This window comes from Ambystoma mexicanum, chromosome 3p (genome assembly GCF_040938575.1).
Source record: "Ambystoma mexicanum isolate Mex_15411 chromosome 3p, UKY_AmexF1_1, whole genome shotgun sequence".
Taxonomy (NCBI): Eukaryota; Metazoa; Chordata; class Amphibia; order Caudata; family Ambystomatidae; genus Ambystoma; species Ambystoma mexicanum.
Window position 1 is genome coordinate 494,054,387 of NC_090925.1, and position 72,089 is coordinate 494,126,475.

Consider the following 72,089-nt stretch of genomic DNA (forward strand, 5'->3'; position numbering starts at 1 on the left):
GACAGGCAAAGCGTCTTCAGGACACCTCCATTTTGTTTATTTACGAACATCCCAGGACACATAATATGTTCTAAGAACACTTTCATCTTGCCAGCGAACAATACGGACAGCGTCGTCAGGACACCCACATTCCGTCTATTGACAAACATTTCAGGACACCGCTTGTGTTCTTAGAACAGTTTCAACTTGCTAGCGAACAGTACGGACAGATATAGTGTTCTTAAGACACCTCCATTTTCATTTCTTCACGGACATTCCCTGACACCCGCGCTGTCTGCGGACACCTGAATTGCTTTTTAAAAAAAAGAAAAAAATGAATTAGGACACAATATAATAATTTTACTTTATTTTACAGGTATGTTAAATTTATGACAGAGAAGGTGAGGCAGAAACTGAAACAAAAACAGGAGAATTAGGGGTTTCAATAGGATTTATATGAGGTGAAGAAGGGATGGAAGTCTCATCAAAATGTTTTGGTTCATGGAGAGGGTTTGGGGATAATTGACTGGGATATGGTGAGGGGGGCAGGTACATGTGGGACAATGGTATGTAGTTGTGTGTTTGAAGGGATCCTCCACAAAGTTTTTCAAATTATTAAAATTTGCCAGCAGTCAATGACATTTGTGATGTCATCTTTGATGTTGTGGGTGTTAGTCTTACCAGTGCACAGTGGTGGCGCAAGTTATGGTTGCTTAGCTTACCATAACTGGCGAATTTCAGGGGTTTTTTGGTTTTACTTGGAACCATAACGTCCCTTTAACAAAGTTTTTTCACTGAATTTCATAGGTTTTTAGTAGCGCAACTTAACCATAACGCTCTTTAACAAAGTTTTTTCACTGTATATATATATATATATATATATATATATATATATATATATATATATATATATATACATTGTTTATACCCTCAGAAACTGTACAATCTAAGTATTATGTTTGGTACAACATTAGTGTATGACACACTGCTGTTGTTTTGACATTAAATAGTTAATGGGTCGTTTGGAAAACAAATCAGTACTGTATTAAACAAATATTTATAGTTATTTGTGTTTAAGGATGATAGTATGTTTGTTTGAAGTATGTTGTAATTGAGGGAGTGCTTTAAGTAAGTTAGATACCTGTTGGTGTATTCTAACTACATTAGAGGCTAGAAGATGTGTTGTTGCATAAAAATCGAGATGGCATATTTGAAGTGTTTTGGAATGAATGTTTTTTTTCAAGTTGTTAGATACCTGTTGGCATATTCTAACTAGATTTTCTTTCAAAAGTACTATTGTAGTTTTATCTATGTAGTTAGATACCCGCTGGCATATTCTAACTATTAATTGTGTTATAGTTTAGTGACTTAATTTGGGTTGAAGGAACATTAAGTTGGTAATTTGTTACATTTGCTTGTAACCTATGTTTTGGATTAGTAAAGGTATTGTTACATTCAAACCAACCAATTATTTTTTTACATATGCAGTGTAGTGCCCTGAAGTGGTTGTGGCACCACCTTTGTACACTATACCTACTGTTGTGAAGGTTTTCTTTCCAAGAGATACTTGTGCGTGTGTGAAGCCTGTAAGCTTACAGTTATTTTTGGTACCATCTGCTTTGTACCTTAGTATGACATATTGGCTAATTGAGTTTATTTGTATGGAGGAACAATTGTCTGAGTTGCAAAAAGGGCATCATATGCCATGATTTGCATTCTGCAGAAGCTGTTCAAATTTAATGGATTCCGAAATTGGTATGTATACATATACACATCGTTCATTAGGGATGTGGTCTTAAGTAAACATGGTTGCAGAGAGTGCATGTATGTTTCCACGTGTATGAAATCTGAACAATTCATATATAGGGATGTTTTTGGTTTCCAGTACTTGTAGTAAGTACATTAGGAATTCTTGTGGATCTTCCTGTATGTTTATGGTAAATCTTACCATTCCTGGACACTGTAAGTGTTGTCAGGATTATTTGTGGCATTTCTGTAAACGACAAGCATTTGCACACACAACTGGTCCGAGCCGTTTAAGTAAATGTTTTGAACAATTGGTGGCAATTGAAAGAGAAGATTCATTGTCACATTTGAATAACAATTTACTCCAGTTGTGTTCCTGAATTTAAATGTACCAAAGAGTTCTGTTTGTGGATCGTTTGATGGGTCTGCAGATGTTTCTGGAGAGGAGAGATTTGTGCATATCTTTTCTAATGGATTCACAGTTGACTTTGTAGTAGACAGTTTTGTGGTTGTATTGATTAATGCAGAAAGAGTTGGCTGTTGTTGTTTTAACTGTATTGTTGGGAGATCTGCTATGGCTTCTGTTTGTATTACTTGTCTTTTAATAGGCTTCTTTTTTGAGGTACAGGGTACACATATAGATGGGATGTATACTGCCCATAGTCTGTTGTATTCAAGGATGCAAGGAAAGTCAGTGTTAACTTTGGTTGCATCAAAGTTAACTAGGAATCGACAATTTAGTGTACACAGATGTGAAAGTGCTGCGAAACTCATACCTTCTTTAAAGACAGTGCTGCCAATGTCAATCAATGCTTGATCTAGGGTTAGACCTTGTGATTTGTGAGTAGTGACAGCATATGCAAGAGATAGAGAAAATGTTTCTATGCGTATGTGCATGTCTTTGAAAAGAAGGACATGTGCTATTGTCAGGCAATTTAAAAAAATTCTGCACGTTTGTAAAAGTGGATGGTGACATACTGAATGTTGTTTTCATGTGGATATGTTTGGAAGCCAACAACTTTTCCAATTGCTCCATTGACTAAACCTTGTTCTACGTCAAGGTTAGGTTTTAGAATTACTCTGCAGTTTAGACACAAAGTCAATATTCTCTCCAAACAGGCTGTGTTGGAGATATATTTTTCTAAGCTATTTAGTCATGTTGTTGCTTTTTAACACTTAGGAAGTGTCCTGCCATGCACTTCCAGTTTGTCTGTGGAGCTTTTTTCAACATTGTCTCATTGAATTGACTACAGTTTGCAAGGGTTGGCATTAAGGACATACATTTAAGATTGTGTTCAGTTAATTGTTCAGTAAGACATGACATCAGGAGCAGATGTGTTTCGTTCACATAGCTCATGGATTTGTCTACTATTTAAGATGGATGTTGCATCTTTCATAAGCAGACCAGTTCTAATGCTTTTTAAAATGTTATCATATGTGAGGTCTGCAGACTGACGTATGTTTTGAGTTAGTTCTCTATAGTGAAAATGTTGCCAGAGATCTACATTTCCAATGCTGCCGAGGGAATTGCAGCATTTTTTGTGTCCTAATAGGTTTAAACTTAACTGGTGTTAACTTTAGGTGGTCTCCAAAAACAATAACATGTTTTCCTCCAAACAGTTCTTCATAGTTAGTTTTAAGGGCTTCTTGCATTCTGAGATAAATTAAAGCCAACATGAGGTTGAGCATCATACTTACTTCATCTATCAGGAACACTTTTATTTCTTTTAGAATACTGGGTACTTCAGTAGCAGCTTCTACTGATAAACTGTAGTTTCCTAATTTGTTTTGGTGTTCTACAGGGAGGAGTAGTAGTCGGTGTAAAGTTATACCTCCTATGTTGTAGGCAGCTAGACCTGTGGGGGCTGTTACTACAGCCACAATGTTGTTGTTTGTTACGTTTTGTAGAAATTTGCTGAATATTTTAGTAAATAAAGTTTTACCAGAACCAGATTCACCACTTATTTACAGGAGCAGAGGTTTATAATTTTTACTGCTTCAGGTTTTAGTTTCTTGTTCAATTTCTTGAGTTATGTCTAGATAAATGGTGAGTTGTTAATAATTAAGCTGTGATTCCAGCACTGACAAGACTTCCTCAGATTGTTTATATTGATACATGGTATTTTCTCAGTCATGGATATTCCTGCTTCATTTAGAATGAGTCATTCTCCAAGTGGTTCTTGGCTTCCTGTAAGGGAAGGTTGACTGCCCTTAGGAATGGCTTTGTTTAGTTGAGCTTCAATTTCTTCTTCTTGTTGGCATTCATTGTCCAACATTTGTTTGTATTGTTTGAAACTGTCATTTGTTATACTGTTTTCATTTGCTTTGAATGCAGGTTCAAATGAATCATAGTCACCTAATGATTTTTTTTTTTTCTCCAAGGTTTAAAAAATAGTTGTAAGGCCATGTAAAACAGGTCTCTATGTTGTGGAGATTTAAATGATAACTTTATATGATTAATTAGACTGGGTTTGGTGCATTTTACTAGGCTTCCTTCCGTTTCTCGGGAGGATAGCTCAGGGGCAACATGCTTGCCTTCAAAGCAAGATGACACAGAGCAACAAAGGTTCGATCCCTGGGTCCGCACTTAGTAACCTCTGGGTATTAAGCGCATTATAAATTACCTATCGTATCAAATAAAGTTAAGACTGAATATTTGCCAGTTGTCTCATTTGGTGTGACATTGTTTTGTAGGTGTAGTTTTGGCCAACGTAATACAGACACATATTTTCCAAAGCAGTCCTTTTTTTGGGGTATTGTGTGTCAATTAAATTGTTTTTAAAATGTCATGGCTGTTATGATCATTTGTGGCTATGTTTTCTATCTCTTTATAGGATGTTAGCTCTTTTTCGGGATCGAGATAGTTCAAGGTTCAGCCAGACAGTGTGTTCAGATTTGCCTTATAAGGCTGTACCTGTTAAATGGTCTGCAGCTTCGTAGCACCCACATTCTCTATGGGAGAGACTTTTTATACTGAAGCAGTACAATTTCTCTGATGGTGTTTTGTCAGATATGTCATCCCAGAGGTCTTTCAGCTCTGTTTTCTCAGTTTTGGTGAGATAGGCTTTGACATACCGTACAACTGTAGTGGAATTGTATGCAATGTATTGTATGTCTATGATTGCATTACACAAGAGGGCAATGATTGCATTGTAATCATTGATGTACTTGGATGATTTGTCCCTTTTAATGTTGTATGTATTTTTAGGGAATGTGCCTTGTATGTTGTGTCTAACAGAATACATCTAGGGAAACTCATCTAAGGAAGCCAAAGCAACATTTTGTATAGCATTTGCCTTCGTTTTTATATCTAGGTCAGCCGTATTTGACACATTTATGTTTTTGGAAGCGTAACATTTGTGTATGTAGGGCACTATCTGTGGTTTCTGAAGGAATATCACTGGTAATGTATTTTTCAATAAACTGTAAGGCAGTGGCATCACTATCATAGCCAAAGGTTGGAGCATCTTTTAAGCATGTGGATGTGTGGTGCTCCTCTGGATTGATATTCTTTTCTCTAAAGAAGTGTTGCACTTCTCAGAGCAGAGGGGTAGTTGTATTGCAGATAAAATGAAGCATGGCAATGATGCGATGGTGAAAGTACCTTGATACATTGACAGGGTCAAGAGAATATGGCTCTCCTGGTGTTTTTATATCTATTCCGTCTTTATTTTCATTTTCAGTGCGTAAGAAGTTGTGCAAGCCAACCGATGCTTACTCTGCACAACTTAAAGTAACAAACCACGTGGGTGGGCCTAGGTTCCTTAGCATACAATGTTCATCAGCATGACATTGGAACCGGTATTCTTTTGTACCACAAATGTTTGCCAAGAGATTAGTGATACCTGACTGCAAAAACTCACCTTTGTCTTTTATTTTTTGAAGCAGTTTGGTAGCAGATATTTTTAAAAGGTTAGAGTCTGTTTTTAATGTGTGCACAACCAAATAACATAGAGTTGCTAGTTCACTTTCAAAGAGGAGGTTGAAAATGTATTCAACATTTTGTCTGAATCTGGGGTCGTTAGAATACATTCTTGAAGAGCGATATTCTGATGCACTGATTTGTGTGGAACTTTCATCATATTTTCCTCCTTTTCTTGTAGGAAAGAGTAGAGGAAAATAACGTGCTTCTACACTTTATTCCAATATGCCCGTTGGGGATTCTTTGGCTTTAATTCATTTGATATGTTTCTTATGCATTGCCAATTGTGTCTTTGGAGTGTAGTGCGTGGATTGTATACTGGTCTAAAATGTTGACTGCAGTAACAGGATCTATACGCTCAAATTGGCCCGTTGCTGATGAGTGTTGAATAATTTGGGTGGTTTCTCTTAGGATTTTCTCTATGTTTATATCTTTGTAAAATTAATTGTTTTCTTTTAGATATTGAAGGGCTTGTCAAACTTTGTTTGTGGACTAGTTGTTACCAAATTCTTTTGTCTTTTGTTGGCATACCATTGACTAGTACAATCAAAGATTGATCTATTGGCTATTGTACTTCTAGAGTTTGAACATTTTCTTTTAGGTCTAATGGTAAATATACTACTTTGGCAGGGATGCCCTTTGGTAAACCAGATGGAGGTAATTTGGCTGATTTAGGTTGAATGCCTATTATAGCTTGAAATGGGTACACTGTTTGTATTTTAATGCTCTCGTACAAGTTAAACTGCTGAAGAGCTTTTGGAAGTGGGAATTATTAGTGAAAGCACGTGATGGCATTTTTTATTATTGTCAAGCTTTGTCTTGCAGTATGCGCAAACTATTGATGGGTTCATTATTTTGTATTTAGTTTCTGCTGTTAGATATAAAGCCAATTGGATCCATTGGGATTCTTCATTGTCATTTATTTTGTAGGCTAGATCTACTATTTTTCTGCTCTTTTTCTAAAACGTTCTGCGACAACAGACACATATTTGGACTGGTATTTCAGCAGATGTTTTTTGAAATGTAGCTATTTCTTTTTTGTATCGCTTAATTGGGACGTTGATGTTTAGGAGGTTTTCGGTAATGTTTTCTAGAGGTAGTTAATAAAAAAAAAACACACATTAACTTTGTTTAAAGGGTCCCTTGTTTTTCCATCCCTATCCATAATGGACTAAGTACTTTATGTTGATTGCTTTTGTATTACAAGATACCACTACTGACTTCTTATTATAAAAAAATAGGCAATTTTATTTTCATACATAACATTTTTTTCACATAACATAAATCACTTTATCAAATTTCTTCAACAAGACATTTTTTTTTTCTTTTTTCTCTAAAAAATGTTATTCAAACACAAGCAAGTAACATATAACATTATTTAGTCAAAAAGCAGATTTCTGCTGGGGATCTGTTGATTGTACCTGCCTAGATTGACTGGACCCAAAGTAGTCCTCACACATTCTACTTACTAGTGACACTCAATAAGTCATCCATACTTACAACATTCATCTAACTCCCATTTTCAAAGTCACCTTCAATTCCAAAGTGTTTACGTTGGATGGCTCTATTTCTTGAAGCAGTTCTTTGGCTGTTCCATGTAGGAGAATGTTGTTTACATTTTGCAGTTCTACAGCAGGAATTTTTGCACAGTATAGTCGATGCACAAGATTCTGTATAGTAGAATGGTGTGGCACTAACATCATAATGTGGTGGAAAGTGCTCTTGCAAGCAGTTTCTAAAATGCATGCTAAACAATGTCCTTGCAGACCAGTGTGCCTGTGCACTGGATGGACATTACACATTGAGCTGCATGTCCATTTGTACACTGGATGGTTTGTTTGGGTGAAAAGAGCATTTGCTTTAAAGTTTGTTTGGGACTTTCCTTCTATAATAAGGGTTTCTTTTGCCATAATAGTGTGTTCCACAATGTCATACCCTCAACCGTTATTGTCTATGGCAATTGGTTTTTGTTGTTCTTGTTTATAAGCTACTTCATTGAAGTATGGTTCTCTGCTGCTTGTGTGAATCCATTCACCATCACAGAAGATTGAAAAGGGCTCTATATTGACACTGTAGATGTTTAGAAGTACTTTTTTGTAATTAATGGATTAATTTAGTGGTTTCATTCAATTTAAAATCAATATAAACAATGTTCTCTTTAGTAGAAAAGCACTGTCAATTGGAGCTTGCAGGATTAGTCTCCTGGTATTTTTTAAGGGTGGATCTTGACTTTTTAGCTGTTTTTATAAAATTGTGAAGAACTCTACAGTGGAACATTTTCTGTAACATCATTTTTTTGGATTACTTTACTGTGACTACGTTAACACTGGTAGATAGAGAGTTCAGTATGTTAGTAGGTCTGCTTTTCTTTGTACATAATGTTTTACTTTTAATTTTAGCATGAGGGGGCTTAGCTTTATTATTCGTGGCTGGTTTAGTATTGTTGAGTGAGGTTACTAGCTCTTTTGTTTTATTGTTTTCTATACATTGTTTTAGAGGTGGTTGACTATATGGTGTACTTTTAGTCTGTTCTGCTCTACTTTTCTTTCTTTTCTACAGAGTTGCTGTTTAGTAGTCATTGTGTTGTGTCTGTTGGGAAAAGAGAAAGTTTGTGTTGGAAAGTTTTGCAATGCATGTGCACGTATGGTGAATGGGTATGTGGGTGCAATTGTAGAAGTGAATAGAGTGCTGTTTGATTGTGAGGTGGTATATTAGGTGTGGTTGCGACAGTTGTGAGAGTAAGAGTCTACAGAGGTGTGATGGTGTTGGGTTAGTGAGTAAGGCAGTGGTGGTATGATGGAATCTGTAGGATGAATGTGCTGTTTTGAGCACCACAGTGGGTGTTACAATGGTAGTCCTTGGGTGGGAATAATAAGAGTGTGAATTGTAGGATATAATGGGCTAGAGTGAAACAAATGTTGGTTTGAAAAGAGTAGTCTGGGGTAATATATATTGGAATTGTGCTGCTGTAATTACATACATTTACATGGTACTTTCATGTACTTACTTTGTTGGATGCGAAGGTTATTCATTTTTAGGTTGTCGAGTTCAGTGATGTGCTCTTTTCTTGAAATTGTAAAAGAAAATTAGTGTGGATATGTGTAATGGCGAAGCAAGGTTTAAATTTACAAAGGATGGAGGAGTGCTGGGAAAAAACAGGTAATACAATTAGTGGATGTTTAAAAAGTGGTTGCTTTTAGGAGCATTTTCATGAAAGTTAAGAAATGCATATTTGCATTTATAGAAGCTCTGTGACATTTTGTAAAAGAGAAGAAAAGTTGATTGAAAAGATGTGTAGTACACTTTTAAATAGAAGTTTGGTGTGTGTATGTTTATTATGTCAGGAGTATATGCATACTTGCCAACCTGATGCATTCTAATCTGTAGGTATTTATGTAGTCCTAGATTTTTTTGTTTGCATTCTGGGACTTGTAGTTCCACTTTTACTATTGTGAAAGTTAGCGTAAAAGTTACAGAATGTAGAGAAAAAATAGGATTGGTTATGTTAGGAAGTATTCATGTACTGTCAATATACTGAACTGGCACACACTGAGTGCTAATTACAAATGGTGGACAAATCTATTTTATCTGCTTTTAGTTTCTTTTATGAAAAACTAACAACAGTGCTGCTGTAAATGCAGATATGCATTTTTTAGCTTTCTTAAAAATGCTTCCAAATTTTATTTTGAAAAGCAGAACATTATTTATGTTTATTCGATATACATGTCACAGTTACAAATCTTCAAGTTCAGTCATGTTCTTCCTTTCCTTTGCATTCTGGGACTTGTATGAGTTTTATAATGGGAGAAATGGAATTGGAAGTGACAGAATTAAAAGGAAAAATGAAAGACTGAATAAGCACCTATAGATTGGAATGGGTGATGTTGGGATGTATGCATATGCTGCCAAAATATTAAACTGGCAGACACTAAGAACCACTTAAAAATGGTCTGCAGATCTATTTTATCTGCTTTTCCTTTATTTTATGAAACAGTGACACAGTGCTACTATATATGCACTTATACATTGTTTACATTTCATCACAAGGATTGTATATAGAAACATTTTGAAAGCACCGATCATTGTAATTGTTTGCTGCTTCATGTGAGCAGGTGATGAATGCTGCAATGCATGACATTTGCTAGAGTGGTTAAAAAAAGAGAATATGCCTATTAAAAAGCTTATTACAGGATAGGTAATAGGAACCCTTACATATGTATATAAAAGTGGAAAGGGTAGAAGGGCTACCGCGGTGTTATGGTGTAGGTCCGTGGACACTGCGGTAGTCCGGAAATGGCACGTGCTACAACCAGGTCTATTCAGGACTCCTGACATGGAAAGGGGACTGTGGGGATTAGCCAATCAGGTTTACTGGGTGTAGTGTACAGGAAGAGAGGGTAGAAAGAGTTTGGTTTGCAGGGAGTTGTGATAGCAGTGACAATGGCTATGGCTATGTGTTTGAGATGACAGACTGTGTGGATTCTGTGGGAGTCTTCAATTCAGTCATTGAAGGTTTATGTGAAAATCATGGCATCCTTGGAAATATTGGATTGGCAGAAGTGGACGTTTTCTGACATTCAGTTTGTGGCTTAAACTGGGCAAGCGGGCAAGCTTACTTTCATTCTGTGAGAGAATGGATCACTTTAAATGTCCAGAAATTGTGATTGTGCAGGTAAACGTTTGGGGTTTTCGACTCCAGTGTCCCAGAGTCTTTGCAAGTTGCCCTGAAGGATTTCTTTAAAAGCCTAATGGAACTGTTTCCTGCAGCTTGGATATTATTTTCTGAAATAAATCAGAGGCCATGGAGATGTCCAACAAACTTTTTCAGTCCACAAATTGAAGAATCAAGGCAGCTTGTCAATAAAGTCGTATCTGTTTTTTTGTTATTTGCTGCTGGAATGACATCTTTTGAGAATGTTAATATTAGTTCTGATAGTTTCAAATTTTTTGGTCAAGATGGAGTTTACTTCAGAGATGTCTGAAATGCAATTTTCTGTTACAATCGTAAGGCAATTTAAAAGGAAGATGTAGAGTGTACAGAACTACTGTACACAAAGCAAAATAAAGGAAAAAAGGTGTTTGTTAACAAACCCTAAAAAAGAAAATGTTCTTTTCAGAGCCACCACTAAAGATTAAATAACTTAAATGTGTGCCACATCCATGTCCAAGGGAAGGGTACTCTGGGGATTAGCTAATGAGGTGTTCTGGCTGTGGTTTACAGGAAGAGAGCTGTATTTAGTTTCTGCTGTTAGATATAAAGCCAATTGGATCCATTGGGATTCTTCATTGTCATTTATTTTGTAGGCTAGATCTACTATTTTTCTGCTCTTTTTCTAAAACGTTCTGCGACAACAGACACATATTTGGACTGGTATTTCAGCAGATGTTTTTTGAAATGTAGCTATTTCTTTTTTGTATCGCTTAATTGGGACGTTGATGTTTAGGAGGTTTTCGGTAATGTTTTCTAGAGGTAGTTAATAAAAAAAAAACACACATTAACTTTGTTTAAAGGGTCCCTTGTTTTTCCATCCCTATCCATAATGGACTAAGTACTTTATGTTGATTGCTTTTGTATTACAACATACCACTACTGACTTCTTATTATAAAAAAAATAGGCAATTTTATTTTCATACATAACATTTTTTTCACATAACATAAATCACTTTATCAAATTTCTTCAACAAGACATTTTTTTTTCTTTTTTCTCTAAAAAATGTTATTCAAACACAAGCAAGTAACATATAACATTATTTAGTCAAAAAGCAGATTTCTGCTGGGGATCTGTTTATTGTACCTGCCTAGATTGACTGGACCCAAAGTAGTCCTCACACATTCTACTTACTAGTGACACTCAATAAGTCATCCATACTTACAACATTCATCTAACTCCCATTTTCAAAGTCACCTTCAATTCCAAAGTGTTTACGTTGGATGGCTCTATTTCTTGAAGCAGTTCTTTGGCTGTTCCATGTAGGAGAATGTTGTTTACATTTTGCAGTTCTACAGCAGGAATTTTTGCACAGTATAGTCGATGCACAAGATTCTGTATAGTAGAATGGTGTGGCACTAACATCATAATGTGGTGGAAAGTGCTCTTGCAAGCAGTTTCTAAAATGCATGCTAAACAATGTCCTTGCAGACCAGTGTGGCTGTGCACTGGATGGACATTACACATTGAGCTGCATGTCCATTTGTACACTGGATGGTTTGTTTGGGTGAAAACTGCATTTGCTTTAAAGTTTGTTTGGGACTTTCCTTCTATAATAAGGGTTTCTTTTGCCATAATAGTGTGTTCCACAATGTCATACCCTCAACCGTTATTGTCTATGGCAATTGGTTTTTGTTGTTCTTGTTTATAAGCTACTTCATTGAAGTATGGTTCTCTGCTGCTTGTGTGAATCCATTCACCATCACAGAAGATTGAAAAGGGCTCTATATTGACACTGTAGATGTTTAGAAGTACTTTTTTGTAATTAATGGATTAATTTAGTGGTTTCATTCAATTTAAAATCAATATAAACAATGTTCTCTTTAGTAGAAAAGCACTGTCAATTGGAGCTTGCAGGATTAGTCTCCTGGTATTTTTTAAGGGTGGATCTTGACTTTTTAGCTGTTTTTATAAAATTGTGAAGAACTCTACAGTGGAACATTTTCTGTAACATCATTTTTTTGGATTACTTTACTGTGACTACGTTAACACTGGTAGATAGAGAGTTCAGTATGTTAGTAGGTCTGCTTTTCTTTGTACATAATGTTTTACTTTTAATTTTAGCATGAGGGGGCTTAGCTTTATTATTCGTGGCTGGTTTAGTATTGTTGAGTGAGGTTACTAGCTCTTTTGTTTTATTGTTTTCTATACATTGTTTTAGAGGTGGTTGACTATATGGTGTACTTTTAGTCTGTTCTGCTCTACTTTTCTTTCTTTTCTACAGAGTTGCTGTTTAGTAGTCATTGTGTTGTGTCTGTTGGGAAAAGAGAAAGTTTGTGTTGGAAAGTTTTGCAATGCATGTGCACGTATGGTGAATGGGTATGTGGGTGCAATTGTAGAAGTGAATAGAGTGCTGTTTGATTGTGAGGTGGTATATTAGGTGTGGTTGCGACAGTTGTGAGAGTAAGAGTCTACAGAGGTGTGATGGTGTTGGGTTAGTGAGTAAGGCAGTGGTGGTATGATGGAATCTGTAGGATGAATGTGCTGTTTTGAGCACCACAGTGGGTGTTACAATGGTAGTCCTTGGGTGGGAATAATAAGAGTGTGAATTGTAGGATATAATGGGCTAGAGTGAAACAAATGTTGGTTTGAAAAGAGTAGTCTGGGGTAATATATATTGGAATTGTGCTGCTGTAATTACATACATTTACATGGTACTTTCATGTACTTACTTTGTTGGATGCGAAGGTTATTCATTTTTAGGTTGTCGAGTTCAGTGATGTGCTCTTTTCTTGAAATTGTAAAAGAAAATTAGTGTGGATATGTGTAATGGCGAAGCAAGGTTTAAATTTACAAAGGATGGAGGAGTGCTGGGAAAAAACAGGTAATACAATTAGTGGATGTTTAAAAAGTGGTTGCTTTTAGGAGCATTTTCATGAAAGTTAAGAAATGCATATTTGCATTTATAGAAGCTCTGTGACATTTTGTAAAAGAGAAGAAAAGTTGATTGAAAAGATGTGTAGTACACTTTTAAATAGAAGTTTGGTGTGTGTATGTTTATTATGTCAGGAGTATATGCATACTTGCCAACCTGATGCATTCTAATCTGTAGGTATTTATGTAGTCCTAGATTTTTTTGTTTGCATTCTGGGACTTGTAGTTCCACTTTTACTATTGTGAAAGTTAGCGTAAAAGTTACAGAATGTAGAGAAAAAATAGGATTGGTTATGTTAGGAAGTATTCATGTACTGTCAATATACTGAACTGGCACACACTGAGTGCTAATTACAAATGGTGGACAAATCTATTTTGCTGCCAAAATATTAAACTGGCAGACACTAAGAACCACTTAAAAATGGTCTGCAGATCTATTTTATCTGCTTTTCCTTTATTTTATGAAACAGTGACACAGTGCTACTATATATGCACTTATACATTGTTTACATTTCATCACAAGGATTGTATATAGAAACATTTTGAAAGCACCGATCATTGTAATTGTTTGCTGCTTCATGTGAGCAGGTGATGAATGCTGCAATGCATGACATTTGCTAGAGTGGTTAAAAAAAGAGAATATGCCTATTAAAAAGCTTATTACAGGATAGGTAATAGGAACCCTTACATATGTATATAAAAGTGGAAAGGGTAGAAGGGCTACCGCGGTGTTATGGTGTACGTCCGTGGACACTGCGGTAGTCCGGAAATGGCACGTGCTACAACCAGGTCTATTCAGGACTCCTGACATGGAAAGGGGACTGTGGGGATTAGCCAATCAGGTTTACTGGGTGTAGTGTACAGGAAGAGAGGGTAGAAAGAGTTTGGTTTGCAGGGAGTTGTGATAGCAGTGACAATGGCTATGGCTATGTGTTTGAGATGACAGACTGTGTGGATTCTGTGGGAGTCTTCAATTCAGTCATTGAAGGTTTATGTGAAAATCATGGCATCCTTGGAAATATTGGATTGGCAGAAGTGGACGTTTTCTGGCATTCAGTTTGTGGCTTAAACTGGGCAAGCGGGCAAGCTTACTTTCATTCTGTGAGAGAATGGATCACTTTAAATGTCCAGAAATTGTGATTGTGCATTGTGGAGGTAAACGTTTGGGGTTTTCGACTCCAGTGTCCCAGAGTCTTTGCAAGTTGCCCTGAAGGATTTCTTTAAAAGCCTAATGGAACTGTTTCCTGCAGCTTGGATATTATTTTCTGAAATAAATCAGAGGCCATGGAGATGTCCAACAAACTTTTTCAGTCCACAAATTGAAGAATCAAGGCAGCTTGTCAATAAAGTCGTATCTGTTTTTTTGTTATTTGCTGCTGGAATGACATCTTTTGAGAATGTTAATATCAGTTCTGATAGTTTCAAATTTTTTGGTCAAGATGGAGTTTACTTCAGAGATGTCTGAAATGCAATTTTCTGTTACAATCGTAAGGCAATTTAAAAGGAAGATGTAGAGTGTACAGAACTACTGTACACAAAGCAAAAGAAAGGAAAAAAGGTGTTTGTTAACAAACCCTAAAAAAGAAAATGTTCTTTTCAGAGCCACCACTAAAGATTAAATAACTTAAATGTGTGCCACATCCATGTCCAAGGGAAGGGTACTCTGGGGATTAGCTAATGAGGTGTTCTGGCTGTGGTTTACAGGAAGAGAGCGTAGTTGGTGTTTTGATTGTTGTGTGTAGGGAAGATGGATGGGGCTCGTGCTGCAAAAAAGCTCACTGTGTGGATGGTGGGAAATTGTTGTGTGAATAATTTGAAAAGGTACACTGAGTTGTGTGGCATTGCTGGTAACATTGATTTGGAGAGAGTGGAGGTTTGCTGGTATACATTGGGCCTCATTACACGTAGTGCGGTAGGGGTTTACCGGTACCGGTAAGGGCACCGGTACCGGTAAACCCTTACCGCCTTACTACGAGGTCCGTTTGCGGGTTGGTACTTTAACGCCTGCTGTTTAGCAGGCGTTAAAAACCAACCTGCAAAGGGACCAGGGTGCTAATTACGGTACCGCAATTTGCGGCACCGTAATTAGCGCCTTCCCCATTCCCATGTAGCCCTATGGGGTAAAAATGGGAATGGGGAAGGGCAATGGGGAAAGGGGGAATTACCGTCCTGCCAACATTGGCATAGGGCGGTAATTCCCCTTTCCTCCAAGGCGGTGCCGGTATTTTACCGGCATGGACCAAGGTGCTAATAGCACCTTGGTCCACCGCCTACCATGTAATGAGGCCCATTGTCTTGGCTAAACTGTGTGAGTTTACAATCATTTTGTAAGACTATGGGCCTCACTACAGGTCAGACCCATAATTATTTACTGGCACCTGACTTCCGGGTGCCACCGGGAGATTACAACCCCGGCATCTAGGAATGTAAGGTGCCAGAAAATTGTAAGTCCACATTCTGGACCACGGAAGCACCAGCACTGTTTTTAATGGTGCCGGTGCTTCCATGAAGGCTTTGCCTGCCATGACCGCTGTGCCCGGCAGGGTTAGACCTGTCAGGCACAGCATCTCCGGCAAGCAAACCTTTAGTTTGCTGCTCTGGAAACAATGGTGCCGGGTTGCTTAATGGCACTGTTCTTTCCGGACCGGCAAACTTAGAATGAGGCCCTATGTCTCACTTTCAATGCTCACATATTATTGGTGTTCATTGTGGAGGAACTAGATTGGGGTATGGTGCTCCACGATATTTGCAGGTTGCACTAAAATGTATTTTTCTGAGACTTAATGTAACTATTTCCATTTTCAAAGGCAATTTTTTCAGAAATACATCCAAAGGATGTGTGGAGATGCCCAAATATGTTTTGTGCACAACTAGAACAAGGTAGGAACCTTGCAAATAAAGGTGTATGCATTTTTTTTTAATGGTGTGGGCGTGGCAACTTAAAAAATTAAAACATCGAGGTGGATGGTGCAAACAGATTTCAGAGTGATGGAGTGAACTCTACTGATTTTGGGAATCAGATTTTTTTTTTAAATATTTAAATATTTAAAATGCACTGAGAAAAATCATGTGAAAAAGATGTACAGGGCATATGGACACATGTGTAAGTAGTTTTTGGAAATAAAAATCAGAAAAGCAAAAATAAAACAAAATAAAAACTGAAAAAGCCCTTTTAAGATCCACCACTGTACAATAAATTGTTTAAATTAAGTGTAAGCCTCCCCATTCCCTCAAATTGAACAATGTGGCCACCACCACTGGGGTAGTCTGTGGGTGGCACGTGCCACATCCCGGTCGTTTAAGGTTGCCTGGGATGGAAAGGAGGACTGCTTAGACTGTGGACAGCCGTGGGTGTCGGCGGACATCAGAGGATAAGCCAATCAAGTGATGTCATCAATGACATTTGTGATGTCATCTTTGATGTCCTGGGTGTTAGTCTTAGCAGTGTACGGAAGTGGTGCAAGTTATGGTTGCTTAGGGTACCATAACTCATGAATTTCTGAGTTATTTTGGGTTTTACTTGTAACCATAATGTCCCTTTAACAACGTTTTTTTACTGAATGTCATGGGTTTTTATTAGTGCAACTTAACCATGACGTCCCTTTAACAAAGTTTTTTCAGTGAATATATATACATATATATATCAGTAAAAAAAACTTTGTTAAAGGAACGTTATGGTTCAAAGTAAAACCGAAAAACCCCTAAAATTCGACAGTTATGGTAACATAAGCAACCATAACTCGCGCCACCGTGCACTGCTAACACTAACACCCAGGACATCAAAGATGACATCACACATGTCATTGATGACATCACTGATGACATCACATATGCATTTACTTTTCATGAAAACTCTGTAGGAGGGATTCTTATAATGTTGACCAAAAACTGTCAAGGATCATTGGGATAAATATCATGAGCTAATTAGTGCATTAAGCAATGCATTGATATAAATAGCATTCTATTATGAAGTTCTATCCAGTATACTAAGCTACTCATGCAGAAACATAGGCAGTGTGTGCAGCATACATGATGAAGGTGCCATATTCATAATCTTGCCATGTTGAATACTGAAATGATAACTGCTTTCTTATTAGAATTTTGCGTACTATGAAACATGTAATAAGTAGATAATAAAACCCACTTAATACATACTTATTACAGACAAAACACAAATAGACAACAACACATACAAATATGAGTATATACAGGGACAGTGAAGTAAACAAAAAAGCAGAAATAGTAGCAGAAAGAGTTCATAACCTATCTGATTGTCTTTATGCAGAGAAACTATTGCTCTGTTTCAAAGCTGCTACTTACCAAATGTATGTGTATCACATGATGTGACTGCACCCAAAGGAAACGAGAGTGAGTATAATGTATACAAATATGAGCATATACAGGGAAGGTAGAGTAATAAAAATAAAACAATGAGAAAGTGCTGATAACCCTAATGATTATCTTCATGCACAGAAAGGATTGCTCTCTTTCAAGCCTTTGTCTTCCGCTATGTATATGTTTCATATGATGTGACTTGACCCTAAATCTACAAATATAGTACCTTTTCAATTTTTACTTCCTGACTGTTACTGAAGAAAACTATGTGGCTTCGATATGTCAGTAAAGGATAAAAAGGGAGAGCCAGCCATGTGATGTCATCAGTGATGTCATCAATGACATTTGTGATGTTATCTTTGATGTCCTGGGTGTTAGTGTTAGCAGTGCACGGTGGCGCGAGTTATGGTTGCTTATGTTACTATAACTGCCGAATTTCAGGGGTTTTTCGGTTTTACTTTGAACCATAACGTCCCTTTAACAAAGTTTTTTCACTGAATTTCATAGGTTTTTAGTAGCGCAACTTAACCATAACGTCCCTTTAACAAAGTTTTTTTTACTGAATTTCATAGGTTTTTAGTAGCGCAACTTAACCATAACGTAACTTTAACAAAGTTTTTTCACTGAATTTCATAGGTTTTTAGTAGCGCAACTTAACCATAACGTCCCTTTAACAAAGTTTTTTTTACTGAATTTCATAGGTTTTTAGTAGCACAACTTAACCATAATATCCCTGACTTCATATACATGTACCATAGAACATACTAACCCCCTCGTAGTGATTTTCATGTCCGCGGACTACCGCCATGTCCACGGACACATCGAAAATCTGAGCGTGGTGAATGTAAATTTAAATAGTGTGCCCCATTTCGCCTTTGAAGTTGGCTCTGAAAAGAGACATTTTTTTTTACAGATGCTTGACAGACATCTGTTATTTTGTATTTTTTTTTCTTGTTTTTTTTCTTACTTTACTCCTAAAATCTTCACATAACCTTCTCCAAAGCAACCCTTACATTCCAAAATAGAAAGGCATTTCCAGTAAAAGATAAAGAAATGCCATCTTCTTTAAAATTAACAGCATTACTGGCATCAATATTCTCATTGTTACAGAAGAACATACCAGCTCTAAGCATGAAGGCACACATGCCTCGGTTGATGACACACCTAGCAATGTTTTGCTGAGGACAAAAAACTGAACTATTGTCCCATATTGCCCTAGGTAGTAATCCAGAAAAAATTACTTTCGCATTTGGAAGGATCTTCATTACAGCTTGAACCAAGCGTTCCAAATCAGCCAACAAAGTAGGGGCACTGACGTTGCCCAAATGGAAAGCACCATAGTGCAAAACTACCACATGCGGACTGTTCATCATGGCCATATCCTCACAAACCTGTACAATTCCCTATACATTGCAATCAGGCACAGTGCTCCACACCACCTCCACTCCTTTCACATCAAAGTTCTTTGCAACATGCCTGCATTCAGCGTACTGCTGTAAACCATGCACAAACATATCTCCGAGCACCAACACCCTGACTTTCTCCACTTCTGCCATCTTCACCACACACAGTCTCTTTCAACACAAATCCACAACCTCGACATCTGATTGGCTGATCCGTACAGTCTTCTTTCCATGTTGGATTTCCTGGAAAAACCCGGATGTAGCACGCCCTGTCCACGAACAGCCGCGGTGTCCGCGGACGGTGTCCACTTTACTCTCTGTGCCATTCCCTCATTGCATACAGCTAAGCAATCACACAATACGAATAACGTCCTCAGAACACCCCCATTTTGTGAATTTTCGAACATTTCAGGACAATTATCATTTCATTATTCAACATATTAACATTTCAAATATTATACTTTCATCTTGTACTCTGCACACAATGCTAAGTTTCTCCATTAGTAGCTCAGTATACTACATAGAATCCCATAATACAATGCTATTTATATCAATGCATCGTTCAAAGCACTAATAACGGTATGATATTTATTGCAATATCCTTGACACTTTTTTCACAACATTATAATAAAAATCCCTAGTACACAAATTCCATGAAAAGTACATACACATGTGTTGTCATCAGTGATTTCATCAATGACATTTGCAATGTCATCTTTGATGTCCTGGGTGTTAGCCTTAGCAGTGCACGGTGGTGGCGTGGGTTATTTTTCATAGCTTACCATAACTTGCGATTTTCAGGGGTCTTTCAGCTGTACTTAGAACCATAACGTCCCTTAAACAAACTTTTTTTAATATCACGCAAACAATATACAAACATGGCGTGCAAAAACCAACTTCTACAGATGGCTTTACACAGAATGTTGCAAAGTAAGAATTTATGCTCGTTCACAGTGAAGGTCAGCTGCTTCCATTTTTTTCTCGGGCCCCGGAGAGGCTCACGAAGCGGACTATAAGGTTGTATTGTGTTTTGACCTTGACAGACAGAGATTGTGATGAAAGACTTCTCTTGAAGGAGTGTTGCTAAAACGTAAGAGAAAATAAAGATGACATTTCTGAAACAAAACCACTTTTATATATTATATCACTATGCGAAAGATCATTGGCACACGCGGAGTCGTATTTTGGGACTGCACCACTCGTAGACAATGGAAATTGCAATTGTACTGTAAGTAACCCTTTAGATTATTTTATACCAAATATAATTACAATAGCCTAGCATTAAAGACCGCTCAAGTTGAACTTGTTCGTTGAAAGTGGCATAATGTTTTCTACCGCGCACTATCACCGCCGAATTGATCCCCTGTCGTTTAGCGGGCTCTGAAAAAGGCAGACAACACAGGGTGGGTTAATAGAAATAATGTAACCGGTCTATAGGCGGTCAAGCGCTCTACTCGCTGTGCCACTTCACTGTAGCCTGTCAAGTGGCACAGCGAGTACAACGCTCGCTTTGACATCCGTGCACAGCTTGCTAACGCAAGTTCGAATCCCGGCAAGGCCAAACTCAGCCTTTCATCCTTCCGTGGTCGATAAATGAGCACCACACACCGTGGTTAATAATAAGCACCGCTTAGATACCTCATGGTTCTTAGCGCTATATGAATGGGACAATATTATTTTTTTTATTATTAACATACTCTGTTGCACTATCTTCGATAGCAAATAGTTTCACGCCCTAATAAATTAAATGATGATTTTTAATGAAGATCGGCTGGTGAGACTAATTTATGATTTTTAAAACAGGTATGTGGCCCCATTTTGCCTATGTCACGATTTACAGAGTCCAGCGGATGGGGTCTTCAACTGCCAGGTGCAGGTCCAAATATGGAACTTCATGACCCTCACCATTTTATGGGACAATCACCAAGGACCAATATGCCCTTACGCAGTACTAGCGGCTACAAACAACATACCAACCAATAGGGTGGTCTAATGGCTCGTTGTTGGAGCAATCTTCCGATTATCAGAGCGACCATTTACTGCTTTTATCATAAACCAACAGCCTATCTACCGCAAAGGAAAAACACGTGGCTCCAAATAAACATTTGCTGATCGACAGCAGAGACAATAGCAAATCGCTGAATATTCACTAAACATTTCATGTGAAATAAATGTACTTTACCAAATGTACAATCCTGCTGTTTACTTTTAAACCACAGTTTCATATTCCGAATTGTGGCGCACTGAGTTGTAAGCTGATCTAACATCCTCTGTACCGCAAAGGAACATCGCGTGCCTCAACATGAACTTTTGCGGATCGACAACAAAGACAAATGCAAATTGCTGAATATTCTCTAAACATTAGATGTCAAATAAATGTACTTTACAAAATTTACAATCTTGCTGTTTGCTTTTAAATCACTGTTTCATATTCTGAATTGTGACGCGCTGTGTTGTGACCTAATATGTGTTGTCTTCCGGGTTCTGTGTAAAGTCACTTAGCACTGGAGAGGACTGGGCGCGTTTGATGACGCACCCTGTAACGTCACAGAGAGAGGCGGGGAATATGAATGCTTTGATAATATCAGGCTTAGGGGCGGGAGATATGATTTAGTGTCGCAAAAGCAAGTCAGCCAGGTCAATAGCGCCAGTCATAGGATTATCACATAATGTCGGTGCACAAAAGCCGGATTTTTCGTTTCTTTAGTGGACAAATAGTTGGTTGACGCCCATAGGAAATTGTACTATTAGCGGACAAAAGGAGTGGTCTTAAAACACATTCACCCTGACAACGAACAATACAAACAACGTTCTCAGAACACCCCCATTTTGTGTAATTGCAACCATTTCGGGACACTGCGAGTGTTCTTAGAACACATTCAACTAGACAGATTACAATACGGACAGCTTCCTGAGGACACCCCCAGTTTGTGTATTTACGAACAATTAAGTACACCGCGAGTGTTCATAGCTCATTTTTACCTTCCTTGCGAACAAAAATGACACATACTCCGTCCTCTAAACACCCCACCATTTAGTTTATTTACAAAATGTCAGAACAGCCGTGTTCTCCGCGGACAAATCGAACGCAACAAAAACATCTAGCACATAAAAAAACAAAACATTGAACTTATCGCATACTCCCTCACCCTCCCCAAACACTCTTACACACCAACACACGGCACTAAATACAATTTTTTATCCACGTTTCACTACGCTGTACGCGATCGACGGCGAATACAAGATAGCGGGTGCCACAGTAAATCTGACGCGCTCCACGTCCCTCACCATCCAATCAGCGAACAGGTCGCATGTACGCGGACATGACGCAAGGCCATGGGCCAATTGGGGTGCTGTCCACGGAGCGAACAGGGAAGTCCGTCCGCGAAGTGAACACAGATATCACTAATTTTTTTGCCTTACATTTTGGTCATTTTTAAAAAAGCACTGGACGGATTTACACCAAATTTGCAAAAGCATGCTTTCGGGAACAAGGCCGCCGCTCCTGCCGCAAATTTTGGTGTAAATCCGTGCAGCGGTTCGGGCTGTAGCCATGCGCGAATTTTTTTCCCATTCAGTCTATGGGAAAAAAAAAAGTTTTGGGACCCCCCTATAACTTTTCCCCCCCTGGACGAATACTCACCAAACTTTGCAAAAAAATTCAGAGTGGGCCATATACTTTTTTTGCAAAGTTAGGTGAGGATTCGTCCAGGGGGAGCGAAGTTATAAGCCGCCCAAAAAGTGCTCTTCCTACGAAACAGCAACTTAACCATAACTACACAGCCACTACCGTGGCTGTGTAATATATATTCAGTGAAAAAACTTTGTCAAAGGGATGTTATGGTTCCAAGTAAAACCAAAAAACCCTTGAAATTCGCCAGTTATGGTAAGCTAAGCAACCATAACTCGTGCCACCACCGTGCACTGCTAAGACTAACACCCAGGACATCAAACATGACATCACAAATTGCATTGATGACATCACTGATGACAATACTTGTGTATGTACTTTTCATGAAATATGTGTACAAGGGATTCTTATAATAATGTTGCGAAACACGTGTCAAGGATCATTGCAATAAATATCATACCCTAATTAGTGCATTGAACGATGCATTGATATAAATAGCATTCTATTATGGGGTTCTATCTGGTATACTAAGCTACTCATACAGAAACATAACATTGTTGCAGCGTACAAGATGAAGGTATAATATTCGTAATGTTAATATGTTGAATAATGAAATGATAATTGTTTTCTTAATAGATTTGTGTGTACTGTGAAATATGTAATACGGAGCTAATAAAACACATGTATTACATAATTGCATTACTATAGACAAAACACAAAGACACAAGAACACATACCAATATGGGTATATACAGGGAAAGTGAAGTTAGCAAAAAAGCACAAGTAGTAGCAGAAACAATTCATAACTTAACTGATTATTTTCATGCAAATAAATGATTGCTCTGTTTCAAAGCTGCTATTTACCCTATGTATATGTATCACTTGATGTGATTGGACCCACAGGGAAAGTACAGCCATAAAAAAAAAAACAACAGAACTGTCAGGAAGTGCTCATAAATCTATTGATTATCTTTATGCACAAAAAGGATTGCTGTCTTTCAAGCTTGTGTCTTCCCGTATGTATATGTTTCTCATGATGTGACTGGACTCTAAGGGAATTACTGTAAGAACCTACTTGAAGGATACGTCTACAAATAAAATAACATTTTTAGTTTCTGCGTGTTACTGAAGAAAAACATGTGGCCTAGACATGTCAGCAAAAGAAAAAAGAGCGAGCCAGACATGTGATGTCATCAGTGATGTCATCAATGACATTTGTGATGTCATCTTTGATGTCCTGGGTGTTAGTCTTAGCAATGCACGGTGGTGGCGCGAGTTATGGTTGCTTAGCTTACCATAACTGGCGAATTTCAAGGGTTTTTCGGTTTTACTTGGAACCATAACGTCCCTTTGACAAAGTTTTTTCACTGAATTTCATAGGTTTTTAGTAGCGCAACTTAACCATAACGTCCCTTCAACAAAGTTTTTTCACTGAATTTCATAGGTTTTTAGTAGCGCAACTTAACCATAACGTCCCTTTAACAAAGTTAGTTTTTTCATTGAATTTCATAGGTTTTTATTAGTGCAACTTAACCATAACGTCCCTTTAACAAAGTTTTTTCATTGAATTTCATAGGTTTTTATTAGTGCAACTTAACACATAACATCCTTTTCAATAGATGAAGACCACTAGCATCTTAGGTCCTCAAAGTGGGAAGCCCAGGTGGTAAAAAAATGATTTTTCTTCCCAGTGCAGGAAGGAAAATCTTTTACCAAGATGGCCACCATGGAAAGGGAAGGCAGGGTGTATAAAGAGAACACAACAGGGCATGAGCGGGGGGTGGGAGGGAACAAGAGAGAGACACGAGGCATGAGCGGGGGGTGGGGGGAACACGAGGGAGACACGGGGCATGAGAGGGGGGTGGGTGGTAACAGGAGAGAGACACGGGGCATGAGAGGGGGTGGGGGTAACAGGAGAGAGACACGGGCATGAGCGGGGGTTGGGGGGAAACAGCAGGGAGACATGTGGCATGATCGGGGGCTGGGGGGCAACAGGAGAGAGACACGGGGCATGAGAGGGGGTGGGGGTAACAGGAGAGAGACACGGGGCATGAGAGGGGGGTGGGGGGTAACAGGAGAGAGAGACACGGGGCATGAGCAGGGGGTGGGGGGCAACAGCAGGGAGACATGGGGCATGAGCGGGGGGTGGGGGGCAACAGCAGGGAGACACGGGGCATGACCGGGGTGGGGGGCAACAGGAGAGAGACACAGGGCATGAGAGGGGGTGGGGGGTAACAGGAGAGAGACACGGGGCATGAGCGGGTGGTCAGGGGCAACAGCAGGGAGACAGGGGGCATGAGTGGGGGGTCAGGGGTAACAGGAGAGAGACACGGGGCATGAGCGGGGGGTGGGGGGCAACAGCAGGGAGACATGGGGCATAACCGGGGGTGGGGGGAAAAGGAGAAAGACACAGGGCATGAGAGGGGGGTGGGGGCTAACAGCAGAGAGACACGGGGCATGAGAGGGGTGTGGGGGGCAACAGCAGGGAGACACGGGGCATGAGCGGGGGTGGGGGGAACAGGGGAGACACGGGGCATGAGCGGGGGTGGGGGAGAAAAGGAGGGAGACACAGCATGAGCGGGGGGTGGCGTGGAACAGGGGAGACACGGGCATGAGCGGGGGTGGGGGGCAACAGGAGAGAGACAATGGGCATGAGAGGGGGTGGGGGGTAACAGGAGAGAGACACGGGGCATGACCGGGGGTGGGGGGCAACAGCAGAGAGACACGGGGCATGACCGGGGGGTGGGGGGCAACAGAAGGGAGACACGGGGCATGACCGGGGGGTGGGGGTAACAGGAGAGAGACACGGGGCATGAGAGGGGGTGGGGGGAAACAGCAGGGAGACACAGGGCATGATCGGGAGGTGGGGGGCAATAGGAGAGAGACACGGGGCATGAGAGGCGGTGGGGGGTAACAGGAGAGAGACACGGGGCATTAGAGGGGGGTGGGGGGTAACAGGAGAGAGACACGGGGCATGAGCAGGGGGTGGGGGGCAACAGCAGAGAGAAACACTGGGCATGAGCGGGGGGTGGGCGGGAGGGGATAGAGACACACGGGGCATGAGCGGGGGTGGGCGGGAGGGCATAGACACACGGGGCATAAGCAGGGGCGCGGGAGGGATAGAGACACACGGGGCATGAGCGGGGGGTGGGGGGAGTTATAGAGACACACGGGGCATGAGGGGGGGTGGGGGGGAGAGACACACAGGGCATGAGCAGGGGGTGGGTGGGAGGGATAGAGACACATGGGGCATGAGCGGGGGTTGGGGGAGGGGAGAGACACACGGGGCATGAGCGGGGGGTGGGTGGGAGGGATAGAGACACACGGGGCATGAGCGGTGGGTGTGTGGGAGGGGAGAGACAAACGGGGCATGAGGGGGGGGTGGTTGGGAGGACAGAGACAAACGGGGCATGAGCAGGGGGTGAGGGGCAACCGGAGGGAGACACGGGGAATGACCGGTGGGTGGGGGGTAACATGAGAGAGACACGGGGCATGAGTGGGGGGCAACAGCAGCGAGACAAGGGGCATTAGCGGGGGGTGGGGGGAACACGAGGGAGACACGGGGCATGAGAGGGAGTGGGGGGTAACAGGAGAGAGACACAGGGCATGACCGGGGGTGGGGGGCAACAGCAGAGAGACACGGGGCATGACCGGGGAGTGGGGGGCAACAGGAGAGAGACACGGGGCATGAGAGGGGGGTGGGGGTAACAGGAGAGAGACACAGGGCATGAGAGGGGGGTGGGGGTAACAGGAGAGAGACACAGGGCATGAGAGGGGGTGGGGGAAACAGCAGGGAGACACAGGGCATGATCGGGAGGTGGGGGGCAACAGGAGAGAGACACGGGGCATGAGAGGCGGTGGGGGGTAACAGGAGAGAGACACGGGCATGAGAGGGGGGTGGGGGGTAACAGGAGAGAGACACGGGGCATGAGAGGGGAGTGGGGGGTAACAGGAGAGAGAGACACGGGGCATGAGCAGGGGGTGGGGGCAACAGCAGGGAGACACGGGGCATGAGCGGGGGTTGGGGGGCAACAGCAGAGAGACACACGGGGCATGAGCGGGGGTGGGCAGGAGGGGATAGAGACACACGGGGCATGAGCGGGGGGTGGGCGGGAGGGGATAGACACACGGGCATGAGCAGGGGGGCGGGAGGGATAGAGACACACAGGGCATGAGCGGGGGGTGGGGGGGAGTTATAGAGACACACGGGGCATGAGGAGGGGTGGGGGGAGAGACACACGGGGCATGAGCGGGGTGTGGGTGGGAGGGATAGAGACACACAGGGCATGAGCGGGGGGTGGGGGGTAACAGGAGACAGACACGGGGCATGAGCGGGGGGTGGGGGGCAACAGCAGGGAGACACAGGGCATGAGCGGGGGCGGGGGGAAAACGAGGGAGACACGGGGCATGAGAGGGGGTGGGGGGTAACAGAAGAGAGACATGGGGCATGAGCGGGGGGTGGGGGGCAACAGGCGGGAGACACAGGGCATGACCGGGGGGTGCGGGGTAACATGAGGGAGACATGGGGCATGAGCAGGGGGCAACAGCAGAGAGACACGGGGTGTCGGGGGGGAAATTCTGCGGGGGTCGGCCGGACCGTCCGCAGACCTCCGGGCAGGGATGCCCCAACTCCTCCCGTATATCCCAAAAGAGATAGAGTATGAGACACATGCAAGAAGCAAGGTGACTCTGCTGTTTATTAGACAAACGGCAGAGATGGGTCAAGGAGCGTACGCGTCCGTCCTGACACACACACAATCGTGGAGCTTGCAGGCCCTTTTTACCTTAGTATGACGCGCTACTTGCGTCACTTGGAAAGCTTTAGCAAAAACCTATCTCCACTCTGGATTGGTTACTCGAGTGGTAGGGTTAGTATAGCGCACATATAGAGAACGGTGTTATTGGCTGAGAGTTAGTCAGGTGGTATACCTGGGCTGTCCCTTCAATTTGATACATGAAAATTGTTACATGAATACCTCTGAGGATTGGTTAATGTGAATGGCGTCAGTGATAAGAACCCCAAGTTCTAATTGGTCCGCTCGCGAGCCTCCCAGTCTGGGACTATCGCTGTTCCAGCTCGCGGTGCACCTGTCATTTGCAACAATGTTTTAATATGGGTAGGTGTAAACAATGTGAGGATTTATTCATATGTTGGGAGGTCGAATACTCCCACTCCTGCAGATGTCCTATTGAGTCTTTTAATTGTATCTGCCTGTGTCTCGAAACGTGGGATTCAGGCGTCTTCTTCCTCCTGGGCTTGGCATCTTGTCATGTTTGGCTTTGTCACGTGAGGTGGGACCGTGTTTGAGGCAAAATTCAACACAATTAATATTGTTTTTCCTAATGTGTGCCTGGTTTATCTTGCAGGTGCGACCTTGGCGTTGGCTTGCAGCGTGTGCGATTGCAACATCGTGCCCTTGGCGGTGTGCTTTCGCCGGGCTCATTTTGCAGGGTCAGCAACCCAGTTCTTGCTCATTCAATATTCATGGAAGCTTTTGCCTGCGGCCTACTTGGGCCTGGTGCATAGGTGGGACCGTTTGATGCAGAGCGCTTTAGGTTACGGTATCATATTGCCTTGTCCTCAGTATCGTGTCCCCGTTATATTCTTCATTATGGTACATGGCTTTTTAAAAGAAGCGTGAGCAAGCCTTTTTTATATACGTTCATGATGCGTCTTGCGTTTCTGCATTTTGAAAGCCTATGTGGAAAATAATAAAGATGTACGTCCGTGAGTATGTCTGTCACCTACGTCATAGCACTGAGTATATTCTTCGTGTAGATTGGTGCGGGAGTGTCCGGTGTGTATATTTGCACAGGTGTGCTGACCGTTGGCTAAGTCGTCATGGCATCTCTAACGACGTGTAGGTTTAGTCGAGTTGGTCCGTGCCGCAGGTGTCGGCATGGACAGGGCGGGCTGTTGGGCAGGTAGATGGGCACATCCGTATGTTCCTGTACCAGGGTATTTGGTCGTCCGGTAGATAGGCAAACTCCTCTCGTGGCGGGTGTCTGGGCCGTGATCCTCTAGGCCAAGCGCGAGAGGGGAAGGGCGGGAGCCTGTTCTTCCATTCTCCCACTTCAGTCCCCCCTCTGGTCGACTTGTCGACCACAAACATATCCTTTTCTTTATCTCCTCTTACTCTCCATATTTTAGTTATTCCTCCCAAATGTCCATAGTGGTTAACATGGTCTTCAAATGACCAATACATATATTCACAGGTTCCTCCAGGAGTGCAGTATACCCATTTCCCTATGTAGCTCCTTGGGTTTCTTGGGTTTTCGAGCTTCACAGATGGTGGGTCCAGGTGGTTGGTGATGATCTGGTTGCGCAACTTCTCCCTCTCTTTTATTATTGTACCTGTGTGTTGGCCGTCATCTGTTGGCATCAAGAGGTGTATACCAACCATTTCGATCATTTCGTCTGTGGTGCGTGCCTTCCGGGCCTTCCAAAATCTTATTATGATCAGTGCAGCTCCAGCCAAAATAGTGCATCCAACTATAATCTTCAGTCCATCTGACAGCCAGGACGGCATCCATGACCATAATATTGAAAACCAGCTCTCATCCTTTTTCACACCTTTACTTTCATCCATCATTTTTGAGTGAATCTGGGCCAATTGTGACACGGCTTCCGTGAGGGTACCATTGTCAGCATCGTTAGCAGGAATTAATGTGCAGCATGATTGTCCTATCTTTGCGCAAACTCCTCCTTCCATTGCTGTGAGGAGGTCCAGTACATATCTGTTCTGTAGTGCAACCATTCTTACTGCTCGCAATTCTTCTTTTATTGCATTGAATCCATTTACTGTAGAGTTGATTGTCATCATTAGTTCCCACCTAGTTATCTGGAGCCATTTTGCGTTTGCGTAAGCCTGCAGTCCAGGATGTATTATTGAGGAGAAGAACATAGCTGCTCTGCTGAATAGTCTGTGTTCCGGCGGAATTGAGGTCAGTGCTGTTTCCGACCTTCCCCACAGGTAATTTCCTGCCAGAGGTTCTCCTTGTCTTTTCCTTCTGTTGAGGACAGTGTCGTTGCCATTGCGTCTGTTCTCTGATCCATTTCGAGGCTGTGCAGATCTCTTCTTCCTTTTGTTTCCTTCATCCATCTTGGGGAAATTCGCCATGTTCACATGCTTCTGGGGTACCACTAGTGATGGTACATTAACGTGTACTATAGTGCATACACCATTCCACGAAGGGGGCAGTGTGTGATACACCTTTTCTCCACAGGCCCAGTAATGGTCCATTATCACTGCTGTTCCTGCTCCCCCCTCAGGTAACTCCATCACGCTTTCACAGTTGGTGTTGTATCCTACATCCACCTCTCCTTTATGTTGGTAGCATACCTTAGGCGCAGTTAACAGCAATATTGTTATTGGGTCTTCATCCTTCTCTATCCACGTGAGCATGGGTACGTACTTGATCCAAGTCGTCCAACATCTGTGGTTGTGTGCATCGATAGTTGAAATAGTTTCTTTTGTTACCATGTTGCTGCCAACCACTCCTATCTCCCATTTGTTGTCCAGGTACACCTTCCCCGTTATCGTCACCAGTGGCCTCTCCCAACATCCTGTTTTACCAGGAACTTCAGTGGCGTACCAATCACATGGTAAATACTTCAGTGTTACTTTCTTTGTTTCCCCTTTTTCAGGACCACTTGTTATGTATCTGAATGCTTCAGTATGTAAACTGCTCTTGTGGTAACTCAAATAAGTCTTGAGGAAGTTGTTTTCATATGGATATGTGTCTTGTGTTTTCCACACCAGTTGCACCACTGTCCCTTGAAATCTTCCTTTCGTTTGGAACAGTGCCAAGTATATTATGCATCGTGCTGTCTTTTCATCTATTTCTGTGGCAACAAATGTCCGAGAAGCGCTCATGGCGTTTGGTATTAATGAGCAAACGTAGCAGCTGTCTTCTGTTGTCTGCTTACCGATTTTGGACATGTGTTGGTACCACATGTTGTTAGAGACGTGTGCTGAATCTTGTACATAGTTGTCAATGCCTTTGTTATCTGAGTATGTGCTGCGTTTAACTGTATTTTCCTGGTGTGGGGTTTTACTAGTACCACCTGACGTAACACCTGTTGCAGCTCGGGGTGGGGGTATGTTAGGTTTGGGTACAGCAATAATATCAATAGCATAGCTGTACTGCCATACAGAGGCAGCCAAGAACCTGGTGATCATTAAAATCCCTATCAGTTTTATTACAAATGCTAATTTCACCGGCATTTTGCTCTTACCTTGCTGCAGTCCGGCAGCTTATTTTTGCGACGTTACAGTTGCCCGCCTGAAAATTCTTAATATGCTAGTTATTAAGGTTAGTTATTGTTATTAAGCTCTCCCTATCAAGTAGTCATTCAGTGCCCAGGCGAAGAGCTGTTCCCACGCCAATCTAAACGATCTATCTCTTAAGGCAGGCAAGTATGGTTGGAGGTGGGGCATTGAATGTTCTATGGCCAAGAGGAATGCTGTGTAGTAGACACGTACCCTCCTTCCTTTCAGGTACATTGGCCGTTTTATTTCATATACAAATTGGCGTGACAATTCTTCCAGATAATTATCGTCTGAGGGTACCATCTACTCCTGGGCAGTGAATTAGTTAGTTATCTACTTTCTTAACAGTACAATAATACGCTTTACCTGCATGTGCGAGAGAAAAGAAAGAGAACATTCAGGTGTTTACATGTGTATATGTGCAAAAACAATGTCCTTCAGTTCAGTTATTACTACAGTGGTAGGGGTCAATGGGCAGAGGGTTTGGGGCTCAGGCTGGCGGGAGTCTCTTTACCCTTTGATCGTGTAACCATGGGGTGGGCGGTATGGGGATCACCCCTTTCTTTTCTAATAGTTGTCTCTGAGGAATCTGGGGGGTGGCAGGGTATGGGGACACTTAGGCTGTTAGTTGTGGGAGAAGTTTCTTCCTCCATTGGTGACGCTGTTGTTGTTCTTCCTGTGGCCCTATCGGTGGCGCTGGGGCGGGTCTGGAGTTTGTAGATCTTTACGTCGTGTAGCACGTTTGTCCTGTAACTTTACTGCTCTCGTTGATACCTCTTCTACCAGATGGGGGCCAGTGAATCGTGGACTGTTCCACTTTCTGTTGAAATTGCGAAGTAGTACGTGGTCACCTTTAGCAACTTTGCACAGTCTTTCCTTTTCCAATTCTTTATCCACGTCTTCTTGTTGGTCGCTGTTAGACCCGCCCCGCGTGCGCTCGAGCTGTTGAGACACAAACACTACACTAGTAATCAAAGAAGACACATATTGGTACATTTCGTCACCAAGAACACTCGCAGTGCTCTCGTGGTCAGTAAATGCTCTTGATGTTGGCGTTAGGGGAAGGCGTATTTGACGTCCGGTAACCACCTTGTGAGGGGTGAGGTGGTGGTCGGACCCTGGTCTATTCCTTAGCTCAAATAGGGCTAATGGAAGGCAATATAACCAACTCTTCTTTGTTGTTTGCTGTATCTTTGCAATTGCCTCCTTTAATAGGCCGTTCAGGCGTTCACATATACCGTTGGCCTGTGGGTGGTATGCACATGCAAATTTATGCTTGATGTTCAGCAAGGATGTAATGTGCTGGAACATTTCGTTTGCGAAATGTGGGCCATTGTCTGACCTTAATACCTCACACACTCCCCACCTAGGGAAGACCTCCCTCACTAGGAATTTAGCTGCTCTAAATGCATCTGGGTGTGAACAGGGCCCTGCTTCAATCCACCTCGAGAATGGGCATACTACTACAATCATATACCTATTTCCTTGACATACGTTGATCATATCAACGTAGTCAATACGGGGATGTCGGAACGGTCCCTCTGGCCGGGGTATAGTACCTCTTATCACCTTCAGAGTGTGGCCGGCCGTAAACTGTTGGCATGTGAGACAGTTGCTGATAAAATTTGACACATGAGAATTTAACTCGGGGCAGAACCAGACTTCCCTAATTCGTGCTGCAATTACTTCCTTACCTGTGTGACTGGGTAATGTAGTTGGCTCAGGGCGGTGTTCAAAAGTGCCAATGGTATTACAACCTTTCCAGTGTCACCCTGGCGCCATAGTGCGTCGGTTGGTGACATTGTGCATCCTCTTTTTACCCATATTTCTTTTTTGGCCATTGGTGCAGCCGCTTGTAGCTCCATAATCTGTGTGGCTGGGAGATGGGTGTACCCTTCTCTTATCAACATCTCCTTAGCCATTCCCCTCCCTCTCCCTCTCTGTGACTCTGGGGGGTTCCATATCTCACCAAAGTATGCAGCATACTTTGCATGTGCGTCTGCTGCTGCATTCCCTTTTGAGATGTGGTCTTCACCATTGGTGTGTGCGGTGCATTTTACTAAAGCTAATTCTTGGGGGTCATTTATTACTTCAATTACTTCAGCCAATAGGAGGGCATGTTGTACTGGAGTGCCATCAGCTCTCATAAACCCTCTTCTTCTCCATTTCGACAGCCCTGAGTGGACAGTGGATGTAACATACGCGCTGTCGGAGTATATGGTCACTCGTTTGTCAAAGCTTTCCTTCAACGCCAAGATCAGTGCAACTAATTCCGCTGCTTGAGCGGAGTTATGCTGTGGTAATTGTACACATTTCATGGCCACACACACCGGTACCTCCATCATTTTTACCACTGCTGCCCCAGTCCTCCTTATACCATCCCTTTGGTCGATAGTTGATGACCCATCAATGAACAGGAGCTCACCTCCCTCTAGTGCGTTTTCTTCAACCTTTCTAGTACATGAGTACATTTCAGTTATTTGCGTACAATCGTGGGCATAATCTCCCTCCTCAATTACTTCTGCTAGGAACCTTGCAGGGTTAACCGTGCTACATCTAACAATTGATAGTTCAGCTCTGGATAAGATGATCTCATAACCTGATGCCCTTTGCATGGTTAGGGTGGACTTAGGTTTATTCAATATGGCAAATATTGCATGTTCCACAAACAGTGTAGTTGGGCACCCCATGGTTATTGCTGATGCTTTCTCTACCGCAAAAGCATCTGCGGCGAGACCTTGTTCGCAAGGGAAATGACCTAGCATCACAGGATCTAAGTGGCCGCTGTAGAATGCTACTGGCTTGTAGCCCATGCTTGTTTTTTGGGCCAACACTGCTTTCATTACTGCTGAGTCGCAATGTGAAAATATGAAAAATTGTCGCTCATAGTCTGGGGATGCCAGTACCGGAGCAGTTGATATCGCATCTTTCAACTCATCAAAAGCCTCTTTCATTTCCATTGTCCACCTCAGCTTTTTCTCCCCTTTATTAGCTTCCTTTAACGCCTCAAGCAGGGGTCCTATGTATGAACTGTAATCAAATACCCATGCTCTACAGTAGTTGCACAGTCCCAGGAACTGCTGCAGTTCCCTCACTGTTTGTGGCACTGGTGTGTTTGAAATGGCCTGTGCTCTTTGTGGTGCAATCTTTCTTCCATGTTGGGATATGAGCTGACCAATGTAAAGTACCTGTTCTTGACAGTACTGTAACTTTTCCATGTCTACCTTGTAACCTTTCTCAGCCAATATTGTCAACATCTTTAATGAGTCCTCTCTGCATGTTCTTTCGTTTGTACTGCAAATTATTATATCATCGACATACTGCAGCACTGTGCTTTCCACTTCAATGTTACCCAAATCCATCTGTATCACTCTGTTGAAAATTGAGGGTGATTCGCAATACCCTTGTGGCAATCTGGTGTGTTTCCACTTTGTGTTTCTGTAAGTGAAGCTTGTCAGATCTTGTGAGTCTGGGTGCAATGGTATTGAGAAGAATGCATTTTTAAGGTTGATCACTGTAAATCGTGATGCTTCTGCTGGAATGCCACACAATATTGTGGGCGGGTTTGCTGCTATGGGATACTCTGATTCTACTATGTTGTTCAAGGGCCTGAGATCCTGTATGAAGCGCCAAGAACCCCCTTTAGCCTTGCGCACTGGGTATACAGCCGTGTTACATGGTGATTCTGAGGGGACCAATATGCCATTATTTATAAGGGCCGTTATGGTTTCATATATGCCCTCATCTGCCTCTTTTGATAGTGGGTACTGTTTCACTCCGGGGAGTATTGCACCTTTTTTCAATTTTATCCTTACTCCCCCTATACTTTTTATGCACCCCACGTCATAGGGGCTAGTAGTCCACAGTGATGTGGGTACCTTTGTCATATCCTCCTTAAAGAAGGGGACTGGGGTGCATGCGGGTGCCTCAAGCGCCATTGCAATTTTCTGTGCTACTTGTTTGTATGCCACTCTTAGCCATATTTCCACACTCATCATAAACACCATTTCACCTTCCTCCTTTTCATCTGAGAACAGCTCCTCATCTGACACTTGGGTGAGTCTACATCCTTCCGCTAGTGCTATCACTGCCCTCCATGCCCTTCCTTCTCTGTCTTGGGCATGTACAGCAATGTAATCAGCTGTTGCTATAATGCTCTCAATGTCCACTGGAACCACCTTTCCTTCTGGCTCATTGACTGGTGTTTCTGGTCTGAACAGATAGGCTGCTGGCCTCCTCCACATTTTTCCCTCTATCCCTGGCATCCATGCAAATGCCATGTCTGTCCCGTACTGGAAGAGCTCGCCATCTACTGGCTCCGCCCTAATCGCTGTTTGTCTGCAGTATGCTTGCATAATCTGTCGTGCCGTGAGCATGTTAATCCCTGGAGTGGAGCAAATTATGCCGTCCTCAGTAAATGAGATCGTCATATTCAATCTGTTCATTATGTCTCTCCCCAGTATATTTAATGGTGAGGCACTATAATATAGAAGTGGGACTGACAGGTCATAATCTCCTATAGATAAGGGAATGTTATCAGTAAAAGGAACCAACCCTTTAGCCCCAGAGAATCCTTGGGTGTTCATGGCTTCGCCTGACATCTTAAAATTACCTTCCCTTATGCAAGACCGGGTCGCCCCGGTGTCAACAAGGAATGATAACCTTTTGTCACCTATCGTTACCTCTATGCGTGGTTCCTCCGCACTATTAGGTGTTACTGACAGGATGGGACACACCAAGGCCGTCTGTGGGCTGTCCTATTGAGGGTACAACGATTGACCATTTCCTGTGTAAGGGTTGTGTCCCAGGACCGTCACCCTACCCAGTTGTGTTTGTTGCACTTGGGGTTGTTGTGTTATCGCTACCTGTTGTTGTGGCAGTGAATGTGTCTGTGGCTGTTGTGTTATTAGTTGTTGCTGTTCATTTCCCTGTTGCAACGTCTGCTGTTGCTGTATGCCCTGTTGTTCCTGTGTGGGCCTTGGTTGTCCCTGTTCACTCCATGACGGTGTTCCTGGTCTTACTCTACACGTGCGTGACATGTGCCCTAATAATCCACAACTCCAACACACCGGTGGTTCCCTACTCTGTCATGGAAAGCTTCCTGTGTTGTCCTGGTATACTGGTTGCCCTGTGGGATAGGAACTTCTAAGTCCTCCTACCTGCTGTTGGGTATTATATCCGTATCCTCTCCCTCTCATAATTCCTCCTCTCCCTCTGTTGTAATTATAATACCCAGCTCTTGGCATTGGGTATCCTCCTCCCATGTTGGTCGTGTATGGTTGTAGTGGCGGCACCTGTTGTGTTATAGTCTGTGAAGGTGGTATTTGGGAGGGATCTTGTGCAGCCACTACTTGTGTGGGGCTTTGGGTCATTGTTGCAGGCGTAGTTATTAGTGCCCCTTCCATTGTGTATTTAGTAAGCTTTTTCTGTACTAGTTTAGCCTCTTCCGTTTTCCTGTCCTCTTCCTTTTGTTTCATTTTTCCTTGCCATGTCCTGCAATGATGCACTATAGTCAGTTGTATTTCTGGCCATGCTTTTGCTTCCATTCCCACTACTTTCTTCAGTTGTTTCTGAACTCCTTCCGGGAGCCCTTGTACTAGTATATGATAAAATATTGCGGGTGTTTTGTCCCATTGTTCTCTAGTTTCCATGCACCACTTCTCTTGGATTTCCTGGATATAATCAACAGGATCTTCGTTCTCACGCATCTTGCGGGAGGTAATTGCTCCTATGTCTGATGTGTCTGGGTACTGTACCCTCAGTGCCTGCCATAGTGCATTTCTGCATTTTGCGAATGGTGCCCCATCATGCGATGTGTTTGTTATTGTTACCCCAGGGAATCCCGGTCTCTTCCAAATGTCATCCGCTGCATCCCCTAATATCGATATTAGAAGGCCCTTCACATCTCCTACTGCCAGTTTCTGTCCTGCGGTGTGTTTTTCCATTTCATATATCCACTTACCCGCACCTCCACTTAATGATGGGAGCCTGCATTTTATATTTTCTTTGTCTGTATGCTTTCAAGGGACATACTGTGGCCTAACCCCTCCCCTCTCCAGAAGTGGCATTAGGTTATGTCTCGTTTTACCCTTTGTGTTCCATAAAATCGAGTCCTCACACCCTTCTTCTTCCTCCCTTTCTTCTACATCATCAATTTCATCCGTATTTCCCCTGCTCGTAACTCTTTCTTCTCCATCTTTCCCCTTCTTCCATCATTTCCTGTATTTAGTGTGGGCATGTGTATTTGCCTTTCCTGCCTGCGTCTAGGGAGGTCCCTAAGCCGACATGCATAGGGTGTTAGTTCGTCTGTGAAGGGTGCAAGTTTTATTGTGCGTAACGAGCGTGAGGTGGGTGAGCATGTAGGGTGCGATGGGAGAGGGCGTGATGGACACGGTGCGGCCTCATGTGTCTGTCTTTCCGCTATTCCTTGCTCATCCTCCTCACTTCTCTCCAGCTCATCCTTTCTCCTACGGATCCATGGTGAGTCTGTGTTGGTCCGGGTGATGTATAGTTTATCTAGGCTTTCCCTTTCACTGTTTCTTCCTTCCTTCTCCACTCCTTCTTCTTCCTCACTACAAAAGTCAGTCATAAACGGCACCCCCCACTCGGTCTTTTTCCCCTTTATTGTTACTGTTTGTAAGTCTATTAGGTCCAGTTCTCCTTTTTCTCCTTTATCAACCTCTCCCCTTTGCGCTGATGTTGTTGCTACTTCTGTGTCTTTATATACATCCCCCCATACTTCTCTCTCTCTTCTCCTATCTTCTCTTTCTCCTTCATTTCTCTCCTCCATCTCCCTACCATTTTCCTCCCTTTTCCTTTTTAATTCCTCCATTACTTCACTTACTTACTACCTCCTTCTCTTCCCCTGTTAATGAACCTAGTAATTTTAATAGTATCTGTGCAGCTACCCACTCATCATTTCCTATTTCCACAGTTTGTTCTTCCCCAGTCCTCCCCTCCCCTACTGGCATCTTCCTATGAGCCACATATGGTGGAGGGCTGTATGTCGGGTTCGAGTACCCCTCAGCCGCCCTTAACTGACCTCTTTCTATTTCTCCCAACTCCCTTAAAGGGTACAACCCCCCTCCCTCTGTTTTCACTCACTTGGCTAGGGGTATATCGTTGCTCGGTTCCTCTTTTATTTCATTTGATGTATTATTCTTTTCTCCTCCCTCTTGTCCGTTCCCCGTGTTCTTTGGGTCTTCACTCCCCTTTTTCCCATCCTCTCCTTCCTCCTTAATCTCTTTTTCTTCCGGTATTTCCCCCACAGTGAACATTCCATTTGGTCCTGGTCGGGACCCTTGTAACATCCTCCATAAGTTAAACACCTCCACGTGGTTTGCCAACTTCTTCCCTTTGTATGTATTATGCAGATGGTTTAGTAGTGAATGTTGGGCATATGGATCGAAGCTACCATTAGGCGGCCACGGTGTTATGATTTTGTTGTCCGTCCCCTGGGTCCATTCTATGCTATACTTAATCAGTTTCTCCCTATGGGGTGACAGTGTTGTACATATGTGTTGTAGTGGGGTAGTGAGGGTGTTCCCCCACCCTCCCGATCCTGTCCCGTATGACATAGTAGCGCTCCACTTGTTACCCTTCCCCTATTTGGTAGCGGTTATCTCACTAGCAGTTTACAATATGCAGCCTTATATCGTTACCTGGCCCCGTAAATTTGGGGACTTGCGATAGTCCGCTAAGGGAAATTATAAAAATATAGTATTTACATTTGTATATTTTCTTCAGTCTTTCTTCCTTTACGCGATACCCTTACGGCCCCCTGCGGCCGAGGCGCACCTAGCCCCCTGCGGCTGCGTACCCCTTATGACGTTCTTATACAGTCGTCCTATTTTCACTTGCTCCTCCTCCTTCTTTTACACTTGCCGTGGCCGGCGTTCTCCGTGTGCAGCCACGTCCCCCGTTTCACCTTTCCCCGATCAACTCATTACCGTTTATCTCCGTTTCCACTCCCTTACCACGGTTCTCTTCCTCACCACTCTCAGAAAGAAAGATGTCTTGTGCTCGAGATATCCTATGGAAGCCCTACTGGTGACATCACCGATCTCTTCGAGCTACTGGTAAGTTCTTCATATATTCTTTAAGTTCAAAATACACTTGCAATCTACCCCCGTTAACCTCACAGCTGTCTTCCTGTCACTCCTGGAACAAGGTAATCAATAATATAATCGGACTGCGCATGCTGTGTCGCCTCGCGTGTGATACGCCCCTCGACAGGAGGGCTTAACCAGCCAATTATCTTCCGTATTAGGCAACTAACTAGCTACCGCCTACAGGGAAACGTCATCTACCTATCGAGTTTCTTGCTCGAACAATAGGGATCCTCATCTATTCATTGATCAATAAATGCCAAATCGTAGGAAACCACACACACACACACACCCTTACACGTAGTCGCGACCTAGGCCTATCAGTGTCTATGAGCGGCCACACGTGATGTTTTCGTGCTCCGCCCTCCCCCCTTCGCGTAACGTAGCTGACTGGTCTCACACTCGTTCGGCTACCATTCATTCCATTGCCAACACTAAATTGTCAAACCTTCGCCGCGCACCTGTGCAACACCTCCCACCTCCCGTATTTAATTCCTCCCCCCTCCCTCACAATTTCACATTGCTTGTTGTGCGTGGCATGCTCACCAAGTTCTCTTGATGCGGGGCCGCTCGACTGCGTGCACCCCTCCAAGCGGCTCGCCACCTCCCCTCGTCTGGACCACGTCTGGACACTCGCCAACAGCAGGCGGGATACTTCTCAACCGGCTCCCGAGGGCCAATATCCGGATTGCGCTGACCGGTCTTCTCGCAGCTCCGCGATGGTCCTTTAGTCCTCAGAAGGGGGCAACGGCAGAGGGGGCCGCGCCGCCGGGCCTCCTCGCAACGCGATTACCTGGAAAAAAGTAAAAATAAAAAAAGCAGATCTTAAACAGATCTCAGCAGTGCCTCCAACTTGTCGGGGGGGAAATTCTGCCGGGGTCGGCCGGACCGTCCGCAGACCTCCGGGCAGGGAGGCCCCAACTCCTCCCGTATATCCCAAAAGAGATAGAGTATGAGACACACGCAAGAAGCAAGGTGACTCTGCTGTTTATTAGACAAATGGCAGGGATGGGTCAAGGAGCGTACACGTCCGTCCTGACACACACACAATCGTGGAGCTCGCAGGCCCTTTTTACCTTAGTATGACGCGCTACTTGCGTCACTTGGAAAGCTTTAGCAAAAACCTATCTCCACTCTGGATTGGTTACTCGAGTGGTAGGGTTAGTATAGCGCACATATGGAGAACAGTGTTATTGGCTGAGAGTTAGTCAGGTGGTATACCTGGGCTGTCCCTTCAATTTGATACATGAAAATTGTTACATGAAGACCTCTGAGGATTGGTTAATGTGAATGGCGTCAGTGATAAGAACCCCAAGTTCTAATTGGTCCGCTCGCGAGCCTCCCAGTCTGGGACTATCGCTGTTCCCAGCTCGCGGTGCACCTGTCATTTGCAACAATGTTTTAATACGGGTAGGTGTAAACAATGTGAGTGTCAAGAATCCCACTCCTGTGCGAGTAGCTGGGGCATATACTGTTGCCAAACTGCCTAACAGACATAGATGCCTTTATTTCAGGGCCCTCCTGTGTCCAAGGTGCGGGCAAATGACTTGGGACCAGCCCTCCTGGCATAGAAGTCCTCAAACACCTGAAAATAAACAGAAGACTACATTTCCCAGAGGCCCCGCGCGACCGCGAGCCTCTGGGAAGCTTTGGGACCACGCCCGATCAATCGCGCATGCGCGCAGAACCCACACGGATCCCCGCTTGCGCTACAGACTCTCCGCCGGAGAAGACGTGTCTCCGTGGGCTCCTGCAGGCTGCTGTCAGCGGGGCCATTCCCCGCCTGCGAACACTGCAGGCTCGCTGCTTGCTTGAGATAAGTGCTTTCACTCATTGGTTGGGAACGAGGGCGTGTGGGGAGTTTTTGTGCTACTAACCCGCTCCGACTCGGGGCCTTGAACACCGCGGATTGGGCTCTGGCACCGGCACCATTAACCCTTGGTTGGCAGACTTGCATGCCGGACTCCAATATTGTAGTGAACCGAGGCACCCGGCATCGTTAACCCTTGCTTGGCAGAGCTGCATGCTGGATTCTATGGTGTAGCGAACCGGCACCATTAACCCTTGATTCTTAAAGTTGCACGCCGCATGCTATGTCTAACGCTGTTAAGCACCAAGCTCATAGGTGTCTCATTTCTTGTAGTGGCAGAACGCCGGCTACATGGCCTCGTTAAGGAACATTGGAGTGATCGGTCCATGACAGAATCCCGTACTTCTGAAGCTAAGTGCTTAAACCTTTGTGTGATCAAAATGCTCTCGTGTTAATGTTTTGGGGGCATTTACCTGTGTATCTGAATCCATGGGAGCTCTCTGAGTAATACGCTATGGTAAAATCTATGAATCTATGAATGTATGAATGTGATATGGTATTGTCTAATGCATCCAAGCCTAGAGAAGTAATCTGGGTGTTGGAATTGGTAAGCACGAGAAAGTGCAAGGTGCATGAGTCTGGCAGTATCTGAGAGTCCACGGATAGCCCAGGAGGGCTGAACTTTATTTTCCCTGAACTACCCCAACCCTATCCAAAACCTCTCCCTTTCCCTCAACCCGGTTTACCAAATACCCCCTACCCATCCAAACCAGCGGACCCTAACCCTCTTTCCCCGGCGGGTCGCGGATGCCTGAGTGCTGAATATCTCAGGCGCCAAGACTCAACGGGGAGGCAGGTGTACGTGCTACCTCCGCGCAAGACAACGTACCTGACAGGAGCGCAAGCCCAAGTATTGCCGAGCGCCTGGGTAGCACGTCGCCATGGAGGAGATTTTAAATGCCTTACGTGATTTAAAACATGAATTGCAAACTACACGGCATGATTATGCAAACTTGGCGGGTCAGGTCCAAGCCCTTACGGTGCAAGCCAATGCCCAAGCTATTCCGTTGCCTCCGGACCCAACTCCACCTGCCCCAGTCCAGGTATCGGTGACCACGGAAGCCCCTATTCCCTTGTCAGCCCCCGAAAGTTATCATGGGGATCCACATAAATTCAATCAGTTCATCATGCAATGCCAATTGCATTTTATTACTAAGCCAAATGTCTTTCGTACCTCCCAGGCTCGTTCGGCTTTTGTGATCTCTTACCTTGGGGGGGACGCTGCATCTTGGGCTACACCGTTAGTGTCTAAGGACGATGAGCTTTTATACCAATGGGACATGTTCCTTGAGGAGTTTGGGAAGATTTTTAATCGTAGGGCGGCGACTCTGATTAAAGATCGAGAGCTTCTTACCTTGCGTCAAGGAGGCAGGGACTTGGTTTCTTATGTCACTACGTTTAACAGGTTGGCAGTAGAAACGGATTGGCCCCAAGAGAAACGCCTAGCCTTATTCTACCAAGGGTTGCGGGACGAAACTAAGGACCTCATAGCACAGGTTGATCCCCAACCAGAAACGTGTTCAGCCATGATTGACTTAGCCTTGCGGTTAGACCAAAGGCAGAGTGACAGGAAACTAGACAGGAAGAAATGGGAGGCAAGGCCCCTACTACGACTAGATCAACAGGTCAAAAATACCAGAGTAGAGAAACCCTCCGAAGAACCTATGCAGGTAGGAACAGTGCGAGGCCCTCTCAGTAAGGAAGAAAAAGACAAGAGACGTCGTGAGAGGCTCTGTCTTTACTGTGGAAAGGGAGGACATTTTGTTCGAGAATGCACCAGCAAGCCTAAGGGAGAGCAGTAGGGAAACGAAAAAGCTCGCCTGTAAGGGTGGCCCCGGCGAGCCAATCTGAAGACACCCCTAAGGTTCTCCCAACATTGGTTGGGAAGATCAGCGTATACCAGTTAAGCTGATGATAGACTCAGGAGCTACCGGGAACTTCATTGACACAACCTTGGCACATCAGTTGGGTATTCCTCTAACCCTTAAAAAGCATGAGGAAGAAGTGAAATCCGTAGATGGATCACCCCTAATCTCAGGTCGCATAACTCAGCTAACCAGGTGGTTGCATTTGGAATGCGATGCGCAGCATCATGAGGACATCAGGTTCGATGTCATCGCAGCACCCCAATTTGGAATGATTCTAGGGTTACCTTGGTTGGGTACCCATAATCCAGACGTAGACTGGGTTCAAGCGTCGTTGTGTTTCTCGTCAAGCCACTGCCTTAAGACCTGTCTGCATGTTGGTAAGGTGTCAACGAAGGAAGAACAAGTAATAGGAAGTACCGAAACTACGTTACCCGCAGTGTACGAGAGCTATAGGGATGTATTCAGTAAAACCGCTGCCGAGACCTTGCCGCCCCACCGAACCTTCGACTGCAGGATCGACCTAGAACCTGGTGCATCCATGCCTTGCAGCAGAATATATGCTCTAACAGAAGCAGAAAATGAACACTTAAAAGCCTACATCGAAACTAACCTAGCCAATGGGTTTATACGCCATTCTAAGTCACCTGTCTCGTCCCCCTTATTCTTCGTCCCAAAAAAGACCGGGGACTTGAGGACATGCATTGACTACAGAGCCATAAACCGTATAACCATAAAGAACAGGTACCCCCTGCCGTTAATATCCACTCTGTTGGATCAGGTGCGAGACGCTAAGATATTCACCAAATTAGACTTACGAGGAGCCTACCATCTTGTGCGGGTGCGTGAGGGTGACGAATGGAAGACTGCTTTTCGGACCAAGTTTGGCCTTTATGAGTATCAAGTCATGCCATTCGGGCTCTGCAACGCACCGGCCGCTTTCCAGCACTTCCTGGATGAAGTTTTGCGGGGGTATCTAGACGTTTTTACCATGGTGTATATCGACGACATCCTTATTTATTCTCACAACCTGGAGGAACATCGAAAACATGTGGAAGCAGTCCTACAACGCCTAAGAGAACACCAACTCTACGCAAAACTAGAAAAGTGCGAATTTCATCAGTCTACTATAGAGTTCTTAGGTTTTGTTTTATCCCCAGACGGCATCACCATGGACAATAAGAAGGTGAAGGCCATCCTGGAGTGGCCTTCTCCTACGTCAGTGAAGGAAGTTCAAACGGTGTTAGGCTTTGCCAACTTTTATCGACGGTTTATTAATGGGTTTGCAAAGATGGTGCAACCTATTACCCGTCTACTCAAAAAGGGAATCACGTTCCTTTGGGATGCAGCTGCAGAGACCGGTTTCCAAGCCCTGAAAAACGCATTTGCTTCGGCCCCTGTGTTGCTTCACCCAGACCCCAATCGCCCCTACATAGTAGAAACTGATGCCTCCAGCTATGCGCTGGGGCAATTCTGTCACAAAGGGACAATTCAGGTCAACTACATCCGGTTGCGTACTATTCGCGCTCGCTACTTCCTGCAGAGCGTAACTATGTGATAGCAGACCGGGAACTTCTTGCAATTAAGGTGGCCTTCGATGAGTGGCGTTACTACTTGATGGGTGCTCGTCACACTATCACCATATTAACGGATCATAGGAATTTACAATTCCTGAAATCAGCCAAGGCCCTAAGCCCCCGACAACTACGTTGGGCGATGCTATTTGCTGAGTACGATTTTATAGTGACTTATCGTCCTGGAACTGAAAATAAGAAAGCCGATATCCTATCTCGTTACCCCGAACCAGATCCTAAAACACTTAAGGAGGAGGAACCAAGGCCCATCGTGCCTTCCGCACGCATCATAGGCAGCGTCACCGTGGATGATATATTCAATGACATTAGGAATGCAATGACTGCTCAGGAACTAGCACGATGGAATGACCCTAAGAATTCACGAACCATCAAAGAAGGGCTTCCTTTCCAAGGTGCGACTTTATATTTACCTACCACAGCCATACAACTGCAAGCTATTAAATGGTGTCATGATTCGCCATATGTGGGACACCCAGGGGTTGCGAAAACCTGCGAATTATTGAGGCGTCATTTCTGGTGGCCTAAGCTACGACGAGACGTCCAGCGGTATGTACTAAATTGTGAATGTTGCTTAAGGAACAAAGCGGACCATCAAAGACCTGCCGGAATGCTGCAACCACTACCGACACCACCAACGCCCTGGCATACTGTTTCCTTGGATTTGATTGTGGACTTGCCCGCTAGCCATGGCCTCACCACAATTATAGTAGTAGTAGACTCTTTCAGCAAGCTGGCTCATTTCATACCGTGTAAGGGGGTTCCTACGGCCAAAGAATTAGTCGAGCTTTTCCTCCAGAACATCGTAAGGTTACATGGCATCCCTCATTGTATGGTATCTGATCGGGGTTCTCAGTTTACGTCTCGTTTCTGGCGGGCTTTCTGTACTTCAACTGGTATTGACATGAGATTGTCTACCAGTTACCACCCAGAAACAGACGGACAAACTGAACGAGTCAACCAAACACTCGAACAGTATTTACGATGCATGACCTATGATAATAATGCTTCTTGGGCTGATACTCTCTGGTTGGCAGAATTGGCTTATAATAATGCTGTACATTCATCTACCAAAATAACACCCTTTTATGGTACCTATGGTTATCACCCACGATTCCAACCTGTTCCCCATGGGGCTGTTGACATGGTGCCTGCGGCTCAAACGCACAGAGAACACTTAGTAAAGATTTGGAAAAATATCCTTATGAATTTAAACAAAGCAAAACTAGCATACAAAGCGTCTGCTGATAAGAAAAGACGACCAGGCCCCCAGTACAGAATTGGTGATAAGGTCTGGTTGGCTATGCGGAATCTCCACTTACATGGTCCCAAGAAGTTTCAGCCAAGATTTATAGGCCCATTCTTGGTAGAGAAAGTCATAAACCCAGTAGCTATCCGCCTAACTTTACCACCGCAGATGCGTATACACCCAGTGTTTCATGTGTCTCCCATAAAGCCGGCACCCGCGTCCATCCACCTGAAGAGACCTCCCCCCATCGACGTACAGGGAAACCCAGAATATGAGATACAGTCTATTTTGGATTCACGTATACAACATGGGGTACTACAATATTTAATAGATTGGCTGGGGTATGGACCCGAGGAACTATCTTGGGAGCCAGCGACCAATGTCCATGCCTCTCGTTTGGTCCGACGGTTTCATGTCAACAACCCTGCCAAACCGGGACCTGTTGGAAGGGGGAGTACTGTCAAGAATCCCACTCCTGTGCGAGTAGCTGGGGCATATACTGTTGCCAAACTGCCTAACAGACATAAATGCCTTTATTTCAGGGCCCTCCTGTGTTCAAGGTGCAGGCAAATGACTTGGGACCAGCCCTCCTGGCATAGAAGTCCTCAAACACCTGAAAATAAACAGAAGACTACATTTCCCAGAGGCCCCGCGCGACCGCGAGCCTCTGGGAAGCTTTGGGACCACGCCCGATCAATCGCGCATGCGCGCAGAACCCACACGGATCCCCGCTTGCGCTACAGACTCTCCGCCGGAGAAGACGTGTCTCCGTGGGCTCCTGCAGGCTGCTGTCAGCGGGGCCATTCCCCGCCTGCGAACACTGCAGGCCCCGCTGCTTGCTTGAGATAAGTGCTTTCACTCATTGGTTGGGAACGAGGGCGTGTGGGGAGTTTTTGTGCTACTAACCCGCTCCGACTCGGGGCCTTGAACACCGCGGATTGGGCTCCGGCACCGGCACCATTAACCCTTGGTTGGCAGACTTGCATGCCGGACTCCAATATTGTAGTGAACCGAGGCACCCGGCATCGTTAACCCTTGCTTGGCAGAGCTGCATGCTGGATTCTATGGTGTAGCGAACCGGCACCATTAACCCTTGATTCTTAAAGTTGCACGCCGCATGCTATGTCTAACGCTGTTAAGCACCAAGCTCATAGGTGTCTCATTTCTTGTAGTGGCAGAACGCCGGCTACGTGGCCTCGTTAAGGAACATTGGAGTGATCGGTCCATGACAGAATCCCGTACTTCTGAAGCTAAGTGCTTAAACCTTTGTGTGATCAAAATGCTCTTGTGTTAATGTTTTGGGGGCATTTACCTGTGTATCTGAATCCATGGGAGCTCTCTGAGTAATACGCTATGGTAAAATCTATGAATCTATGAATGTATGAATGTGATATGGTATTGTCTAATGCATCCAAGCCTAGAGAAGTAATCTGGGTGTTGGAATTGGTAAGCACGAGAAAGTGCAAGGTGCATGAGTCTGGCAGTATCTGAGAGTCCACGGATAGCCCAGGAGGGCTGAACTTTATTTTCCCTGAACTACCCCAACCCTATCCAAAACCTCTCCCTTTCCCTCAACCCGGTTTACCAAATACCCCCTACCCATCCAAACCAGCGGACCCTAACCCTCTTTCCCCGGCGGGTCGCGGATGCCTGAGTGCTGAATATCTCAGGCGCCAAGACTCAACGGGGAGGCAGGTGTACGTGCTACCTCCGCGCAAGACAACGTACCTGACAGTGAGGATTTATTCATATCTTGGGAGGTCGAATACTCCCACTGCTGCAGATGTCCAAATTAGTCTTTTAATTGTATCTGCCTGTGTCTCGAAACGTGGGATTCAGGCGTCTTCTTCCTCCTGGGCTTGGCATCTTGTCAGGTTTGGCTTTGTCACGTGAGGTGGGACCGTGTTTGAGGCAAAATTCAACACAATTAATATTGTTTTTCCTAATGTGTGCCTGGTTTATCTTGCAGGTGCGACCTTGGCGTTGGCTTGCAGGGTGTGCGATTGCAACATCGTGCCCTTGGCGGTGTGCTTTCGCCGGGCTCATTTTGCAGGGTCAGCAACCCAGTTCTTGCTCATTCAATGTTCATGGAACCTTTTGCCTGCGGCCTACTTGGGCCTGGTGCATAGGTGGGACCGTTTGATGCAGAGCGCTTTAGGTTACGCTATCATATTGCCTTGTCCTCAGTATCGTGTCCCCGTTATATTCTTCATTATGGTACATGGCTTTTTAAAAGAAGCGTGAGCAAGCCTTTTTTATATACGTTCATGATGCGTCTTGCGTTTCTGCATTTTGAAAGCCTATGTGGAAAATAATAAAGATGTACGTCCGTGAGTATGTCTGTCGCCTACGTCATAGCACTGAGTATATTCTTCGTGTAGATTGGTGCGGGAGTGTCCGGTGTGTATATTTGCACAGGTGTGCTGACCGTTGGCTAAGTCGTCATGGCATCTCTAACGACGTGTAGGTTTAGTCGAGTTGGTCCGTGCCGCAGGTGTCGGCATGGACAGGGCGGGCTGTTGGGCAGGTAGATGGGCACATCCGTATGTTCCTGTACCAGGGTATTTGGTTGTCCGGTAGATAGGCAAACTCCTCTCGTGGCAGGTGTCTGGGCCGTGATCCTCTAGGCCAAGCGCGAGAGGGGAAGGGCGGGAGCCTGTTCTTCCATTCTCCCACTTCAGGGGCATGACCGGGGGGTGGGGGGGCAACAGAAGGGAGACACGGGGCTTGACCGGGGGGTGGGGGGCAACAAAGAGAGAGACACGGGGCATGAGAGGGGAGTGGGGGTAACAGGAGAGAGACACAGGGCATGAGAGCGGGTGGGGGGAAACAGCCGGGAGACACAGGGCATGATCGGGAGGTGGGGGGCAACAGGAGAGAGACACGGGGCATGAGAGGCGGTGGGGGTAACAGGAGAGAGACACTGGGCATGAGAGGGGGATAGGGGGTAACAGGAGAGAGACACGGGGCATGAGAGGGGGGCGTGACTTAACAGGAGAGAGAGACACGGGGCATGAGCAGGGGGTGGGGGCAACAGCAGGGAGACATGGGGCATGAGCGGGGGGTGGGGGGCAACAGCAGAGAGACACACAGGGCATGAGCGGGGGGTCGGCGGGAGGGGATAGAGATACACGGGGCATGAGCGGTGGGTGGGCGGAATGGGATAGACACACGGGGCATGAGCGGGTGGTCGGGAGGGATTGAGACACACGGGGCATGAGCGGGGGGTGGGTGGAGTTATAGAGACACACGGGGCATGTGGGGGGTGGGGGGTAGAGACACACAGGGCATGAGCGGGGCGTCGGTGGGAGGGATAGAGACACACGGGGCATGAGCGGGGGGAGGGGGGGAGGGGAGAGACACACGGGGCATGATCTGGGGGTGGGTGGGAGGGATAGGGGCATGAGCGGGGGTGGGCGGGAGGGATAGAGACACACGGGGCATGAGCGGGGGTTGTGGGGAGGGGAGAGACACATGGGGCATGAGCGGGGGGTGGGTGGGAGGGCTAGAGACACACGGGGCATGAGCGGGGGGTGGGAGGGATTAGAGACACCCAGGGCATGAGCGGGGGGGTGTGGGAGGGGAGAGACAAACGGGGCATGAGCGGGGGTGGGTGGGAGGACAGAGACAAACGGGGCATGAGCGGCGGGTGGGGGGCAACAGGAGGGAGACACGGGGCATGACCGGGGGGTGGGGGGTAACATGAGAGAGACACAGGGCATGAGCGGGGGGCAACAGCAGGGAGACATGGGGCATTAGCGGGGGGTGGGGGGAACACGAAGGAGACACGGGGCATGAGAGGGGGGTGGGGGGTAACAGGAGAGAGACACGGGGCATGACCGTGGGTGGGGGCAACAGCAGAGAGACACGGGGCATGACCGGGGGGTGGGGGGCAACAGAAGGGAGACATGGAGCATGACCGGGGGGTGGGGGGCAACAGGAGAGAGACACGGGGCATGAGAGGGGTGTGGGGGTAACAGGAGAGAGATACAGGGCATGAGAGGGGGGTGGGGGTAACAGGAGAGAGACACGGGGCATAAGAGGGGTGGGGGGAAAGAGCAGGGAGACACAGGGCATGATCGGGAGGTGGGGGGCAACAGGAGAGAGACACGGGGCATGAGAGGCGGTGGGGGGTAACAGGAGAGAGACACGGGCATGAGAGGGGGCTGGGGGGTAACAGGAGAGAGACACGGGCATGAGAGGGGGGTGGGGGTTAACAGGAGTGAGAGACACGGGGCATGAGCAGGGGGTGGGGCCAACAGCAGGGAGACACAGGGCATGAGCGGGGGGTGGGGGGCAACAGCAGAGAGACACATGGGGCATGAGCGGAGGGTGGGCGGGAGGGGATAGAGGGACACGGGGCATGAGCGGGTGGTAGGCGGAGGGACACATGGGCATGAGCGGGGGGCGGGAGGGATAGAGACACACGGGGCATGAGCGGGGGGTGGGGGGGAGTTATAGAGACACACGGGGCATGAGGAGGGGTGGGGGGAGAGACACACGGGGCATGAGCGGGGGTGGGTGGGAGGGATAGAGACACACGGGGCATGAGTGGGGGGTGGGGAGGAGGGGAGAGACACATGGGGCATGAGCTGGGGGTGGGTGGGAGTAATAGGGGCATGAGCGGGGGGTGGGCAGTAGGGATAGAGACACACGGGGCATGAGCGGGGGGTGGGGGTGAGGGGAGAGACACACGGGGCATGAGCGGGGAGTGGGTGGGAGGGATAGAGACACATGGGGCATGAGCGGGGGGTGGGTGGGAGGGATAGAGACACAGGGGGCTTGAGCGGGGGGGTGTGGGAGGGGAGAGACAAACGGGGCATGAGCGGGGGGTGGGTGGGAGGACAGAGACAAACGGGGCATGAGTGGGGGCGGGTGGGAGGGGAGAGACAAACGGGGCATGAGCAGGGGGTGGGTGGGAGGGGAGAGACACACGGGGCATGAGCAGGGGGTGGGTTTGAGGGGAGAGACACAGGGGCATGAGCGGGGGGTGGGTGGGAGGGGGAGACACACGGGGCGAGAGCGGGGGTGGGTGGGAGGGGAGAAACACACGGGGCATGAGAAGGGGTGGGTGGGAGGGGAGAGACACACGGGGCATGAGCGGGGGGTGGGTGGGATGGGAGAGACACACGGGGCATGAGCGGGGGGTGGGGGGAAGGGGAGAGACACACGGGGCATGAGCAGGGGGTTGGTCGGAGGTTTAGAGACACACGGGGCATGAGCGGGGGGTGGGGGGAGAGACACACGGGCATGAGCGGGGGGTGGGTGGGAGTTCTAGGGGCATGAGCAGGGTGTGGGCGGGAGGGCTAGGGGCATGAGCGGGGGGTGGGTGGGATTTCTAGAGACACACGGGGCATGAGAAGGGGGTGAGGGGAGAGACACACGGGGCATGAGCAGGGGATGGGGGAGGGAGAGACACACACGGGGCATGAGCGGGGGGTGGGTGGGAGGGCTAGAGACACACGGGGCATGAGCAGGGGTGGGTGGGAGGGCTAGAGACATGTGGGCATGAGCGGGGTGGGTGGGAGGACTAGAGACACAGAGGGCATGAGCGGGGGTGGGTGGGAAGGCATAGAGACACACAGGGCATGAGCGGGGGGTGGGTTGGATGGCTAGAGACACAAGGGGCATGAGCGGGGTGGGGGGAGGGAGAGAGACACACGAGGCATGAGCGGGGGTGAGCGGGGGATGGGCGGGAGGGAGAGAGACACACGGGTCATGAGCGGGGGTGGGGGGAGGGAGAGACACACATGGTGCATGAGCGGGGGTGGGGGGGAGGGAGGGAGAGACACACACGGGGCATGAGCGGGGGTGGGGGGAGGGAGAGAGACACACTGGGCATGAGCGGGGGTGGGGGGAGGGAGAGAGACACACGGGCCATGAGCGGGGGGTGGGGGGAGGGAGAGAGACACACTAGCCATGAGCGGGGGGTGGGGGAGGGAGAGAGACAGACGGGGCATGAGCAGGGGGTGGGTGGGAGGGGAGAGTCACACAGGGCATGAGCAGGGGGTGGGTGGGAGGGGAGAGACACACGGGGCATGAGCAGGGGTGTGGGTGGGAGGGGAGAGACACACGGGGCATGAGCAGGGGGTGGGTGGGAGGGGAGAGACACATGGGGCATGAACAGGGGGTTGGTGGGAGGTGAGCGGCACACGGGGCATGAGCGGGGGGTAGGTGAGAGGGGGAGACACACGGGGCATTAGCGGGGGCTGGGTGGGAGGGGAGAAACACACAGGGCATTAGCGGGGGGTGGGTGGGAGGGGAGAAACACACTTGGCATGAGCGGGGGGTGGGTGGGAGGGGAGAGACACACGGGGCATGAGCAGGGGGTGGGTGGGAGGGGAGAGACACATGGGGCATGAGTGGGGGGTGGGGGGAAGGGGAGCGACACACAGGGCATGAGCGGGGGGTGGGGGGGAGGGGAGAGACACACGGGGCATGAGCGGGGGGAGGGCTAGAGACACACAGGGCATGAGCGGGGGCGGGTGGGAGGTATAGAGACACATGGGGCATGAGCAGGGGTGGGGGGAGAGACACACGGGGCATGAGCAGGGGATGGGGGAGGGCAAGAGACACACAGGGCATGAGCGGGGGGTGGGTGGGAGGGCTAGAGACACACCGGGCATGAGCAGGGGGTGGGGGGAGAGACACACGGGCATGAGTGGGGGGTGGGTGGTAGGGCTAGAGACACACGGGGCATGAGCGGGGGGTGGGTGGGAGTTCTAGAGTCACACGGGGCATGAGCGGGGGTGGGGGGAGGGAGAGAGACACACGAGGCATGAGCGGGGGGTGAGCGGGGGGTTGGCCGGGAGGGAGAGAGACACACGGGGCTTGAGCTGGGGTGGGGGGGAGCGAGAGACACACACGGTGCATGAGCGGGGGTGGGGGGGAGGGAGAGACACACACGGGGCATGAGCGGGGGTGGGGGGAGGGAGAGAGACACACAGGGCATGAGCAGGGGGTGGGTGGGAGGGGAGGACAGAGACAAACGGGGCATGAGTGGGGGCGGGTGGGAGGGAGAGACAAACGGGGCATGAGCAGGGGGTGGGTGGGAGGGGAGAGACACACGGGGCATGAGCAGGGGGTGGGTGGGAGGGGAGAGACACAGGGGCATGAGCGGGGGTGGGGGGAGGGAGAGAGACACACGGGGCATGAGCGGGGGTGGGCGGAGGGAGAGAGACACACGAGGCATGAGCGGGGGGTAGGGGGAGGGAGAGAGAGACACACGGGGCATGAGCGGGGGGTGTGGGGGACAGACAAAAACACGGACATGCTGCACCGTGTGCGATGGCGTGAGCGGGGGGCTGGAGGAACAGTGGACACACGGAGCATGAGCGGGGGTGGGGGGGACAGGAAGGACACACGGGGCATGAGCGGGGGTGGGGGGACAGAAAGGACACACGGGGCATGAGCGGGGGTGGGGCAGACACGAGCATGAGCGGGGGTGGGAGAAACAAGAGACAGACACGCTCCTGCTGACCTGACAAAGCCTCTCATGCGGGAAAGAAAGATGGCGGGCGTCTCTGAAGCCAGACGCACTGCACGCTTTCACCGCATCCAATGAGAGATCACGTCAGATGTCTGCAGACATCACGCAAGCTGCTGGCCCAATCACCGTCCTGTCCACAGAGAGAACAGGGAAGTCCGTCCGCGGACCGAACACAGATATCACTAATTTTTTTTTACCTACTTTTTGGTCATTTTAAAAAGAACTACTGGACGGATTTTCACCAAATTTCCAAAAGCACGCTTTCGGGACCAAGCTGCTGCTCCTGGTCCAAATTTGGTGAAAATCTGTCCAGCGGTTTGGGCTGTAGAGCAAAAATGTTTTCCCATCCAGTCTATGGGAAAAAAAAAATTTTGGGACCTCCCCTATAACTTTGCCCCCCCTGGACGAATCCTCACAAAACTTTGCAAAAAAATTCAGAGTGACCGAAATACTTTTTTTGGTGAGGATTTGTCCAGGGAGAGCGAAGTTATAAGCCGCCCAAAAAGTGCTCTTCCTATGGAAACAGCAACTTAACCATAACTACATGGCCACTACTGGGCTACAGCCCGAACCGCTGGACGGATTTACACCAAATTTGCGGCAGGAGCGGCTGCCTGGTCCCAAAAGCGTGCTTTTGTAAATTTGGTGTAAATCTGTCCAGTAGTTTTTTAAAAATGACCAAAATGTAAGGCAAAAAAATTAGTGATATCTGTGTTCGCTTCGCAGACGGACTTCCCTGTTCGCTCCGCAGACAGCACCCCGATTGGCCCATGGCCTTACGTCATGTCCGTGGACATGCAACGTGTTCGCTGATTGGACGGCGAGGGGCGTGGAGCGCGTCAGATTTTCTGTGGCGCCCGCCATCTTGTATTCGCAGTCGACCGCGTACAGCGCAGTGAAACGTGGATAAAAAATTGTATTTAGTGCTGTATGTTGGTGTGTAAGAGTGTTTGGGGAGGGTGGGGGAGTATGAGATAGGTTCAATGTTTTATTTTTTTATGTGCTAGACGTTTTTGTTGCGTTCGATTTGTCCGCGGAGAACACGGCTGTTCTGACATTTTGTAAATAAACTAAATGGTGGGCTGTTTAGAGGACGGAGTATGTGTCATTTTTGTTCTCAAGGAAGGTAAAAATTAGCTATGAACACTCGCGGTGTACTTAATTGTTCGTAAATACACAAACTGGGGGTGTCCTCAGGACGCTGTCCGTATTGTAATCTGTCTAGTTGAATGTGTTCTAAGAACACTCGCAGTGTCCCGAAATGGTTGCAATTACACAAAATGGGGGTGTTCTGAGAACGTTGTTTGTATTGTTCGTTGTCAGGGTGAAAGTGTTTTAAGAGCACTCCTTTTGTCCGCTAATAGTACAATTTCCTAGGGGCGTCAACCAACTTTTTGTCCACTAAAGAAACGATAAATCCAGCTGGTGTGCCCCGACATTATGTGATAATCCTATGACTGGCGCTATTGACCTGGCTGACTTGCTTTTGCGACACTAAATCATATCTCCCGCCCCTAAGCCTGATATTATCAAAGCATTCATATTCCCCGCCTCTCTCCGTGACGTTACAGGGTGCGTAATCAAACGCGCCCAGCCGTCTCCAGTACTACGCGACTTTACACAGAACCCGGAAGACAACACACATTATGACACAACACAGCGCGCCACAATTCGGAATATGAAACTGTGATTTAAAAGCAAACAGCAAGATTGTAAATGTTGTAAAGTACATTTATTTGACATCAAATGATTAGAGAATATTCAGCAATTTGCATTTGTGTTTGTTGTCGATCCGCAAAAGTTCATGTTGAGACACGCAATGTTCCTGTGCGGTACAGAGAGTGTTAGATCAGCTTACAACTCAGTGCGCCACAATTCGGAATATTAAATTGTGGTTTAAAAGTAAACAGCAGGATTGTACATTTGGTAAAGTACATTTATTTCACATGAAATGTTTAGTGAATATTCAGTGATTTGCTATTGTCTCTGTTGTCGATCGGCAAAAGTTTATTTGGAGCCACGCGTTGTTCTTTTGCGGTAGATAGGCTGTTGGTTTATGATAAAAGCAGTAAATGGTCGCTCTGATAATCGGAAGGTTGCTCCAACAACGAGCCATTAGACCACCCTATTGGTTGGTATGTTGTTTGTAGCAGCTAGTACTGCGTAAGGGCATATTGGTCCTTGGCGATTGTCCCATAAAATGGTGAGGGTCATAAAGTTGCATATTTGGACCTGCACCTGACAGTTGAAGACCCCATCCGCTGGAGTCTGTAAATCGTGACATAGGCAAAATGGAGCCACATACCTGTTTTAAAAAACATAAATTAGTCTCACCAGCCGGTCTTCATTAAAAATCATCATTTTATGTATTAGGGCGTGAAAACATTTGCTATCGAAGATAGTGGAACAGAGTATGTTAATAATAAAATAATAATATTTTCCCATTCATATAGCGCTAAGAACCGTGAGGTATCTAAGCGGTGCTTATTATTAACCATGGTGTGTGGTGCTCATTTATCGACCACGGAAGGATGAAGGAGTGCTGTACTCGCTGTGCCACTTGACAGGCTACAGTGAAGTGGCACAGCGAGTAGAGTGCTTGACCGCCTATAGACCGGTTAAATTATTTCTATTAAGCCACCCTGTGTCGTCTGCCTTTTTCAGAGCCCTCTAAACGACAGGGGATCAATTCGGCGGTGATAGTGCGCGGTAGAAAACATTATGCCACTTTCAACGAACAAGTTCAACTTGAGCGGTCTTTAATGCTACGCTATTGTAATTATATTTGGTATAAAGTAATCTAAAGGGTTACTTACAGTACAATTGCAATTTCCATTGTCTACGAGTGGTGCAGTTCCAAAATACGACTCCGCGTGTGCCAATGATCTTTTGCATAGTGATATAATATATAAAAGTGGTTTCGTTTCAGAAATGTCATCTTTATCTTCTCTTACGTTTTAGCAACACTCCTTCAAGAGAAGTCTTTCATCACAATCTCTGTCTGTCAAGGTCAAAACACAATACAACCTTATAGTCCGCTTCGTGAGCCTCTCCAGGGCCCGAGAAAAAAATGGAAGCAGCTGAACTTCACTGTGAACGAGCATAAATTCTTACTTTGCAACATTCTGTGTAAAGCCATCTGTAGAAGTTGTGGAAGCAGCTGACCTTCACTGTGAACGAGCATAAATTCTTACTTTGCAACATTCTGTGTAAATCCATCTGTAGAAGTTGGTTTTTGCACGCCATGTTTGCGTGATATTAAAAAAAGTTTGTTTAAAGGACGTTATGGTTCTAAGTACAGCCGAAAGACCCCTGAAAATCGCAAGTTATGGTAAGCTTTGAAAAATAACTGGCGCCACCACCGTGCACTGCTAAGACTAACACCCAGGACATCAAAGATGACATCACAAATGTCATTGATGAAATCACTGATGACATCACTTGTGTATGTACTTTTCATGGAATTTGTGTACTAGGGATTTTTATTATAATGTTGCGAAAAAAGTGTCAAGGATATTGCAATAAATATCATACCGTTATTAGTGCTTTGAACGATGCATTGATATAAATAGCATTGTATTATGGGATTCTATCTAGTATACTGAGCTACTAATGGAGAAACATAGCATTGTGTGCAGAGTACAAGATGAAAGTATAATATGTGTAATGTTAATATGTTGAATAATGAAATAATAATTGTCCTGAAATGTTCGAAAAATCACAAAATGGGGTTGTTCTGAGGACGTTATTCGTATTGTGTGATTGCTTAGCTGTATGCAATGAGGGAATGGCACAGAGAGTAAAGTGGATGCCGTCCGCGGACACCGCGACTGTTCGTGGACAGGGCGTGCTACATCCGGGTTTTTCCAGGAAATCCAACATGGAAAGAAGACTGTACGGATCATCCAATCAGATGTGGAGGTTGTGGATTTGAGTTGAAAGAGACTGTGTGTGGTGAAGATGGCAGAAGTGGAGAAAGTCAGGATGTTGGTGCTCGGAGATATGTTTGTGCATGGTTTACAGCAGTACGCTGAATGCAGGCATGTTGCAAAGAACTTTGATGTGAAAGGAGTGGAGGTGGTGTGGAGCAGTGTGCCTGATTGCAATGTACAGGGAATTGTACAAGTTTGTGAGGATATGGCCACGATGAACAGTCCGCATGTGGTAGTTTTGCACTATGGTGCTTTCCATTTGGGCAACGTCAGTGCCCCTACTTTGTTGGCTGATTTGGAACGCTTGGTTCAAGCAGTAATGAAGATCCTTCCAAATGCCAAAGTAATTTTTTCTGGATTACTACCTAGGGCAATATGGGACAATAGTTCAGTTTTTTGTCCTCAGCAAAATATTGCTAGGTGTGTCATCAACCGAGGCATGTGTGCCTTCATGCTTAGAGATGGTATGTTCTTCTGTAACAATGAGAATATTGATGCCAGTAATGCTGTTAATTTGAAAGAAGATGGCATTTCTTTATCTTTTACGGGAATGCCTTTCTATTTTGGAATATAAGGGCTGCTTTGGAGAAGGTTATGTGAAGATTTTAGGAGTAAAGTAAGAAAAAGAAACAAGAAAAAAAATACAAAATAACAGGTGTCTGTCAAGCATCTGCAAAAAAAACCAAAAAACGGCTCTTTTCAGAGCCAACTTCAAAGGGGAAATGGGGCACACTATTTAAATTTACATTCACCACGCTCAGATTTTCGATGTGTCCGCAGACATGGCGGTAGTCTGCGGACATGAAAATCACTACGAAGGGGTTAGTATGTTCTATGTTACATGTATATGAAGTCAGGGATATTATGGTTAAGTTGTGCACTAAAAACCTATGAAATTCAGTGAAAAAACTTTGTTAAAGGGACGTTATGGTTAAGTTGCGCTACTAAAAACCTATGAAATTCAGTGAAAAAACTTTGTTAAAGGGACGTTATGGCTCAAAGTAAAACCGAAAAACCCCTGAAATTCGGCAGTTATGGTAACATAAGCAACCATAACTCGCGCCACCGTGCACTGCTAACACTAACACCCAGGACATCAAAGATGATATCACAAATGTCATTGATGACATCACTGATGACATCACATGGCTGGCTCTCCCTTTTTATCCTTTACTGACATATCGAAGCCACATAGTTTTCTTCAGTAACAGTCAGGAAGTAAAAATTGAAAAGGTACTATATTTGTAGACTTAGGGTCCAGTCACATCATATGAAACATATACATAGCGGAAGATACAGGCTTGAAAGAGAGCAATCCTTTCTGTGCATGAAGATAATCATTATGATTATCAGCACTTTCTCATAGTTTTATTTTTATTACTCTACCTTTCCTCTATATGCTCATATTTGTATACATTATACTCACTCTCCATAGAGTGAATGGGAAAAAAATTTGCTCGCGCCTACAGCCCAAACCGCTGGACGGATTTCCACCAAATTTGCACCAGGAGCTGCGGCTTGGTCCCGAAAGCGTGTTTTTGCAAATTTGGTGAAAATCTGTCCAGTAGTTCTTTTTAAAATGACCAAAAAGTAGGTAAAAAAAAATTAGTGATATCTGTGTTCGGTTTGCGGACACACTTCCCTGTTCGCTCTGCGGAAAGTGTCCTGATTGGCCAATCGTCTTGCGTGATGTTCGCGGACATGCAAAGTGTTCGCTGATTGGACGGCATGGAGCGTGAAGCGCGTCAGATTTTTCGGTAGCGCCCGCCATCTTAGATTCGCGGACGTCCCCGGACAGCGCGGTGAAACTTTGTTCAAAATGTGTATTTTGTAGAGTGTGTTGATGTGTAGGAGTGTTTGGGGAGGGTGGGAGTGTATGAGATAGGATGAAAGTTGTGTTTTTTATGTGTTAGGCGTTCTTTTTGTGTTCGATTTGTTTGCGGCCATCACGGGTGTTCTGAAATGTTCTAAATAAACTGACTAGGGGGTGTTCTAAGGAGTCAATATGTGTCCGTTTTGTTCGCAAGCAAAGTGAAACTGTTCTAAGAACACTCGCGGTGTCCGGGGAGTGTTCGTAGGGGGTGTCCTGAGGACGCTGTGCGTATTGTTCTCTGTCAAGTTGAATGTGTTCTAAGAACACGCGCGGTGTCCTGAAATGTTCGCAAATAAACAAAATGGGGGTGTTCTGAAGACGTTTTTGAGAACACTCCCGGTGTCCTGAAATGTTTGTAGGGGGTGTTCTGAGGACGGTGTCCGTATTGTTCTCTGTCAAGTTGAATGTGTTATAAGAACACTCGCGGTGTTCTGAAATGTTCGCAAATAAACAAAATGGGGGTTTTCTGAAGACGCTTCTAAGAACACTCGCGGTGTCCGGGGAGTGTTCATAGGGCGTGTCCTGAGGACGCTGTCCGTATTGTTCTCTGTCAAGTTGAATGTGTCTAAGAACACTCGCAGTGTCCTGAAACGTTCGCAAATAAACAAAATTGGGGTGTTCTGAAGACGCTTCTAAGAACACTTGCGGTGCCGGGGAGTGTTCGCAGGGGGTGTCCTGAGGACGCTGTCCGTATTGTTCTCTGTCAAGTTGAATGTGTCCTAAGAACACTCCCGTGTTCTGAAAAGTTCGCAAATAAACAAAATGGGGGTGTTCTGAAGACGCTTCTAAGAACACTCCCGGTGTCCGGGGAGTATTCGTAGGGGGTGTCCTGAGGACGCTGTCCGTATTGTTCTTTGTCAAGTTGAATGTGCCTTAAGAACACTCGCGGTGTCCTGAAATGTTCGCAAATAAACAAGATGGTGGTGTTCTGAAGACGCTTCTAAGAAAACTCCAGGTGTCCTGGAATGTTCGTAGGGGGTGTCCTTAGGACGCTGTCCGTATTGTTCGTTGTTAAGTTGAAAGTGTTCTAAGAACTATCGCGTTGTTCTGAAATGTTCATAGGGGGTGTCCTGAAAACGGTGTCCGTATTGTTCGCTGGCAAGTTCAAAGTGTTCTAAGAACACTCACATTGTTCGCGGACATTAAAAGTTTCCCATAGATCATAGTTGAAATGTTTGACTCTATGGATGTGATATGCTGCGGTGGTTGTTGCCAGGGCATAGAGTCTTGGGTGCATGGCCAGGTGGCCATGCACCCAAGATTGTATGCCCTGGCAACAACCACCGCAGCATATCACATTCATATTTGCTTATAACTTTGGGTGAAAAACAAATGTATAAGGAACAAAGGTATTAGATACTATGGATGTGATATGCTGCTATGGTTGTCCTTATTATTGTATACTTACTGTTTGGTCTAGTAATTGGAGTCCATGTTTTTCTTCTTCATTTCTGTGATAAAAGAAAATAGCATGTTAGTATTAGTATTTTGTAATGACTTATTACATTGTATAAGCAATATACTTTTATTTTTTTTCGACCCTCATATTTAGTAGAGTACAAATCAGAGTACTGTGCAATTTGTTCAGTTTCTGTATTTGTTGCTAAAATCATTGGGTCTGTGGGAGAAATAAAAATCCATGTTGGATTAAAAAAAAAACCTTTTTCTGTTATGCTACAGTTTATTTGTTTGTTTGTTTTCAGTGTGCACTTGTTGTTTCTGGCTAATGCTTTATACTTTGCTTTGTTGTATTTTTTTTGGAGCAGTAACAGATTCTTCATTTGTTTTGATATTATAAAATTTTGGAGCAGTTAGATACCAATTGGCGTATTCTAACTGTCTATTTTTTTAATATATTTTAGTGGTTTTGATTTATCTATTTGGATATTGTTAAATTTTGGGACAGTTAGATACCAATTGGCGTATTCTAACTGTGTATTTTTTGGCCTAATTTAGTGGTATTCATTTATCTGATTAGTTGTTGTAGAATCTTTGAGCTGTTAGATAGCTTTTGGAGTATTCTAACAGTTTATATTTTTTTAACACAAATTTATTTAAAGGTTTAAATACAGTTTATTTATCAAATTTTGGTTTTAAGAACATCAAATAAGCGTTTGTAAGATTTGCTGGTAATCTCTGCTTTAGAGTAATGGTACTATCATTACATTCAAACCATCCACATTTCTTTTTTATATATGCAGTGTAGTGCCCTGAATTGGTTGTGGCTCCTGCGTGGTAGATTATACCTATTGTTGTGAAGGTTTTCTTACCAAGTGATATTTGACCATGTGTGAATCCAGTCAGCTTGCAGTTGTTTTTGGTACCATCTGCATTGTAACGTAGAAGCATTAGTATTACGTATTTACTATGTGTTTGTATTACTAACGTGGAGCGATTATCTGAATTGCAGGTAGAGCATAATGTACCATGGTTTGCATTTTGTACAAGTTGCTGAAATGGAATGGATTCACAATTTGGTATTGATATATATATGAAATGTTCATTGGGGATTTCTTCTTGTGTCACATTGTTGCAGAGAGTGCATGTATGTTTCCACATGTATGAAATCTGAAAGATTTCATTTATAGGTATGTTTTTGTTTTCCAGTACTTGTAGTAAGTACATTAGAAATTCTTGTGGATCTTCCTGTGAGTTTATAGTGAATTTCACCATTCCAGCACAGTAGTCCAATTGTCGTCTTATTCCAAAAACACTATATGTGTTGTCAGGATTGTTTGCTGCATTTCTGTGAAGTACTAACATTTGCAAACACAATGGGTCTGTACTGTGTAAGTAAATGTTGTCAACAATTGGTAGTAATTGAAATAGAATATTCATTGCTACATTTGCATAGCAACTTACACCAACTAAATTTGAGAATTTAAATGGTCCAGGTAGTTCTGTATCTAACTGCTTTTTTTGGAGTTTGTCTTCCTTCTTTAAAGAAGTACCTGGTTTACTTTCTCTAATTGATTCTTTTTTGTTTGTGGTACTTGATGAAGTATTAGTTTCTTTTACTCTCTTTGGAGGATTTGCAGTGACGTCCTGTTGCATTTCTGTTTGATTTAGTTTTCTTTTACAACGTTTTAGTTTTTTGTGGAACAGAATATGTGTTTAGATGGGGAGTGTATAGTGAGCGAAGTCTATTTTATTCTAAAATGCAAGGAATATCAGCGTTTACTTTACTTGCATCAAAGTTGATTAGAAATAGACCGTCAAGTGTACGTAAGCGTGATAGTGCTATGTAGCTCATGCCTTCTTTAAAGACTGTGTTACCAATATCTATCATTGCTTTGTCTAGGGTAAGACCTTGTGATTTATGAATCGTGACTGCGTATGCAAGAGTTAAAGAAAATTGTTCTCTGCGTACATACATATCTTTGAAGAGAAGGAATCTAGCTGTTGAGCGTCCTATCTGTTTTACTTCTGAAAGTTTGTCAAAGAGTATATTGACAAACTGAATTTTGTTGTCACGTGGGTATGTTTGAAAGCCAACAACTGTACCCAGTGCTCCATTAACTAGTCCTTGGTCCACGTCAAGGTTACGTTTAAGCATTACTCTGCAATTTAAGGATAATTTTACCATCTTTTCTAAGCCTGCTGTGCTTGAGATTGATTTTTCTAAATTATTTAGTCTTGGCTTGGTCACACATGGGTAGTGTCATACCATGTACATCTAGTTTGTCTGTGGCGCTAATTTCCATTATTGGTTGCATTTCTTTACTTAACATTATTTCATTGAATTTGAGACAGCTTGCAAGAGTTGGCATTAAGGCCATACAATTGACATTTTTGTGGGCTAATTGTTCCATAACATCTGTAGCACATGCATTGTCGCCATAAAGTGCATTAATGTGCCAGGTTTTCAATGTTGCTTCTGCTTCTTTAGAAAGTATACCAACTCTCAAACTTTTTAAAATGTTGGCATAAGTTAGATCTGCAGATTGGCGCATGTTTTCTGTTAATTCTCTGTATTGGAAATGTTGCCAAAGGTTGACATTTCCAATGCTGCCAACAGTTTTACGGCAGAGTTTGTGCCCTAATGTTTTAAAAATAGGTTCACCTTTTACTGGTGTTAATTGAGGCAGATCTCCAAAAACAATAATGTGTTTTCCTGCAAAGAGCTCTTCATAGTCTGTTTTGAGTACTTCTTGTAATCTGAGGTGAATCAAAGCTAACATCAGGTTGGAGACCATGCTCACTTCATCTATTAGTAGCATTTTCATTTGTTTCAATACTCTGCGTATTTCCATTGCAGCTTCTGCAGAAAGTTTGTAATAGTCTAATTTGTTCTGGTGTTCTACTGGTAATAGTAGTAATCGGTGTAATGTAACACCACCTATGTTGTAGGCAGCTAATCCTGTGGGGGCAGTGACAACAGCTGACAGTTTGTTGTTTGTCAATTGTTGATGGAACTTACTAATGATTTTGATTAGGAATGTTTTGCAGAACCAGCTTCACCACTGACGTACAGTAGTATAGGTTTATAATTATGGCAGGAACATTCTTTATTTTCATGTTTTACACCATGTGCAGTTTGTTTTGTTACTTCTTGAAAAATGCTACTTTGCTCATTGTTTAGTTTTGATTGTAGTATAGTTAAGTCTTCCTTATCTTCATACTGACACATGTTGTTTTCTACTTCTATCATAGCTAATTCTGCCTCATTTGTTATTAGTGGTTCTCCCAGTGGTTCTTGGCTTCCTGTTACAGAAGGTTGACTACTGTCAGGAGTATCCTTATCTAGTTGGACTTGGAGTTCTTCTTCATGTTACTGTTCATTGTGCAACATTGTTTTGTACTGTGTAAAGTTTACATCAGTTATAGTGCTTTCATTTGCTTTGAAAGCATCCTCATACGAGTCATAGTTATCTAGTAATTGTTCTTCTTTTCTCCATGGTTTGAAGAGTTGTAGCAGGGACATGTAATATACTTCTTTATGTTGAGGAGTCTTCAATGACAATTTGATATGATTAACTAAATTTGGTTTAGTGAGTTTAACTAAGCTGCCTTCACAGTCTGTCACTCTATATTTACCTTTTTTTTCATCAGGTTTCATATTATTTTTGTATGTGCAGTTTTGGGGTATTTGGTATAGACACATGTTTTCCAAAATATTACTTCTGTTTGGGTAGTATGTGTCCAATAAATTGTTTTTTTAAAATGTCTTGGCTGTTGGGATCATGTTTGGCTATTGTTTCTATATCTTCATATGATTTTAGAACTCTTTTTCTAGATTTAGCTGGACCAAGACTTAGCCATACTATATTTTCAGATTTACCATACAATGAAGTACCAGTTAAACGATCAGCTGCTTCATAAGATCCACATTCTCTATGGGTGAGCATTTTTATGCCCAAGCTGTATAATTTCTGAGATACTGTTTTATCTGATGACAGGTCATTCCAGAGGTCTTGGAGCTCTGTCTTTTCTGCTTTAGTTAAGTATGCTGTGACATATCGTGCAACTGCAGTAGAATTGTCTGCAATGTACTGCACATCTATGTTTGCATTCCATAAGTGGGCAATGATTGCATTATAATCATTGATATATTTTTCTTCTTCTTTTCTTTTTATGTAATATGTATTTTTAGGTGACTTACCTTTAACACTATGTCTAACTGAAGACATGAGGTTGTTTACTTGACCTGTATTTGTAACTGGTCTAGGGAAACCAAATCGGCATTTGGTGTACTATTTGCCTTTGTTTTTGTATTTGCGACGACAATATTTTCCACATTTGTGTCTTTGAAATTGTACAATTTGTGCACGAAGATCACTATTTGTGGCTTCTGATGGAATTTCACAAGTGACATATTTTTCAATAAACTGTAAAACAGTGGCATCACTGTCTTGACCAAATTTAGGAGCATCTTTAATCCATAAAAGCATGTGGATATGTGGTGCTCCTCTGGCTTGGTATTCTTTTCTCCAAAAGAAGTGTTGAACTTCTCCAAGGGGAGGAACAGTTTTATTACAAATAAAATGTAGCATAGCAATGAAGCGATGGCGAAAATATCTTGAAACATTAACAGGATCCAAAGAACAAAGTTCTCCAGGTGTTAGAATATCTATATTTGTTTTGTTTTTATTTGATATGCGTAGGAAATCATGTAAATCTTCCCATGCATATTCTACACAACTTAATGTAACAAACCAAGTGGGTGGGCCAAGGTTTCTGATCATACAACGTACATCTCCATGACGTCGAAACCAGTACTCTTTAGTACCACGCATATTTGCTAATAGATTTGTAATATTTGATTGTAAAACCTCATCCTTTTGTTGCTCTTTCTCTAATAATTGTGTAGCTGTCATATTTTGAAAGTGTGATCTTGATTTTAATATGTGTGCAACATAAAGTTGCTAGTTCACTTTCAAAGAGTAGGTGGAATATGTATTCCACATTTTGTCTAAATCTGGGATCTTCAGAATACATCCGTAATGAGCGGTATTCTGAAGCTGATATTTGAATAGGTCTATCATCATACCTTCCTCCTTTGCCAGTAGGAAAGAGTAGAGGAAAAGCACGTGCTTCTATACTTTTTTCCCATATACTGATTGGCGATCCTTTTGTTTGACGCATTCGGTAAGTTTCTAGTACATCTTGTACGGTGTCATTACAGTGCAAAGGATGAATTGTATAATGGTCTAAAGTATTTGATATTGTAGCAGGATCTAGTAGCTCAAATTGACCAGCTTCTTGTGTTTCTTGAATTATTTCATTATTTCAGTTGTATCTTTCAAGTTCTCTTCAATATTAATTTCTTTGTATTATTCATTATTCTCTTTAAGATATTGGAAGGCTTGTCTAACTTTATATAAATCTATCAGCTGTTGCCATATTCTTTTGTCTTTTGTAGGTACTCAATTTACTAATATAATTAAAGATTGCTGCATTGGACGTTGCACTCCTAGAGTATGCACATTTTCTTTTAGATTTAATGGTAAATAAACTACTTTTGCACAAATGCCTTTTACCAATTCAGAGGGAGGTAATTTTGCTGTTTTTGGTTGAAGGCGTATTATTGCTTGAAATGGGTGTAATGTTTGAATTATGATGCTCTCATATAAATTAAGTTGTTGTAGAGGTTTTGGTACTGGGTATAATTCGAAATAATTTGTGATAGAACGTGAAGGAGTTTGGTTGTTGTCAAGTTTTGTAGTGCAATAACTGCAAAGTATTAAGGGCTCAGTTATTTCATATTTGTTTTCTGCTAGAAGGTAGAGAGCTAATTCAAACCATTTAGAATCTTCATTGTCTTCTATTTTGTATGATAGGTCCACAGTTTTTGTGCTACTTTTATAAAAAATTCTACGGCAACATACACATACATGGTTTGGTACTTCAGCTGATGTACTTTTAAATGTTAGTATTTCTTTTTTGTATGTGTTTAGCAAAAGGTTGCCATGAGTAGAATTGTTGCTTAATTGGTTTAAAGCTATTTCATTCTGTAAATGGCTTTCACTTCCAAAATATTTTTTCTGGATATAGTGAATTTCTTCAAGTAGGTCTTTTGCTGTACCATGTAGAAGGATGTTATTTAACTTTGCTAGTGCTAAAGCAGGACTTTTAGCATAGTACAGTTTATAGACTAGATTTCTTATAGTTGAATGATGTGTTGATATCCTTTTGATATCATGGAAAGTGGTTTTACAAGTAGGTCCTGTAATGCAGGCCAATGAATGTCCTTGTAGTCCTGTGTACTTGCGCACTGGACAGGTATCTATATTTTGCAGTAATTTAATTTTGATTTTGTCTTTGCTTTTTACATATTTATTGAGGAATTGGTGTAAAGATTTGAAACATTGTTTGGGAATGTTGCACATTGACGTGCATGGCCATTTGTACATTAGACGTTCTGATTCAGTTGAATGGAGGGGTAATTCTAAGTTTCCAGGGCATATTTTTGTAAGGAGTACTTCTTGTTCCATTATGGTATTATTCACTTTTTCATAACCTCGACCACTGCTATTTATGGCAATTGTATTTGTTTGCTTTTGTTTATACGCTTATTCATTAAAATATGGTTCTGTGCAAGTAGTGTGATTCCATTCACCTCCGCAGATACTTAAGAAGTTCTTTCTGTTGACATTTCGCTTATTGAGAAGTCTTTTTTGTAATTTAGTTATTAGTTTTTATTAGTGGTTTCATTTTGTTTAACAGTAAAATAAATACATTTCTTTTGAGAAGAATTGCACTGTCCATCAATGCTTCTAAGATTAATTTCCTACGATAGGTTTTAAGCTTTGAACCTGATTTCTCTCCTGTTTTTATAAGATTTTGAAGGACTTTGTGACGGTATATTTTGGCTAAAATACTTTTCTTGGTATGCTTACTTTGCACTATATTAAAATTTGAAGAAGTAGTTTTATCTTCTGATAGCTGATTTTCTGTTAATTGTTTTTTGGTTTGTTTTACATTTTGATAGAGGAAGCGAAGTTGTTGTACTTGAAACTTCTTGTGTTTCACTAAATGATTGTATTAGCTGTTTTGTTTCAACTTTTTTTACAAATTCTGCTAGAGATGGATGCTTATGTTGGACACCTTTATTTTCATTTGCTCTAATTTTGCGTTGCTTTCTACGGAGTTGACTTTTGGTAGGCATTATTTAGGGTCTGTTGAAAAAAATAAAGAAGATATGGGTTGGGGTGTTCTGGAATGTATGTGTGCTGTGTGCATGAGTGTTTGAGTAAGATGATAAAGATGTATGTAATGGTGTGTGATTGTGCATTGGGAACTAAAACTAGTAGGGATAGGTATTCTTGAATTTATGTGCTACTAAACTGGGGTTCAGATGACAAAAAAAAAGTAAGCTAGTGGTGTGGAAAAGTACAAATAGCAAATCTAATGTATACAATTAATACAGTTGTTTGTTCTATAATATGAAAATTGTAGTGGTTCAGTTGGCTAATTTGTGTGTCCAAAAATAGAAATTTGTGGGCCATTCTGGCTGTAAATCGCTGTTGAAGACATGGACATTTTTGGACAAAATGGTACAAAATCTCTATTTTAAGAAACCAAAATAGCTTGTATTAATGTTATAGTATATTTGATTAATAATATAAATATTATGGTGATATTTTACTTACTTTTTTTTAAAATTAACAGGTAACTTCTTAGTTTTTCTTTCTTCTTCGAATTCGGCTGCTTCTTTTCAGGAAACTGGTCTTCACTGTAATTGTAAAAGCTTCAAATTAGTAACTTTGTTTGTATATAGCACTGTTTTTAATTTAGATATTGATTTTTTTAATTGAAATCCTCAGTGCCTTCTGTAAAACCATTAAACTAATTTATTTACATAAGATACATTGCATCAGTTCAGTACATATGATATGTTCTTAATGAACAAATTGTATTGAATGACTAACTGTAGCAAAAAAAAAATATCTTTACTATGTCTTGTGAAATTTATAATATATTAGTGAATACCACTATTTCTGTAAGTAAACTGTTCTAGGTAATAATGCCTCAATGTCATGTCTAATTTAAAGTAATTAAGTAAATAAATAAATAAAAACAAAAAATATGAAATTGTATAAGTATTTTTATAAAGGTTTAAACATAGATTGTGTTTGCATGCAATTTTGTTTGAATATATGTAGTCTATATATTTCATTTAAAAAATGTTAGTTTAACATGATTTGAGTGTGTGTGTATAAAGAAAGTAAAAAGTATAAATGTTTATAAGTGATAGTTGATTTTAGGAAATTGAAAAAAAGTACACTAAATTCATTTTACAGATTTTACAAGGTAAAAGTCTGTTTGAAAATGTGTTCATCTACCATAGCTCTCAACTCACACGCTTTTGGCGGGTGTCACAAGCCCTGTAAAGGGCAGACTCACCCGCCAAGCCTCCTGCACGCCCATTCATTCCAATGGGCGTCTCACCCGCCAAAAACAAAATCGGATGATTTCACCCGCCTGTAAAACAAAAATGGTTGAGAGCTATGTCATCTACTATACAGAAAATATGCATACCTGAAGTTTGTGTTCATGCATATCGATATGCATGGAGCTGCAAGTAGAAATCTTGAAGACTTGTACAGTATTTCTGGTAGATGCTGCTTGCCAATGATATGACACTTGTACTCAGAGAGATTCAGAGTACATTTGCAGTGCTGATCTATGATGATGCAGTTAGATGTAGAGGTCTTGAATGTGATTGGTGCATGGTCATGTGATTTTTGAGGTACATCCAATGAGGGAATGGCAGAGAGAGTCTAGTGGAAATGGTAGAAGGGCTGTTCATGTTACGATATGTCCGCGGACATGGCGGTAGTTCGCAGACATCGGGAGTTACATCCGGGGATTTTTGGGTTCAGAAGTCATGCAAATGAGAATAAGTACTGAAAGGGATTGGTCAGGAAAGTTTGGTGGGTGTGTTGTGCCAGGAGAGATTTTCTCAGATACTCTTTTTGCTGAGAGAACAAAAGATAGCTATGGCTGTGTGTTTCAGAAAACAGATTGTTTGGATTTTAGGAGATTCGTGGATACATTGGTTGAAGGTGCATGCAGAAAGCTGTGGAGTAGCTGTAGATCTTGGATTCCCACATGTGGAAGTACACTGGCATGGAGTACGTGGAATGAAGTAGTTGGACTTGCTACCTCTCTGTGCTACTTTGGAGACAGAGCAACATCCAGACATAATTGTAATTCATTGTGGAGGGAACAGTTTAGGACATGTGACTGGAATTTTTTTGCAATTTGCTATGAAAGAAGGACTGAGGAAGGTTATGGACATGTTTCCTAATTCTCAAGTGATATTTTCACGGATTGCGCAGAGACAAATGTGGCTTCGTTCTTCTTCATTTGGTCCACAAATGGAAAAAGCAAGGCGCAATGTTAATAAGGCTGTTTGTGGCTTTCTAAGAGATTTTGGCATGTCTTCTTTTCACAATGAAAATATTATGTTTTGTAGTACATACATTTTTCGCAGAGATGGAGTCCATCTTACTTATGCTGGCAATCAGATTTTTCTGAGAAATGTACAAAATGCATTGCAACCTTTTTTGGAATTACAACAACGATTTTGAAGTAGATGTTAAGCATTTACAATTTTTGACTTACAAACACCGCCCAAAGGCTCTTTTCAGAGCCACCCCTTCTTTCCAGAGAAAATTACAATGTTTGTGATGGAGTAGCAACCCAATTTTTTTAATGTTCGCAAACTGTCCGCGGACTTCTAAAAAATACAAAGAGCCCTGCTTCATTTATTTTCACTTCTATTTTTTAACTGGGAAAGGCGGCTCTGAAAAGAGCCTTATTTTTTTTTATTTTTGTAATTTTGTACTTTTTTTTGGTTTTTCAGACACGACACACTAGGAGAGGAGGGTAAAGGAGGGTAAAGGGGGGGACACCAACCACAGGGATAAGAAAGGGTGAGCTGAGAGAGGAAGATGTAGAGTGGGTTTTATTTGGGTAGTGAGCAGGTCTTCTCGTGCTCTGAATCGATAGTCTCAAAAGCACTCCGAAGTCACTCCCCCCTGCAGAGTACTGTGTCACAGTACATACATACAACTGTGACCCTCAAAAGGTAAGGGTCATCAGCATTCTGTATGGCCTGTGAGGCAGGTTGAGAAAGACGCTGTCCCACAGAGGTGGACCTTGTGGTGACAGGATCAGAAACAGAGGATGAAGTAGAGGAAATCAACCTGCTACGTTCTTCGCAAGGTACAACCCTGCGAATAGCCCCAGAGTGAAATTACCTCAGGTGTCGCTTCATAGTAGTGGTCCCAAAGCTGTAGTTACCGTGCTTCCCACGACTGAGTATCATTTTGCACTCATTGCAGGTAACATGGTTCGCACGAGACTTAGGACCATTCCCATGAATGGTAAATAACCGCCACACCCAAGACTCACGCCTAGTGCGTGTAGTAGGGATTTCCTCTACCTCATTCTCATCATCCACTTCTTCCTCCTCCGCATCCTCAGTCCTGTTCCCCTCTTCAGGCCCTTGGGGAGGTGGTGGTGGTGGAGGGGGTGGTGGTGGTGCTGAAGCAGGTGCTGAACCAAGTGGCAGTTCAGCAGCCAAGGATGCCATCTCGATGATGGTGTAGTCTGCAGGTGGCAGCAAAAATCACTGTGTTCTGAAGAATAGCCAGAAACACAATGGGAATAAGCTCTTGGGCGTGGTCTTTTATAGGGGTGCTTGTGCGCGGTCCGCGGACATGCGCACTGTGCGCGGACAGATCAAGCACAAAAAAAGGATCGGAAAGTTTCAAAAGGTATATAGAAACTCAAGATTGCTATGTGGGACTTGTGGCATGGTGAGATTTTATTGAAAAATATTATGGATTAACTGAAAATGTACTTTTAAATTGTTCGGGGACACGAACAGTGTCCGCATTTCAGGACACACGATGAGCGTGGGCGCGGTCATATGATCTGTTTGCGAACTAGTCTGCGAAGGAAGCGCCTGTCCGCAGGACACCAAGTGCACAGAGATTGGTTAGCGCATGCGCATTGATGTCCTACGGACACTGTTTGGGTTCTGAAGTAATTAAAAGTGCGTTACACGTGAAACGAACATTTCAGCACACCGCGTGTGTTCTTAGAACAGTTTAAACTTGGTAGCGAACAGTAAGGACAGATATAGTGTTCTTCAGGACACGTGTAATTTAGTTTATGTACGAACATTTCAGGACACCAATTGTGTTCTTAGAACAGTTTCAATTGGGTAGCGAACACTACGCACAGGTATAGTGTTCTTCAGGACATCTCCATTTTCGTTTACGTACGAAAATTCAGGACACCAATAGGGTTCTTAGAACAGTTTCAATTGGGTAGCGAACACTACGCACAGGTATAGTGTTCTTCAGGACACATCATTTTCGTTTATTTACGAACATTTCAGGACACCAATTGTGTTCTTAGGATAGTTTTAAGTTGATAGCGAACATTACGGACAGATATAGTGTTCTTTAGAACACTTTAATTTTTGTTTCTTTACGAACATTTCAGGACACCACTTGTGTTCTTAGAACAGTTTCAACTTGCTAGCGAACAGTACGAACAGGTGTGGTGTTGTTCAGGACACCTCCATTTTCATTTCTGTGCGAAAATTTCAGAACACTCGCACTGTCCGCGGACACTTTTATTGTTTTAAAAAAAAAAAAAAAGGAAACTATTCACAATACAATATAAAAATTAAACTTTATTTAACGTATATTAATAATTTATGACAGAGAAGGTGAGGCAGAAACAGAAACAAAAACAGCAGAATTTGGGGTTTCAACA